Source organism: Panthera onca, chromosome B1 (genome assembly GCF_046562875.1).
Source record: "Panthera onca isolate mPanOnc1 chromosome B1, mPanOnc1 haplotype 2, whole genome shotgun sequence".
Taxonomy (NCBI): domain Eukaryota; kingdom Metazoa; phylum Chordata; class Mammalia; order Carnivora; family Felidae; genus Panthera; species Panthera onca.
Window position 1 is genome coordinate 179,070,538 of NC_138342.1, and position 72,089 is coordinate 179,142,626.

Below are 72,089 nucleotides of genomic sequence, written 5' to 3' on the forward strand. Positions count from 1 at the left end.
ACCGTGAGATCATGACCTGAGCTGAAATCAAGAGTCAAACGCCTAACCAACTGAGCCACCCAGGTGCCCCTAAACGTCCCTTTTTAGAACAGCTTTTGCTATACCCCAAAGATTTAGGGCTATTATGTTTTCATTTTCATCTGTCTACATGTATTTTTTATTTCTTTTTTGATTCCTTGGTTGCCCCAGTCATTGTTTAGTGGCATATTATTTAACCTCCATATACTTGTGTTTTTTTCTAGATTTTTTTTCCTTGGGGTTAATTTCTACATTCATAGCATGGTCGAAATAAAGGCTTGGTAGGATATCAAACTTTTTGAATTAGTTGACACTTCTTTTGTAGTCTAACATGTGATCTGTTCTGGAGAATGTTCCATGTACACTTGAAAAGAATGTGTATTCTGTTGTTTTAGGGTGGAATGTTCTGAATATATCAGATCCATCTGGTGCAATGTTCATTCAAAGCCACTGCTTCCTTGTTGATTTTCTATTTGGGTAATCTATCCATTGATGTAAGTGGTGTGTTAAAGTCCCCTTCTCTTATTGTATTACTATTGATTACTTTATGTTTGTTATTAGCTGCTTTGTTTTGGGTACTCTCATGTTGGGTACATAAATACTTACAGTTGTTCTATCTTCTGTAGGATTGTTCCTTTTATGATTATGTGGGGATATTCTTTGTCTCTTGTTACAGTCTTTGTTCTAAATTCTATTTTGTCTAATATAAGTATTGCTACCCTGGCTTTCTTTTCACTTCCATTTGCATAATAACTACTTTTCCATTCCATTCACTTTCAATCTGCAGTTGTCTTTAGTGTTGAATGAGTCTCTTGTAGGAAGAATATAAATGGGTCTTCCTTTTTTATCAATTCTGTCACTGTATGTCTTGATTGGAGCATTCAGTACATTTATATGCAAAGGTAATTATTGGTAGATACGTATTACCATTTGTTAATTGTTTTACAGTTGTTTTTGTAGTTCTTTTCTGATAATACTTTTCTTCTCTTGCTCTCTTTTCCCATGGTTTGCTGCCTTCTTTAGTGATACACTTGTACTTGTCTTCATTTTTTTGCATATCACTGGTTTTTCATTTGTGGTTACCATTAGATTTATATATAACATTTTATGCATATAGCCATCTATATTAAGTTGATCATTACTCATGTTTTTATTTTAAAAAAATTTTAGAGAGCATGAGTTGGGGAAAAGGGAGAGAGAGAAAAAGAAAATATCTTAAGCAGGCTCCATGCCTGATGTGGGGCTCAATCTCACAACCCTAGGATCATGACCTGAATAGAAATTTAGTTGGATGCTCAACTGACTGAGCCACTCATGTGCCTCCATGGTCGCTTATGTTTAAACCCATTCTAAGAGCATTAAATTTTTACTCTCTACTCCCCCATATTGTTATTATATATACATATATATATCCACACACACGTGTGTGTGTGTGTATATGTACGTATGTAGTATCATAGTTTACATCCTTTTATTTTGTGAATCTCTTGACTGATTTTTATAAATACACTTAATTTCACTGATTTTGTGTTTCCTACTTTTCTTACTCCTGCTTATGGTCTTGCCATTCCACTTAAAGAATCCCCTTTAACATTACTTGTAGGGCTGGTTTAGTGGTCATGAATTCCTTTAACTTTTGTTTGACTGGGAAACTCTTTATCTCTCTTTCTATACTGAATGATAGCCTGGCTGGATAGAGTATTCTTGGTTGCAGATTTTTCTCTTTCAGTACTTTGAAAATACCGTGTCACTTCCTTTTTGTCTTCAGAGTTTTTGCTGAAAAGTCTGCTGATAACCTTATGCGGTTTCCCTTGTATGTAAATGTTGTCCCCCCCCCCCCCCCCTTCACCCCCAGCTGCTCTTAAAACTGTCTCTATCACTACTTTTTGCCATTTTAATTACTATATGTCTTGGTGTGAACTCTCTTGGGTTGATTTTATTGGGGGTCTGTGTGTCTCCTGGATCTAGGTTTCTGTTTCCTTTTCCAAGTTCAGAAAGTTTTCAGCTATTATTTCATCAAGTAAATTTTCTGCCCCTTTATTCTCTCTTCTCCTTCTGGGATCCTATAATGTGAATATTGCTACACTTGATGGTGTTGCTGTGTTCCCTTAGTCTTTCTCATTTTTTACTTTTGTTCTCTGTTCTGTTCAGCTTGATTGCTTTCATTACTCTGTGCTCCAGGTCACTGATCCATTATTCTGCTTCTTCTAGTGTACTATTTATTTCCTCTAGTGTAGTTTTTAATTTCAGTTACTGAGTTCTTCCTTTCTGATGGGTCTTTATGTTTTCTGTATCTTTGTTGAGGGACTCACTGAGGTCCTCCACTCTTAATTCCATTGAGTATCTTTAAGACCATTACTTTAAATTCTCTATCAGACATATTATCTCTATTCTATTTAGCTCTCTTACTGTGATTTTTGTCCTGTTCTTTGATTTGGGGCATCTTCTGTCAACTCATTTTTGTCTAACCCTCTGTGTCCATTCTGTGTGTTGGGAAAGCCAGCCAAGTCTCCTGCTCTTAAAAATAGTGGCCGTATGAAGAAAAGATCCTGTGGTGCCCGGCAGAGCAGTGTCCCCTGTCCACCATAACCTGGCACTTCAGGGGTGTCTCCTGTGTGTGTTGCTTATGCCATACTGTTGTGGCCGAGCTTCAGTCATCTGCAATGGCTCTCTTTGCCTGCTGTGGGCAGGCTCAGGTGCCTGTTTGGTTTGGCCAGTCTGGGCTGCTCTGGGCTTGAGTTGAGTCACATCACGTGTTTGCCACAGATGCAATAGTACCCAACTACAGGTCTTTCCCTGTGTTGTCCCTGGAGAAGCTTTTGCTGGTGGGTGGGGCCCGTAGTCACACCATTTGACCACTCCCAGCCCACTGCTGGGACAGTAGTTGAACTGGTGTGTGTGGTTGTCTTTCCCCTCTCCCTGGGGCCCAAGCCACTTTGGGGTGGTGCTGGCCCCTGTCACAGCTGCTTGCACAAGGCCACGCCGGTGGTGCCAGTTTGGATGTACTCCTCTGGAAGGTGTGTTGGAGGGGGTGAGTCCGCAGGAGAACTTGGGGTGAGGCATGCCATTAGCAAGCTAGGTGGAGAGTATTGGAACTGCGCTCGTTCCCACGGGTATCCCTGTATGTAGGCCAGGGGGCAGGTGAGGGAAAGGGTGCCCACCAGCTCTTTTGTTCTTAGAGGAGTCTTCCAAAGTTCCCTGCCCTTCCAGCACACACTATGAGATGAGTAAATAAATCTCTCCATATACTCCAGGCATCTTTCAAATTGCTGCTTCGATGCTGTATCTCAGAGGATCTGTTTGTTGTGCTGTGTCTTTAATGGCAGGGACTCAGTTTCCTATTGCCCTCCTGGCTCTCCAGAACCAAGCCTGCTGGTTTTTAAAGTTCCAGGCGGTAAGCCCCACTGATTGTAAGAACTCATGAAGTTTAGCCCCCTTTGGTTTTCAACGCCAAATGTTATCAGGGATTTGTCTTCTCAGTGTGGATCCCCTGTGCCTGGGATGCCCGGTGTTGAGTCTGTGCCTCTCTCTTCTGTGTGCCTGTAGCACCCCTTCCTCACAGGGACCTTCCTGCAGGTCAGTTTGGCTCCTGACCACGTCCCTGCCCTTCCACCCTGCTCGATGTGGCCTCTTCTCTACATTTTGCTTTGGAGGATCTGTTATGCCAATCCTTGGGTAATCATTTACACTGACTATTATCTAGGTGTATCCAAGTGACGAGGTGAGCCTAGAATCCTCCTCCTCTGCCATCTTCCCCATCTTAATTTGAAAATCACATCAAGTTGATGGTAACATGAAATCATTTGTTCATGTATATCCAGATATATGGTCATTCGGTACACATTTATTAAGTAGTATATATACAAGGTGCTAGAACCATCCAGATAATTTGACTTAGGATGGAAGGGTGGATTTTCCTGTCCATGTGTCTCACATATACCTGCTAGTCTGAGTGGATTTATAAATAGAGGTTTCTGGATCCAAAGGGATGCTTATTGTGAGTCTGTGAGTCTGGTCTGCTAATTTGTCTCTAGGTCCCTTCCTTTACTCATGTTTGGCATTTTTATCTCTATGTACAAATTCTCTACCTCCAGTTACTAGACTAAGTTATAATCTGAGAAGGGAAATTTTCAACCAGTTGCAGCCTGGCTCTCTCATGGCTTTTGCATCATAATCCTTGTCAATCTGAAATGAAGGTTGTATTGTCCTGAGGCTGCCATAGCCAAGTGCACCACCTTACTTATTACAGCTTTGTAGTAAAGCTTGCAATCAGGAAGTGTGAGTCCTTTAACTTTTTTTGTATGACTTAGCGTTTCCATTAATTTTAGGATTGGTTCAATTCTGCAAAACAAAGGCATCTCTATGCATAAGGAATGTTGTTCTATAGTTTTCTTGTATCTTTGTCGTAGCCAGGAATAAAGCTTATTTTTAAGAAACCTATGAGACAAACTGTAACACAATACTCGAGAGTGAATTTTGTATCGTTAAAGTAGTATTTGAAAAGATGAGAGAACATTTCAAATCAAGATATTAAAATTTTGAGTTAACCTGAATTATGATAAAAAGTAAAAGAAAATTACCTTAGAAATGAAGACTTAGTTACATGGTGATCAAATAAGAAAAGATGTAAGTGAGGGTCTTAACTGACTTTGAAGAGGGTAATGAAAACAGCCTAGAGAATTGGAAACAAAGAGGTAAGAAGGAAAGGAGAGAGAGTAAGAGAGATAGAAGATAGGGAAAGAGCAGTCAATGAAGAAAACCAGCAAATTATTTTTTAATTATATTCAGGAGAACTTTTTATAAAAGGTCTGAATCTACACATTAAGAGTCCACCATGTACCTAAGAAAACTGAACTTACAGTGTTCAAGTTTGAGTCCTAGCCTTAACAAACTATTAGACTTGAATGATTTTTTAAGTTGGAGGCTCCAGGTAAAAATCTAGATCATTTAACAAAAGAACAGAAATCAGTGTGGTGTGATACTTTGAGTAGCGCTCGCGCGCTTGCTCTAATAGTAACTATTGCAACTATTTCACTTGCCACTTCCTGCGGAGTCTAGGAGTTGAGCATTTGAGTACAAGAGGTAAACCACAGGTCTGTTCTAATTCCACTGATGTGGAAATATTCTTGGAACTAAAGGTATGTTTTTCTTCCACTCCCCGTATTGCATAAGGAGTTCTTAAAACCTTTCACCTTGCCATTTTGTTTCCTTTTGTCCTTGCTTAGACATGTTCTAGCATGTTCTACTGTCCAACAATGATTTATTCTGTGTGCTGGTGCATCATTGTTTCTTTACCACAGACACAAGTTGTTGGTGACCGGTTGTTGGTGACCGTAAAATTCATTCCATAACCCCACATACACACACCTTTTTCCTTCCCTCCCTTCTTCCCTCCCTCTCATCCTCCTTTCTTTGCCTTTTGGAAGTATCTGATCTATTGTTGCTTCCTTGGAGTATCTTGACTAATTTCAGTGGCATTGGTTTATAAAGAAATCAAGTGGATCAAAGTTTGGTAATTATTCACTGAGTATTCAGCAATAAAGGCATTTAAAAGAATACAGAAGCTATTTTAAGTATGGGGCACAAAAGCATACAAGATTTTCCTGATTTAAATGTTACATAGCATTGTTCTATTTTCATTTTGTTTTCATTTGGATCTCTGCTAGTTGAAACTACATGAAGGGATAAGAATATCCTGCATGAAATCCGAGTAAACAATACAAAACATGTAAAAAGTACAATGCCTGATGGATGTTCTAATCCGAACAGGCAGCAAGTAACATGGGGCAAAGCAGAAAGACAATTCATGCTGCTTGAGAGGTTGGGCATTTGACAGGAAAGTGCTTTTTTTTAGTTTAGCCTCGGAAGAGAAGTAGAATTTCAGTATATAGTATAAAGGAATGTGGCTTCTAAGGCCAGGAACCAATGTACAGGGGTATTAGTGGAGAGTTCTTTGAGACTCTGTTTTAGGACAGATGTGACACAAATTCAATAAGAGGCTGGGAAGCAGAGGCTTCACAGGCTGAAGCCAGAGTGAAAGAGGCTAATTAGGTTTCTCCTTCCTCCAAAAGGGACTATCAAAGGTTTTAAAGCTAGGGGATCGGAATTTTAGAAATATTTTCCTTGAAGCGATGAAGGAGGTAAATGATGGAGAGACTATCAGAATAATTCATGAAAGGAGGTGATCTACACAAGTAGTCCTGAAACATTTTTGCTCATGAAGTCCCTAAAAAAAAATTTGAAAAACGATGTTCCTCTTCACATATTTTAACTTGAAGTATACATTATCATAAATTTGAATAATGACAAAGTGCAATTTTCAGCTTATTATAACAATATTTTAAAATAAAATAGTTTAAGACTTTAATTTTTTTAATGTTTTTATTTATTTTTTGGGGGGGAGGGGAAAGCCTAAGTGGGGGAGGGGCAGAGAGAGAGAGAGAGAGAGAGAGACAGAATCCAAAGGAGGCTCCAGGCTCTGTGCTGACGTGGGACTTGAACTCACGAGCTGTGAGATCATGACCTGAGCTGAAGTCGGACGCTTCACCCACTGAGCCACCCAGGCTCCCTAAGATTATTTTTAAATGTATCTAATGGAGTAAATATATGATTTTTACTGATAACCATTTTTCTTTTACATATACAGTTTCTTTAATCCTTTTGTCCTTTAGCTTATATTTCCATTCCACTAACCCTCTAAGAATGTTATGGTTATATAACATTTTATAATTGAAAGTCTTTCATTAATCATGATATATATTTTTTGCAACAAAACACAGGTGTGTGTATATGTATATATGCATGTCTATATACATATATACATGCTAGACCCAAATCCCTTGAAGCTGGAAGTTAAAAATTGAGCTATCTCTTTGAAATAGTTTTTTTTTTTTTTTTTTACTTAAATCCAACTTAGTTAACATATAGTATAACCATGGTTTCAGGAGTAGAATTTAGTGATTCATCACTTACATATAATACCCAGAGGCCCACCCCTCTACCCACTTCTCCTCTGGTAACCATCAATTTGCTTCTTGATTTCTCTGTCTCTATTTTCACCTTTTGTTTCTTAAATTCCACATAGGAGTGAAATCATAAGGTATTTTGCCTTTCTCTGACTGACTTATTTCACTTAGCATGATACTCCCTAGTTCCACCCATCCAGAGAGTATAACATTTTTGCAAATGCTCAGATTTCATTCTTCTTCATGGCTGAGCAATACTCCATTTTGTGTGTGTGTCTGTGTGTGTGTGTGTGTATGTGTGTCTGTGTACATACATACATATATACAATACAATACACAGCTTCTTTTTATCCATTTATCAATCAAAAGACAAAGGGTTGCTTCCATATTTTAGCTATTGTAAATACAGCAATAAACAAAAGAGTGCACCTATCTTTTCAAATTAGTGTTTTTTATCCTTTGGATAAATACCCAGTAGTGGAATTACTGCATCATATGACAATCCTGTTTTTTCTTTTTGGGGAATCTCCATACTGTTTTCCATAGTGACGACACCAGTTTGTATTCCCATCAACAGTACATGGGGGTTTCTTTTTTCTTCACATCTTACCCAACCGTGTATTTTAGCCATTCTGACAGGTGTGAGGTGATGTCTCATCATAGTTTTGATTTGCATTTCCCTGATAATAAGTGATGGTAAACATCTTTTCATGAGTCTGTTGGCTATCTGAATGTCTTATTTGGAGAAATGGCTGTTCATATCTTCTTTTGGTGTGTGTGAGTGTCGAGTTGTGTACATTCTTTATATGTTTTGGATACTAACCCCTTATTGGATATGTTATTTGCAAATATCTTCTCCCATTCAGGAGGTTGTTTTTCAGTTTTGTTGATTGTTTTCTTTGCTGTGCAAAGGCTTTTTATTTTGATGTATTCCCAATAGTTTCATTTTGCTTCTCTTTCCCTTGCCTCAGGAGACATATTTAGAAAAATGTTGCTATGACCAATCAGAGATACTACTACCTGTGATGTCTTGTAGCATTGTTGTGGTTTCAGTTTCACATTTAGCTCTTTAACCCATTTGGAGTTTATTTTTGTGTGTGGTGTAAGAAAGTGGTCTAGTTACATTCTATCGCATGTAGGTGTCAAATTTTCCCAACATTTATCTAAGAGACTGTCTTTTCCCCATTGGATATGCCTGACTCCTTTGTCGTGGATTCATTGACCATAAAGCATGTGCCTATTTCCATGCTTTCAATTCTAATCTATGTGTCTGTTTTTGCACCAGTATCATACTGTTTTGATTACCACAGACTTGTAGTATAACTTGAAATCTGGGATTGTGATACCTTCAGTTGTGTTTTTCTATTTCAAGACTGTTTTGGCTACTCAAGGGTTTTTTTTTTTTTTTTTTTTTTTTCTGGTTCCATACAAATTTTAGGATTATTCTTTGAAAAATGCTGCTGGTATTTTGATAAGGATTGCATTAAATCTATAGATTGCTTTTGGTAGTATGGACATTTTAACAATATTTGTTTTTCTAATCCATGAACATGAAATATCTTCCCATTTGTGTCCTCTTTAATTTCTTTCATCCACGTTTTACAGTTTTCACAGTATAGGTCTTTCACCTCTTGGTGAAGTTTATTAGATATTTTATTCTTTTTGCAGTTGGGAGTGTTTTCTTAATTTCTGTTTCTGCTGCTTCATTATTAGTGTATAGAAATAGATTATTTACATTATTGGATTAATACATTATTAATGTATAGTGTATAGATTGCTATATGTTATGTAACCTGCAATCTTACTGAATTCATTTATCAGTTCTAGTAGGGTTTTGGTGGAATCTTTTTTTTTTTTTTTAATTTTTTTTTTTTAATGTTTATTTTTGAGACAGAGACAGAGCATGAATGGGGGAGGGGCAGAGAGAGAGGGAGACACAGAATTGGAAGCAGGCTCCAGGCTCTGAGCCATCAGCCCAGAGCCTGACGCGGGGCTCGCACTCACGAACCGTGAGATCGTGACCTGAGCTGAAGTCGGACGCTCAACCGACGGAGCCACCCAGGCGCCCCGGGTTTTGGTGGAATCTTTAAGGTATTCCATATATAGTATCATGTCCTCTGCAAATAGTGAAAGTATTACTTCTTCGTTACCAATTTAGATACCTTTTATTCCCTTTCCTGATTGCCGTGCCTAGGACTTCCAGTATTGTTTTGAATAAAAGTGGTGAGAGTGGACATTCTTGTTTCCAGTCTTAGGGGAAAAGCTCTCAGGTTTTTACTGCTGAGTATGATGTTAAGCTGTGGGTTTTTCATATATGGCCTTTATTATGCTGAGGTATCATGAGTGAATGTTATATTCTGTCAAATGCTTCTTCTGTGTCTGTTAAAATGATCATATGTTTTTAATCCTTTCCCTATTGATATGATGCATCATGTTGATTTGTGAATATTGAACCACACATACATCCCGGGAATAAATCCCATTGGTCATGGTGAATGATTTTTTTAAATGTATTGTTGGATTTGGTTTACTAATACTTTTCTGAAGATTTTGACATCCATGTTCAACAGAGATATTGGCCTGTAGTTTTCCTTTTTTTGTAGTATCTTCATTTGCTTTTGGTATGAGGACAATTGTGACATCTTCAAATGAATTTGAAAGCTTTCTGTCTTCTACTTTTTTTTGTTTTTTTTTGTTTTTTGGAATAGTTTGAATATAATAGGGATGAACTCTTCATTAAATATCTGGCAGAATTTGCCTGTGAAGCCTTGTGGTCCTGAACTTTTCTTTGTTTTTTTAATTTAATTTAATTGCCAGTAATTGGTCTGCTCATGTTTCCTATTTGTTCCTGCTTCAGTTTTGGGAGGTTATAGGAATTTATCCATTTCTTCAAGATTGCCCATTTTGTTACATAATTTTTCATAATATTCTCTTATAATTCTTTGTCCTTCTGTGGTGTTGGTACTTATTTCTCTTTGATTTATTTCAAATCCTTTCTCTTATCAATTTTGTTTATCTTTTTTTTTAACTTTTTATTTTAATTCTAGTTAGTTAACATACAGTGTTATATTAGTTTCAGGTGTACAATATAGTGATTCAACAATTCCATACATCACTCAGTGCTCATCATGACAAGTGCACTCCTTAATCCCCATCATCTATTTAGCCCATACCCCCATCCACCTCCCCTCTGGTAACCATCAGTTCTCTATAATTAAGAATCTGTTTCTTGATTTCTCCCCCTCTCTCTCCTTTTTCCCTTTGCTGATTTGTTTTGTTTCTTAAATTCCACATATGAGTGAAGTCATATGGTATCTGTCTTTCTCTGACTGAATTTCTTTTTTTTTTTATGTCTTTATTTTTTTTTCAATATATGAAATTTATTGTCAAATTGGTTTCCATACAACACCCAGTGCTCATCCCAAAAGGTGCCCTCCTCAATACCCATCCCCCACCCTCCCCTCCCTCCCACCCCCCATCAACCCTCAGTTTGTTCTCAGTTTTTAAGAGTCTCTTATGCTTTGGCTCTCTCCCACTCTAACCTCTTTTTTTTTTTTTTTTTTTTTTTTTCCCTTCCCCTCCCCCATGGGTTTCTGTTAAGTTTCTCAGGATCCACATAAGAGTGAAACCATATGGTATCTATCTTTCTCTGTATGGCTTATTTCACTTAGCATCACACTCTCCAGTTCCATCCACGTTGCTACAAAGGGCCATATTTCGTTCTTTCTCATTGCCATGTAGTACTCCATTGTGTATATAAACCACAATTTCTTTATCCATTCATCAGTTGATGGACATTTTGGCTCTTTCCATAATTTGGCTATTGTTGAGAGTGCTGCTATAAACATTGGGGTACAAGTGCCCCTATGCATCAGTACTCCTGTATCCCTTGGGTAAATTCCTAGCAGTGCTATTGCTGGGTCATAGGGTAGGTCTATTTTTAATTTTCCGAGGAACTTCCACACTGCTTTCCAGAGCGGCTGCACCAATTTGCATTCCCACCAACAGGGCAAGAGGGTTCCCGTTTCTCCACATCCTCTCCAGCATCTATAGTCTCCTGATTTGTTCATTTTGGCCACTCTGACTGGCATGAGGTGATATCTGAGTGTGGTTTTGATTTGTATTTCCCTGATAAGGAGTGACGTTGAGCATCTTTTCATGTGCCTGTTGGCCATCCGGATGTCTTCTTTAGAGAAGTGTCTATTCTGTTTATCTTTTAATGAATCAGCTCCTGGCTTCATTAATTTGATCTATTGGTTTTTTGTTTTTTTTTAGTTTCTATTTCACTTATTTCTGCTCTAATCTTTATTATTTCCTTCCTTCTGCTGCCTTTGGGTTTTGTTATCCTTCTTCTAGTTCCTTTAGGTGTAAGGTTAGGTTGATTGAGATTTTTCTTGCTTTTGAGTCAGGCCTGTATTACTATCAACTTCCCTCTTAGAATAACTTTTGCTGCATCCCCCAAATTTTGGACCATTGTGTTTTCATTTTCATTTGTCTCCAAGTATTTTTTGAAATACTCTTTGATTTCTTGGTTGACCCATGTATTGTTGAGTAGCATGGTATTGAACCTACATGTAGTGTTCACTCAAGTTTTTCTTGTGGTTTAGTTCTAGTTGCTTATATCATCGTGGTCGGGGAAAGATGCATGGTATGTCTTCAATCTTGCTGAATTTGTTTACATTTGTTTTGTGGAGAACGTCCCATGTGCACTTGAAAAGAATGTGTATTCCCCTCTTTGAGGCTGGAATGTACTGAATATATCTATTAGATATGTCTGGTCCAATGTATCATTTGAAGTCACTGTTACCTCGTTTTTCTGTTTGGAGGATCTATCCATTGATGTAGGTGGGGCATTAAAGTGCTTTACTATTTTATTACTATCAATTACTTTGTTAATAGGTGCTTTATGTATTTAGACGCTCCCATTTTGAGTGCACAAATATTTATAATAGTTCTGTCTTCTTGGATTGTTCCCTTCATGATTATGTAGTGTTCTTCTTTGTTTCTTGTTATGGTCTTTGTGTTAAGGTAGATTTTGACCCATATAAATATAAATATTGCTACCTTGGCTTTCTTTTCACTGCCGTTTGCATGATAACTACTATTCCAACCCTTCACTTTCAATGTGCACGTGTCTTTAGGTCTGAAAGGAGTTTCTTGTAGGCAGCATATAGATTAGTTTTGCTTTTTTATCCATTCCATCACCATGTGTCTTGTGATGGAACATTTAGTCCATTTACATTCAAGGCAATTATTGATAGGTCTCTTGTTGCCATTTTGTTCCTTGTTTTATGATTATTTTCTTCTCTGTCCCTTTATTCTCTTTTTTTTCTTTCATAGTTTGTTGGCTTTCTTTAGTGATATGCTTCTGTTCCTTTTCTTAATTTTCTTGCATGCCTATTACCATTTTCTTTTTCAATGGTTATCATTAGGTTTCTATACAACATCTCGTGCATATAGCAGTCTATGTTAATGGTCGTTTAAGTTTGAACGCATTCTAGAAGCACTAAACCTTTACTCCTTTCCTCCCACCCCTCCATTTTATATACAGAGACATACTTCACATCCTTTATTTTGTGAAATCTTTGATTTTTATCAATATACTTTTTATTGTTTTCATGTTTCCTACTTTCCTTATTCTTGGTTATTGATTTTCCTTTATACTCAAAGAGTGCCTTTTTAATATTTTTTTGTAAGGCTGGTTTAGTGGTGATGAATTCCTTTAAGTTTTTCTGTGGCTTTTTCACTCCTCCCCTGGGAAACTATTTATCTCTCTTTCTATTCTGAATGATAGCCCTGCTGGATGGACTATTCTTTGTTGCAGGTTTTTCTCTTTTAGTACTTTGAATATACCACTCCCTTCTGGCTTGTAGTTTCTACTGAAAAAGCCACTGATAACTTTATGGGGTTTCCCTTCTTTGTAATAGTTTTCTTTTAAAATTCTTTTACAATTCTGTCTTTATCACAAGTTTTTGCCATTTTAATTACTATGTGTCTTGGTGTGACCTCTTTGATTTTATTGGGGGCTTTCTGTGCTTTCTGGATCCATAAATCTATTTCCTTCCCCAGATTAGGGAAGTTTTCAGCTACTATTTTTTCAAATAAATTTTCTGCCCCCTTTTACTCTGTCTTCTCCTTCTGGGATCCCTACAATGGGAATGCTTTTAGGCTTGATGAGTCACTGAGTTCCCTTATTCTATTCTATTCTTTTTGTTTGTTTTCTGAGAGAGCACTCACACACCCTAGACACCCTAGCAGGGGAGGGGCAGAGGAAGAGGGAGAAAGAGAATCTTCTTTCATTTTTTATTTTATTTTATTATTTTTATAGTGTGTGTGTGTGAGTGGGGGAGAGGGGCAAAGGGAGAGAGAGTGAGACTTAGGCTCCATGAAACCTGACATGGGGCTTGATTCCATGACCCTGGGATCATGACCTGAGCCAAAATCAAGAGTTGAACACTCAACTGACTGAGCCACCCAGACACCCCTGTCATTTTTTTTTTTTTAATTAAAAATTTTTTCTTCTCCTGTTCAGTTTGATTGTTCCTCATTACTTGATTCTCCAGGTCGCTGATCTGTTCTGCTTCCTCTAGTATATTTTTTTTGTCTAGTGTATTTTTAATTTCAATTATTGAGTTATTCATCTCTGATTGGTTCTTTTTTATGTTTTCTCTCTTTGTTGAGGGTCTCACTGAGGTCTTCCACTCTTTCCTCAAGTTCAGTGAGTTATCTTTATGACTATTAGTTTAAATTCTCTATCAGTCATATTATCTCCATTTCAGGTCTTGTGATTTTGTCCTGTTCTTTATTTCGGGACATCTTCTTCTGTCTACTCATTTTGTCTGTGTGTCTCTGCGTTTTAAGAAAGTCTGCTATGTGCCAGGCTCTTGCAAATGGTGGCCTGCAGTGCCGTGTCCCGTTTGCTAGAACTTGGTGCTTCTTGGGTGTCTGTGTGTGTTGCATGTGCCCTACTGTTGTGCCTGAGCTGCATTTGACTTCAGTCGTCTGCAATGGCTTTGTCTGTTGTGGGCAGGGTTTGGTGCCTGTGTTGTTCATGTGCCAGTATTGGGCTGCCCTGGGCTTAATTTGAGTCAGAACAGATGTTTGCCAGAGCTGTGGCAGCACTAAACTGCAGAGCGCTCTCCCTGTGTTGTACCCAGAGGCTTTCGGTGGGTGGGGCCTGCAGTCAAACCAGATGTCTGCCCCCAACCCATTTGACCAATGTCAAACTGATGTGTGGTTATTTTCCTCTCTCCATGTGACTCCAGTCACTTTGGAGTGTTTTTGGTCCTGTTGGGCCATTTGCACACTGCCAGGCTTGTGGCACCATTTTGGGTGATCTGCTGAGGGTGGGTTAGAGGAGGTGGGTCTGTAGGAGAACATGGGGGCTGGTTTCACTGTGAGCAAACTAGGCAGAGAGTGTTAGAGCTGCACAGGTTTCGGCAGGTGTCTGTCTAGGCTGGGGGGCAGGGGAAGGAAAGGGTACCCTCCAGCTCTTTTGTTCTTGGAGAAGTCTCTTAAAGATCCCTGCCCCTAGAGTGCGTGTTCTGAGATGAGTAAATCAACCTTCTTCCTGTATATACCAGTCTTCTTTCAAACTGCTGCTTCTAGGTTGTATCTCTGTGTGGATATGTGCTGTGCTGTCTCTTTAAGGGTGGGGACTCAGTTTCCTGTTGTACTCCTGCCCTCCCAGAGTAGAGCCCACTGATTTTTGACTTTCCAGGTGTCACCTCACTGATCGTATGAACTTATGTTAGGCCCCTCTGGTTTTCAAAGACCAGTGTTAGGGGGATTCCTCCTCCCAGTGTGGGTCCCCCATGCCTAGGGTGCTTGGTATGGGGTCTGTGCTGCTCCCTTTCCTGTGCTTGCAGTGGCACTCCCTCCTGTGGACAGTCTCACAGGTCAGCTTGTTTCCCGACCTGGTCTCTGCCCTTACTACTGCTTCCAATGTGGCATCTTCATGTTGAGCTTTGGAGTTTGTTCTGCCAGCCTTTGGGTCATTTTCTGGATTATTTGCCCTGATTGGGTGTTGTCTAGGTATATTCATGGGACAAAGTGACTTTAACATCCTCCTACTCCACCATCTTCCCTGGAAGTCCTCTGGCTGCCATGGCTTAACAGTTTTACTACTAAAATAGTTTTCCACATTTACTTCTCTTTGTATTTCCTAATACTGAACAGTGAAAGAACAATGCCAAGTACCCTGAGTTTTTTTTTAAAGGTGCATGCCTATATAATCATTCTTTACTATTACTGTTTCTAGTTTCAGGCCTTCAAACTTTCGTGTACTTGAAACAAAAGTTGATTAGTATAATCATGATGTTCATAAAGGTTCACGTGGTCACAATCTCAAATAGTAAAACCCAAGAGTAATGTAGTTGTGGGTTGAACTAGATGGCTGGCCATCCCTACAAGAAGGACATCAAGGATTTCCAAAGAAAAATCTATTACCTGCTGATCTTACTGATTTCATTTTTACATAATATCTTCTACTTCTTAATATACATGGTAATGGTGGTATAATTTATACTTTTGTTGAATTGTACATTTTCACACAGTCCATTTGTTGCCAGTCGTAGGCACCGGTTTTTGAGTTTTTGCTGTTCTAGAGGCATTAAAAGAATATCCTCATTCATGTGGATTCTATTTTCTTGAATTATGAAGTTACTTCCTCTAACATAAGATTCGTTCAAAGAATATGACCATTTTAATAATCCTTGATACATACATTGCAACATAACTTACTAAAATGATTGTTAGCCATTTGTTAGCCACAAAGCACATGGCTAAACCTGGTTTGGCCATCTCAAGATCTCGGGGAGGTGCTAACAAACTAGTTCTAATTCCAGAGGTGTAAAATGCACTCACTGCCACATGTAAAGTCTGCTATGTCAGAAAGTCAAGTGACTCATTTCCAGACTCTTTTTTACACAGTGACCTTAGATCTGTTTTCTGTAACTTGACATGGCAGTTTCACCACACATTAGCAGTGTAAATCCTTTGACAAATCAGTCTTTCCCGTTTTCTCTTCTGTACAAGGAGACTGCCTGCTTCAGTTTTTTCCCCACCCCGTGGCTTAACTCTTACATTTTGAAAGTAAGCCTATATTCTTTTCCGTACCCTAAATTGTGACACACACCGCCCCCTCCCCAAATCTTTAAGGATGTATTTAATTTTGGTGAACAGCCAAAAGCTATTTGGAGGCAGGTCGGCAAAAGAGCTCATTTATTAAGCTGAATTATAAATGTTTTATCTATAAGAAATGTTAACATTTTTAAAATGTTGGCATTGGGGCGCCTGGGTGGCGCAGTCGGTTAAGCGTCCGACTTCAGCCAGGTCACGATCTCGCGGTCCGTGAGTTCGAGCCCCGCGTCAGGCTCTGGGCTGATGGCTCGGAGCCTGGAGCCTGTTTCCGACTCTCTGCCCCTCCCCCGTTCATGCTCTGTCTCTCTCTGTCCCAAAAATAAATAAAAAATGTTGAAAAAAAAATTAAAAAAAAAAAATGTTGGCATTTAAACATTGGTTTATGAAGAAAAATCATATCAAACTCGTATCATTGGGCCATTCCTTGTATTGTAGATCAATGCCAGACAGCTGAGTTATTACTGTTGTTTGTCCTCTACCTGTGTTTGTCCCCTAAGTTTGCCTTGTTTCCCTTTAAATGGATGAATTTGGTCCCTGGGAAAGCAAGTAGGTTATTGTCTTCAGGTTGGAGACAATGATATTCTTTTCCACTTTCCTTAAGAAACTTCTATTAGAGGGGCGCCTGGGTGGCTCAGTCGGTTGGGCGTCTGACTTGGGCTCAGGTCATGGTCTCGCGGTCCGTGAGTTCGAGCCCCGCGTTGGGCTCTGTGCTGACAGCTCAGAGCCTGGAGCCTGTTTCAGATTCTGTGTCTCCCTCTCTCTCTGACCTTCCCCCATTCATGCTCTGTCTCTGTCTCAAAAATGAATAAACGTTAAAAAAAAATTAAAAAAAAAGAAACTTCTATTAGATAGATGTCAAAATTTTGAATATACCTTCCATGTCTGTTTTTCTCATACTTTGGCTTAACTGGTCTCTGTGTTCTGGAAAGGGCCGTAATTCAACCTTCTACCTTATTAACTCATTCTTGGCATTCATTCTTCTACTTATTTCATCTACTTATTCTTATGAGTCATTCACCAATCTGACAAACTTGTATTGACTGCTTGTGGTACCAGAGACTGGGACATTTTTTAGATCTCTAGATTTTTGGGATTGCACATCCTCAATTCTAAGGATACTGAGTTTGTCTTGTTTTGTTTCTCCTCAAATTTCTAGGACTTGGTTGTCTACTTCTCTTTGTCATTTGGGATCCCTGTTCATTCTTTTGGGGTTGCTGTTTTAATCACAGGTAGTCTGCCTCTGTTGATTGTGGGAGAACACTGGAACACACTGCCGCACGAGGTAGGTCAGTAGTTTGTGGTCCTTTGAGGGTTCTCCATCCTATTGGGCATCTGTAGCTATTGGTTCAGGGTCTTCTCTGGCCCAATGTCCACATTCTGTGATTTGGTCTGAGAACAATTGCTGTTTCTATCTACTGCTCGGCCGAAGTAGGGAAGAAGCCAGATGATCCACCTAGGTCAGGTATAGTCTCCCCAAGAAATCCTCTGGGGTTTTCCAAGACCTTCCCCTAGTGTGGGGTATATTCCTCCACTTCTGCAAAGCTGTGGTCTCCTCAGTCTTGTGGGAACAGGATTTGACACAGATCTCAGAATTCCTCATAAGCATTTGTCAATGGGTGGGTTTTTGTCTTCACAATGTCATTAGACTTCATTCACTTCACTGTCATTTTTGTTGGATTTGGGGGAGGAAGAGAAGGCAAAGGTTATTTCTCAGTCTAACTATCTTTATCCAGTCTCCCTTCTTAATTGGCATTTATTTCGGTTCTGTTCAGTGGTCAGCCTATTAAATCTGTCTAAAGTGCTAGACACCAGTCATAATATTCACAAGAGGGTTGGCTCATGCATGATTCATTTATCTCCTGTAAGTGCCACGAGCAAAGTACAAGGAAGCTGTGGAGTTCGGAGTTCTAGCTGAGTGAAGGCATCAGAACTGGACCTCTAACAGGAAGTCTATACACAGAATAACAGAACATTCATCACAAAATTAGGGTCAAATGATAAAAGTCATGAATTGCCATTAGTAGCGTATGTATCCTCTCTACAGAGAGAGATCATTTAATGCCCATTTGTGGGTGCACGCACATACGACAGATGTAGATTGGGCACCAGGTAAATCCTACTTGCTTCTCATACATGCTTTGAGAACTATAGGTAAACTTTGCATGTATGCTACTACCCAAACACTACTTAACAGGCATTTAATAGTTGGTTATAAGAATGTTGAACACTTCAGCAGGACTATGGGTAAGGTAACTTTGGGGGGAATGGCCCACTCTTGAGACCACGTTTTCTGGAGATTTTTCAATAGTGTAATTGTGGGGGCAAAGGGTGGTCTTCCAGGTAGTCATTTCTTAATATGTTTTTATAAAAATATTCACTATTAAAAAAGGATTTCTTTATATCTGGAAAATCCTAGCTGGGAAATGGGGGCCTGAAATGGTCAGTTCTGTTTAATGGTGTCAAATAAGGGTAACATGAAAAATGTCATCTTTATCCTAAAGGGACATGGCTTTTTTCTAAATGTTGAACAATAGTACTTTAAAGGATTGTTCTAGGGCCTGAAGTCTCCTTAAGATACTGCCAAGAAAAAAAAGTAAACAGTAAGCAAAACTCATCTTTCATACTGACCTAAAATTTAAGAAAAAAATTATTATGAATTTAGCTTTTATTCAAAATTAAATAAGCAAAAGCAAAAGTTTAAGAAACTTTTACAAAGTACTTACATAAAAGAAAGTTAATCGGGACAGTCACAAGTTTGCAACAAATAATTACAAAAGTATCTAGGGCAGCATGAATATAAACCATGTCACAGCATGGTGATCTAATTGTGATATGAATAAGGCATAACTAACATCTGCACCAAGACTAGAATTAAAAAATAAAACATACTTTAAAAGCTTACTTCTACATTAAGCTTCTTCTCTTCCCCCAGATCCTTAATGGGTTTATACTATGTAATATTTTTTTTTTTTAAAACACATCATGTCAAACTATAAATTATATTGATGGGCAGTTGATGTGAAAAGCCCCCTAAAATGCACAAACTAACTGGTACTGAATTGAGTTCTCCATTTACCTTTATGTACAATTAAATGTAAACCATATTTTCACAGTTTTAAGTGTTTTATGAATAGATGCACAGTACCATGGCAGGTTTGCAATTGTTCCTGAAAACTGGCTCTAGGTTCTGCATCCAAAGCCTGTTGGCCACTAGGATGCAAGTATTTACATAAATAAGAAACTGTGTCATAGTCAATGGTCAAGACAGTTCAGCAAGAGCAGTATTTCCAACAAAGAGTGATACTCAATACCATAGTTTACATACTTGTGCAAATATAAGCATTAGGACAGATAAATTTGAGGCAAATTCAACTTGCAAAAACTTGTATCGCTATTGTTGTAAACTTGGGCAGTAAAAACCCTCAGCAAGTTCTGCTCTCTATGGCTTTTTTTTTTTTCTTTTAAAATTTTAAAGCCAGAGAAAATGCACACGCGCGCGCACACACACCCCACATACACACAGTTCTCATTTCGTTTTAGAATATGGTACATAGTGCAACTTCATCACAATGTAGAGGTTTAACACACATTCAGTGCGTGTTTTTCTGTGCAAGTTCTTAGTGGTCTAAGTCCTAGTTGAAGGTAATCATTTGCAGAACCACATGATTCAGGAGGTTGAAGGAAAAAAAAGTTTCGTTACATTTCTCAAACCAGCACTGGATGTGCAAAAGGCAGCAGACAATCTGGCTGTCAACGCAGCCAGATTAGGGTAACTTTAAAGGAAGATCCAAGCAGTTAGTTACTTAGATTGGTCTCTAGAAAAATAGGTCAGTATATGCTGTATCTTTGTCAACCGTTCTTTCAAAGACTTCATTGACAAAACCGATAGCTGGTATCGGGGATCTACGGGAAGAACTGCAAGAAGCCACCAACACCACGCGGGCCCATTAGGGGTCGCCTAAAAATAAACAACAGTTTATAGTATTAATACAATATACATCGATGTAACAAAAACAGTGCTCATATATCCGATCCTATCTCAAACTCTTAGCAATCATGGAAGGAAGGCTATTATGTCCCTATAAAATGGGGAAACTAAAGACCAGAAATGTGAATTGTCCAAGACTGAAATCCAGACCTGACTTCCATGACTAACACTCTGTCCCCTGCACTGCTTGAATGCTGGGTTTCTCGACTTCAGGCTGCTCACATTTGGGGCTGGATAATTCTTCGATGCGGGAACTGTCCTGTGCTCCTGAAGCATGTTGAGCAGTATCTCTGACCTCTATCCAATAAGATGCCAATGGCACCTCCCAGTTGTGACAGTGCAAAGTATCTTCAATTTCATGAGGAGTGAAACACTGATAGAGCCACAAATAAATTGAAGCAGCAAGGGAAAAAAAGTTAGAAAAGACTTGCTAAAAGCATAGGAAATGATGCATCTCCCAACTGTCAAAGAACAAGACACTGCCAAATATGCCAGGGGGGCAAAACTGCCCTAATTCAGAACTACTTTCTGAAAACACATATTTAAAGCATTAAGTTAATTAATATTTAAAAATGTCTCCAAGGAACCATGGCAAGACATAAGATCCTAGGCAAGACATAAGAAAAGGTCTCAGCCTCTAGTTTTGTTTGAAAAATAAACATTTCCAGCAAAGAAGTCCTTCTGATGTTGCAAAGGCTGACTAGTGGCCATTGAAAGAACTTGGAATTTATACAAAAGAATTTTTAAGCCATCTCTGTTGCACACCGAATTGCTTTTTATTGAACCTGAAGTTTCAGAATGACAGAAGGAGCTCCTGATCTCAGTAAGCTCCCTCTAGAACCACACTAGATTTCTGTAGTTGTGTACTATCTGTTGTCCACTCAGCATCACTATGCCATCCTTCTTGCATTTCAGAGAGGTCAGAAACATTTCCCAGAATCCTCTCCCTCACATGGTTCTGGGTTAGACTTGGCCTAGGAGAGGCATAATCCCATGAAATGTGGAAGCTGGAAGAGAAGAAGCCATTGTTCGCTGGAGACTGTTGCCAAGTGTCGGCAGATTTGCAAGAGCCTTCCAGAGAATTCTTGACCACCTGCTACACTGCTCCAGACTGAGATACCGGTGGGTACCTCCCTCGTACTCCTAAGAAATACAAAAGTTTCCCTGCAAGTTCTTGAAAAGCACAGTGCTCCCCTGTGTCAGGTACCCCATCCTCCTTCCGTGATGACCCTCATCTTCACTCCTCCAGCTCTGCAGACAGCTGCGTCAGCCCTCCATCCCACAGCACACCCTCCGTGCCTGGATTATGCAAGAGTGGCTGCTTTTGTTTCACTGACCAAGTCCTGACTCACAATACTACCAACAAAGCAGTGGTAGAGGGCCGAATCATAAAAGGCAAGAGTGGTGAAAGTTTTTACATTTAAGACGTACTTACTCAATTTTATGCTTAGCAAAGGCTATTTCTATCAAGTGTAATCAGATTTAGGAAGCCAGAATAAAACACACATGAGCAACTGACAATATGTATGACACCGAATGAGTGCTCAGTTTAGAGATGATCTGATGTTATAATTTCAAGTTCAGGTGAAGGACTCAATTGGGATTCAGACAGACTGAGGCCAACCTTTGAAAACCAGAATGAGAGGCAGTGTCCATCACAGTGGGCTGTTTTCTCTCCATCTCCGTATATTTATAGCCATTCCATTATGTAATCTACCTTCTGACCATAACCATTTTATTCAATTCAAAATGCTTGTCTAAAAGTTAGCGCTTTGATCAGTCTATCAGATTTTCCAGAGTCGTCTTTCTGTGCGTCTTACAGAGCCTACCACACTGATCTGCTTGCACAGAAAGTTAAGCGTCACCCCTAAGCACTTGAACAAGACCATCAGAACAATAATTTCATGAGGAGTGAAGCATTAAACATGAAGAGACACAAGGGAAAAAGCTGGAGAGAAAAGGAGAGGTGAAAAAAAGATCTCCCAATAATTTACTGTAATGTCCCATTGTTAATTTCCTTATCCTGCCTTTGAGCAAATCCTCAGTGAAGGGCTTTCTCCTTCTGTGCAGTCACAGCTACGGACCCCTCAGCTGCCAGCTCTGTCCATCCCCTTCCCCTACAGATAGCAGCGGACAGCACTGCTCTGGAAATACGGCCATCACTGTAAAGACAGTGGGGACAACGGAAAGGCTGTGCAAAAAGGAAAACAAAAAAACTTAAAAACCCATTGCTAAAAAAAAAGTGAGACTTTTGGAAACAACATCAAAGCCATCATACCTGAAGGTTTTCCTCCCTCCCGGGCATTGAGCCAAAGTGCTGAAGAATTTGGCTTCGAAATCTGTCTCTTAAATTCTGAAACCAGCTGCAGGCTTGTGAGTATACCAAGTCATGAAGCTGTCTGAGATTCTCGATCTCCTCGTCATTCTCAACCTAGAAACAAAACAGTAAGACTTGCATCTAGTCCCCCTGGTCCAGATCACTAACCCAACAGAAATGCAAAAATAAAAATGTAAAAAGAGGCAATCCCAATTTCAGTGCTGGATCAGAGTATTCTTATGCAATACATATCCTGTGCTTCTGCCTCACAAAGCGCAATGGCCAGACTAAAGAGACGCCACAAGGTGTGACCGCCACCTGGCCTTGTCACCAAAGCAATGCAATACTGCGGAACCCTACTGCCGGCCTCCAGCTGGGAGGGGTACAACTGACAGTGAGTTGGGAATTCCTTTTTGTCTCTCTGCATTGATGGTTTTTGAAAGCAGTGGGACAAGAAAGGAATATCGTCACTACAATAAGAGGGAAGATTGGGAGAGGTTTCAGGCAGAGAGAATATGGCAGAAAGCAGGTAACAGGAGGGACAATAAGCATAAGTACACTTTTACCAGGGAACTGAGTCAAAACACAACAAGAATCTTAGCATAGAAAACCAGTATATCAAAAGACAAGAGAAGAAATTATGCAAGGAGGAAGTTCTATAAAGGCAAGGCTGTGGCTACCTCCATCATTCCTCCTTGCACCCTTCAGATCACCAAACTGCAAACATAAAATTAAATGCATCAGCTTTGCAGCCTCAGATCCAGAAGAAGTAGTCTCACAGGACACAGGAGATGAAATAGAGCATTAACTCTTCCATCTTCTATTGATTTCTGTAGCACGCTCTTCTAGCCCACTTGCTATGTGCCAGGGAGGGCTCTAGTTCACATACATTAACTCATCTGAACAAATACCAGGCCTGACTCAGCCTTTCATACTTCAAGAATGACTCACTATAAAAGGGACTCTGAACACATACTTTTTATTTCTGAAAGATGTGAAATGAAAAAACTAAAAAGCACCTGCCTTTTGCACAATACTGTGAATGTGCTTAATACCACTGAGCTATATACTTAGCTATGATTAAACTGGTAAGTTGGGTTAATGAAAAGGTAGAGGAGCCAGTTGAAGACTTCTGCTCTTGCAATGACTATACAAGATTCAGTCCCCTGCTAACACACGTTGGTCTTAACAAGTCACAAGTTTATTTCCAGCTCATGTCAAAACTATTAAAGAAAACCTCTACGTGGCACCCTTACAAAATTCAAGGAAACAAACCATGGGCTGTAGAAAACAAGGAACGACACAAATGACAAGTGTCTGACGTGGAAAAAGGAGCTGGCTAAAAAGCAGGCAGAACTTTAAGGGAAAAAAAGACTGCTTATAAAGTAAATTTGAGAAGCTTTTCCAGAAGGAAGGGACAAGAAATCATTACAAAGATGAGACATTAAGATGAGGAAAAATTATTAGACATTCCTAAGACTGCAAAGACAGCAAACAGTTTCTAAACACCAAGATGCTATTCTATTGTCCTATATTTCTATCTAGGCATATGGTTGGCCATATATACTCAAGGGATTGTGTCATCAAATCCAAATGTGAAGATGTAAACTTACAAAGAATATTGCCTTTAGCAAATGACTCCATTAACTAAGCATGCCGAAGGCACAGAAACTATCAAACTTCCACAACACTTTTGGCCTACTGCACAAAAAAAGAAGTCTCCCCATAGCATCTTAATCATAAGACAGGACAGGAAATATCAGCCCAATCAAGTTGATCAGAGAGGCAATATGGCATAATGCTGAAGCACAGCACTTGGGGCCAGAGAGCTAGCTTTAAATCATTTCTATGACTCTACCTAGAGGATCTTAGGCATATTTATTACCACTTTTGGATCTGACTTTCCTCATCTAAGGATCTCAGAGTTCTGAAAATTCAAAGAGCTAATGTTTGTAATGCCAGGGTTCAATAAACGATTAAAATGAAGGGCCCAAATCAATGAACAGGGAGAGCATATGATCAATGGTTTTATAATGCCCTTCCAAAAGAACCTGCCTTTCATCTGATAATCATAGCATCACAAATCATTTTTTTGGTACCTAAACTAACTGCAGATGGTGAATTACTGGAATCATCAAAAGGCCCACATTAACCCTTTGCAAGAAGGTTATCACAATAACGCACCGCAGGAAAGATCTCACCAGTAAGGCTGGTGACAGTACTTTCTCTGTGATGCCCTAGAGTTTGAACACCTGTCCTCTCACCGTGTCCATGTTGTCATTAAGGCTATGTCAGATACATACAGACCAGTTTTTAAAGGCTTTAATGTGTCTGCCTACTAATAAATTCGATTAAAAAGGGCAGGGATTAGCAGCTTTCATAACCTAGATGGGTTCTAAGTTCAATTCAATCCATCGCTGGTGCTAAGTGCCCACCATGCCCACGTACACTCTAGGCACCACGTTGGTTGGGGAGCCTGCAGAAATGAAGAGGATCCGTGCTCTGGACTCTTCCAAGTCGACACACCGTGAGTAAGAGCAAGATAAGCAAAAGCTAACTGGGAGCTAACTTGTGTAAGTATCGACCAGAGTCCCTGGGACAAAGAACTGTTTTACGCGCCTAGACTATCAGCCTGTGCAATGCCAAGGACAGAGTACCCCGAGGTGTGCTCAAGAAGCATTTAATACCTTAACATCTTCCAGATATTCAATGTCTGCAGTGCAATATCCATCTTTCATTCCTCTCTTTAAGACCCTAAACCGCTTTCCTCCAACTGTGTCAACCACAGACCTCCCGTCAGGTAAGAAATGTACATTCCGAATTTGTAGCATACACCCATAATCTGCAAAACTAAAAGAAAACTTCGGATTAATATCAAAGTTCAAGTAACAAGCATGCAAATTCTCAATATTCAAAGCAAGTTCCAATGTAAACAAAAATATTTCTGTACAAAAACATACCTATTCTGGCTATCACTAACACACATCCCAAACTGTTTAGTTCCAGTTTGTATACTTCTTCGAATCATCAGTCTGTATCTTGGCTCAAATACATGAAGAGGGCAAGGCACAGTAGGGTAGGCCATAGTGCAAACAAATATTGGAACATTCTTGGTCAAGCTGAAGAGGAAAAAAGTCTCATTATCATCCATCAGAACGTACCACAAAAATGACTGAAGCTTGCAACCCTCATCGGCATCTATTTATAAAACTAAATCTGAATTTAAGATACCAGGTTGTCATACAGAACTAAGTATCTTTATGAATCAAGAGTACAGTTAGTATTAATACAAACTTTTGTTTGTATTTTGTATTAATCTGTTTAAAATATTTAGAACAGTTAGTCTTTTATCCATCCAATACTCTTCCTTATAGATAATAAGAAAAAAATGGGCTCCCACAGTCCACAAAAGGCAAATCATTAAAATTCCTAGTGCATTAAAATATTTTCAAATTCACGATCAAAAACATAACTCAGTAACATTTTTTCTAGGTAATTAAAATTATAGAATATTTTTCACTGCCAGATTGGCAGGAAAGAAGGAGGACAACAGTACCGCCCAGTTCTGGCATGGGCATGGGAAAAACTGGCAGGGCTGAGGGCAGTTTCAAACAGTACAACCAAACTGAAGAAGAATCTGGCCGACACTTTAAAAAGTTCATATCCTTTAAACTCCTAGAAAAACTTGTACGAGTACTTGAAAGCTCACTGTAACATTGTGTATAGTAATCAAAACTTAGAAGACGGGACTAGTAAAATAAACTGACATAACCATAAAATGAAGATATACGTGTGTGTGTGTGTGTGTGTGTGCACATACACACGTTGACTTGGAAAAAAAGATCCCACTTTTGTTGAAAATGTATTTATACATCTTAAAATCTGGAAGGATACGTGCCGAAATGCCAACGGTGATTCCTTTTGGGTTATAGATGACCTTTGCCACCCCTGCTTATTTACAGGATCTTCTAGCTTTTCTTCAAAATGACATAATTATGTGCAAGGAATACAAGTATTAGCTCCTCTTTTAAAAAATGTGTAATCTACCATGACTAAGCATTCCATTTGGTCTTTTTCAGTTCTTCTGCTGACAAATATTAAGCAGCAAAACTCTGAAGTACCAGGGGAGGAGTACTTAAGATGCGCACCCCATAAAAAAAAAACAGCCCTGGTAGTAAGTAACAAAGACTCCCTCAAGTTTCTCTGCATCACACTCAGCCCCCCTCAAGTGAGGACTTCATCTGTCATTTGCCGATTCCACTCTTCTGCCGGGAGTCTGGTTGCAGTCACTATACTTAAGATTTCAAAAGCATATCTGCGGCTTTCCTGTAACTAGCTTTTGGCAGTGTTGATCAAGAAAGTTCATAATCCTCCTATCAGGACATTTTCTATCAAAATCACAATGAAATATCAGTATCATGGAAGACAAATCAGTACCAACTTAGAAGAATGGACACCGTTCTTCTATCAAAGGGCACTGGCCCAGTGAAGACATTTGGTGGACACATACTAAGTCTGCAAGCACAATTTTTTCTTCGAAAGTAAGAAAAAAATAACTTTTTGTTTCCATTATTTTCCAAAATCTATTACATAAACACGGCATGTAAAATGTGCAGTTCTGTTTCTTTGGTGTGTCCAGTGAAAGAGAAAGCAAGTTAAGAAATTACGCAGGAAAGAAATTTAAAGAGACTCCTGTGACTCGAGCAAGAGGGAAAGACAGGAAGGGAAAAGAACGTCAGAAAAGGACAAGGAAGAAAGGATACAGAGCACCAAAACCAGGTCCAACCTACCCAGCCCCAACTAGCCAGTGCGTGCTCGCTCTCAGTAGTGGTCTGTACCACTCTATCCCTAAATTACCTCCCGACACTAACTTAATCTGCTACCGGTAATCTTGGCTAATTAACACTTTGGCCCCTACGCCACTCCTACCAACTTCAGCCTCAGGCCTCAAGGTCCCACCCACTTCCCGACCTCTCATTGGCTAAAGCAGCTGCCAGTCCAGGCCGTTTACGCTCCACCTTCCTGCTAACCCTGCCTGGTACCTGAGGGTTCTGTTCCCAACTCCACTGCCTGAGGTCCCGTAGGAAATTCCTCCTCCACCGAAACTACCACTACGGTGCAAAGGGCTTGAGTCAACAACCCCCAGTGGAACATCTGGAAGTTACCAAATGAACTTTTAAAAACTTCTGTCTGTTGAGGAGAGGGGAACCTGACCCGTGTTTGTTGAAAATAGCCTGGGGCTACACTAGGTTGAACTCGAGACAGGATCCAGCTGGCTGCGAGAAGGTCTCTCCTTACTGTGTTAAAGGGTGGTGGCTGGGGCTTGATCACATTAACTTTATGAGAAGAAACTTACTGTGACAGCTCAGCAGTTTCTTCATCATATATTTGTTTTCTCTCAGACAGCTCATCAGGCAGATACTTCACTATCAATTCTTCCAACAGCTGTGTCACACAGTACCTCCTATCTGCTAGATACTAAAAGACAGTGTTATTTCACACTCCAGTACTTTTCCTACAGCAGAAAACAGGCAAAACAGTTCATAGTAAAGCCTTTATTACATATTTATACAGTCGATTCTGAATTAATTTGTGAGGAAGAACGTGACAAGTGATGATGCCACACAGGTCAATCTGCGCAGGCTTTGCCCCAAAGCACTGAAGACACGTGGCTGCGGTGGAGACTACCACCGTCCAGAAGACCCTTGTCCTGCTACGACCTCAAATCCTTTCTGGGCAGCAGGAGGCCCTGCCCTCTCCCACACCAAAGGCCAATTTCTATCTGACAGCTCGTGGGTACTTCAGACTAGCATTTTAACTGAGAACCAAAAAAATAAGCTAAGGAATAAAGAAAATAATACACTTGCCTTATTTAGGAAAAGTGAAACTATTCTTTTTGTCCCAGTTTTGGTGGCCGAGTCTCCAGATCATTTTTCTTGACGATTTTCCTTCCCGTGTCACCCACTGTCACTCAGACCCTTATCAAGAGGTTGCTTTTCCTACACGATCCACCCCCCAACTCTATATAAAATGGTACATTTGTACCACTCCCTTAACACTCCGGAAAACCGCCACTCGCATTTCCACGTCATTATTCCAACTGCTAAAAGCCATCCCTCTCCTTCCAGCCTGTAAGCCTGCCTAGCCTGCAAGGTCTGGCTCCAACTTTACCTTTTTCATGAAGTCTGCCTTAATTTTTCTGTTGCCCGAGAAACCCAATTTTACTGCCTTTATCCCATAAAAGGCAGTTACCACACACCACACTGTATTCCATGGACAAAAAGACATGTTTCTGTAGGTAAGTTAAAAAACTGCATAAGGCTGGGACCAGGTCAGGACGTGGGTACAGAATTTTGGAACAATAACCCATATAATAAAGTTGGTGAGGAACGACTCTTGGGAGACAATCAGAAGATAAAGAGAAGCCACATACTTTTAATCTGCCGTTGCAGCAAAAATAAGGGTTTGTCATTATCCAAGGAAGAATGGAGGAGTAGGAAGGGGGAGAGGTTGGGAAAGGGTACCAGGAGTGGTTTTCAAACTTTAGCATGAAATCAGGCTTGTTGAAAAGCAGAGGGCTGAGCCCCACCCCAGAGTTTGTGATGTCGTGGCTCTGAGGTGGGGTCTGAGAATTTGTAACAAGTTCTCAGGTAATACAGATGCTGCTCGTCAGGGGAACACATTTTGAAAACCAATGGGCTAAATAGTATATATGATACTCGTGTATTAATTTGGGGGGAATAGGAATCTAAATTGTACAATATTTCTGGGGGGATGTAGGTAACCCAGCATTTGGTTTTAAGAGTCTTATAAATACATGGTTTTGGATCAGCCATTCACCTTCCAGAAATTTATCCTAAGGAAATAGTCAAGACACAAATCATGGTATATAAAACAAAGAACAAAACAACTTACATACCCAACAACAGGGAAATGTTAAATCAATGGATTATTCTGCTATAAAAAAATCTTAAATACATTCCGATGAAAGAAGAACAAAAGAAAATGACAAAAGCATAAAATGATAGAGCGTATCAATTTGTTTTTTAAATATATACTTAGATTTTACCTATTATACAGGATACCTTTAGGACACAGGATAAAGTTATTTTCAAACAGTATGCTGGCTGTATTTTTAAATAATGCTTGTTTTCCTTCAAACTCCAGACATTTCTTAAGGTGAGGTAGCTCTAAATTTAAAGCCACATATCTAATTGTTAATTTGAAAAAAAAAAAACACTATATACTACAGAATATTTAAAAACTCTGGAAACACAGAAAAAAAACATGATTAGAGTACTTCACCTGAAAACATGAAGTATATAGGCAGAAATGTAATTAATAAACTTTTTAAGAACGAGTTTGTCTTAGGTTTTTGGACTTTGTGAAAATTCTATATATGGTTTTATGTTTGACATATTGGCTTGTTATGTAAGACTCCTATCCATGTATTTAATACACATATGCTATTATAATATCTGTACAGAGTTGTTTTTTCTGCATAGGAATTAACTACGTTCAAATGCAAAATGGCTTATTAATTTTTTATTCATATTTGGAAGACTATTTTTTAAGCAACGCTGTCACCCCCCAGAGATAGGATCATTCTCGTGATCAATGCTACGGTTGTAATTGGGACCTAGAATTATAACACTGGGGCCTCACATTATGGCTAAGGACACCCAAGCAGGATTGGGAAAATGCTGACTTCCCATTGGTTACAAAAGATATGTACCTGAGATCCAGCTATTTCCCTAACACAGGTTATTAACAGCATTGATCACTGACTGTACAAGGGGTGTGGGAAGCTGTGCCTCCAGTAAGTACACCACTTTCTAGAGCTGTGCTGCCCAAATGGTAGCCACCAGTCACATGTGTCCACTTAAATGAAAATGAAAATTTAAAATACAGGTCTTCAGCCACACTAGCCACATTTCAAGTGCTCAATTGCCACGTGTGACTACCATGTTGGACAGCATAGTTATGGAGAATTTCCATCAATGCAAAAAATTCTATTAGTTGTTCCATATGTTAAGGAGGCAGGACTAGGGCTAAAATCCAGGGTATTATTGAGGGTGGAAGGCAAGGCAGTTGGGTTTTCCCAATACTGTCTGTCATCATTAAACCTGAACCAAGTCTAGGCCAGGTACTTGACCATAGCCCCTTTGTTTAAAAAAAAATAATACATGGGGCTTGGCCTCCAGAATGGCCCTCCTTTCCCCTATGCTCTCCAAATTCACCTTTCTCCAGCACTAGCATTTTGGGTAATGTAATGTTTTCCTTCTTGGTCAGTCAGCATATATAATGTAATTTATTCTGAACATGATAATCACTCTATTTCTATGGGCTAAATACAAATCAGTATTGCCAAGCTTAAGATCAATAAACAGATAAATATGCAAATGTTTACCTCTTTTAAGCTTTCTTTGCAGAGAGGACAATACGGTGTATGATCTAAACAGCGCTCAAGGCAATTCTTACAGAAGGAGTGTCCACAAGGGGTTGTTACTGGCTCAAAAAACAACCTGAAATCAACCAAAATACATGTTTTCACATTAAACTATCCATGGGAAAAAGTGAAGAAATAATGGAACCATAAGACTAATCTCTATTTGAGGAAGAAGGAGGGTCTAGTGGGCAGGAGAGGAAGGAAGGGGCAGTGATACATACAATTATCCCCTCCTGAACCTTTTAAAAGTTCTCCATCAACAGGGGTACTACTCTGCCAAGGGGTGAAAGCTATACTGACCAATGGAACAGCCCACATGGGAGCTACTAAACATCTGAAATCCAGCTGGTCCAAACTGAGAAGTGCAATAAATGTAAAATGCACATAGTCTCTGAGACTTGGTGTGTAAAATAAACAATATGAAATATATAATTATTGTTAACTAGATTATTTCTTAATAAGCCTATAAAAGCCTTACAATATAAAATCCATGAAAAAGAATAACCCAATAAACTTTACAGTTAATTCGTAAAGACATATTAGGCTTAATACCAGAATTAATGAACAATATAGAAATACTAATTTTACTTACATGATAATTATTTTCTGAAACATGATACTTCGGAATTTCCTAGATAAAAAGGCACTTGAGAAATCATCTGGCCTAATGCCCTCACCTCACAGATGGATGAAGCAGTCTAGGCTCAGAGATAAGGGACCTGCTCAGAACACGGCTAGTTCTTACCAGCCTGATGTGGCCAGCCACCAGGTCTCCGGGTACTGTTCCTCTGACTCCACCACAACTCAAGTAAATGGAACATATCTTTCAAAACTATTAGTCTTCTAGAACTACAAGCATTCTACACAATGGAAATCTTTTATTTTTATTTTTTTAATTTGTTTTAAATTTACATCCAAATTAGTTAGCATCTAGTGCAGCAATGATTTCAGGAGTAGATTCCTTAGTGCCCCTTACCCATTTGCCCATCCCCCTCCCACAACCCCTCCAGTAACCCTCAGTTTGTTCTCCATATTTAGGAGTCTCTTCTGTTTTGTCCCCTTCCCTGTTTTTATATTCTTTTTGTTTCCCTTCCCTTATGTTCATCTCTTTGGTCTCTTAAAGTCCTCATGTGAGTGAAGTCAGATGACTTTTGTCTTTCTGACTAATTTCACTCAGCATAATACCCTCCAGCTCCATCCAAGTAGTTGCAAATGGCAAGGTTTCATTCTTTTTGATTGTCGAGTAATACTCCATTGTATGTATATATATATACACCACATCTTCTTTCTCCATTCATCCATCGATGGACATTTGGGCTCTTTCCATACTTTGCCTATTGCTGATAGTGCTGCTATAAACATGGGGGTGCGTGTGTCCCTTCGAAACAGCACACCTGTATCCCCTGGATAAATGCCTAGTAGTGCAATTGCTGGGTGGTAGGGTGGTTCTATTTTTAGTTTTTTGAGGAACCTCCATAACTGTTTACCAGAGTGGCTGTGCCAGCTTGCATTCCCACACAACGGAAACCTTTATCCAACTTTACTTAAAAAGGACTTTATAGTTAAAACAAGACAGAATCATATATATACAACACGTTAGCATTTTTACCCAAATCTAAAACCATGTATGTGTCTAAGTTTCAATAATATGTATAACTTTTATAGTCCTTTACAATATGTAAGTCATTAGATTCTTACAACGCCTGCAATATAGGCTATGGAAATACCCCACTGTGTAAGTAACGAAAATCCAAATAATGTTCAGAGATTACCTGCCCAAGTTGTGAAAGGTAAGCCGAGAACTAAAATTCATATCTTTTGATTTTTAGTCCAGTATTCTGTCACTTTAGAGTAGATTACCTTTATGTACTTTGTATTTTATTTGGTAATATAAAATATGCATCTTTATAAAATTTTATACACTTACCTCATGCAGAGAGAACACTCAAAATCTGCAACATCTATTAATTCTTCTGGGATGTCACCATAAGTTAATGAAAACGTACAGACTTCATTGCGAGTTTCTATTGAAACAAAGAGGGTTATCATCTTTAGGAAAAAGTTTAAAGACCATTCTAAATAAATAGATGTGTTCTAAATGAGTGTAGTGACATTTTTACCTCCTTGTTTTTTAAGCTTATTTCTTCCGTCTTCATCTACAATCACATCCTGGTCTAAAAGAGACAACTTTCTTTTCAGCAGAGCACCTTTTTCTTGAACAGAGAGTAGAGGTTCCGAGGACACTCTTTTTAAACAGTCCTCTCTGGCAGGCATTTCTGTTGAATTTATAGCCTGTGCTGACCATGTACGGTTTAAGCTTCCTTTGATAAGCTCTGAAGTGACCTCTGGTATTTCTTCGTTCTACAAAAGTACAATAAACAAGGGTAACTGTATTGCGGCTCTCACCACGAACCAAACTGAAATGAAATTCCACTGTCTCAGAATGTTCTTTTTACCATTCATTTAAAAGCACCAACTTTTAATTCTAAAACCCTGATAACTAAATCATTTTACTAGTAATTATAATATAGCCTTAGACATCAAGCTGACATGTTATAATGAGGTCGATGCAGTTATGCTAATATAGTTGTTACAACCCTGAAGAAACTAAAATAAATACCATGTTCTACATTTCCCATGAGACTAAAGTTTTCTGATATTCAGGTGACCTAAAATTGTGGTTAATGAACACATATTTTACATAAAAGTTTAGTGTAAAATAAAAGGCTACAGACAAAAAAATCTAATTCAGATCATGCTTAATAGATTCTATTTCTTGAAACCCAGAAAGTGAAAATCTTAACCTGTAAAAAAACAGATGCACTCAACCCATGAAAATCTTTTCTCACCCCTTACCTGCTCTGGGCTAAGCTCTGTGGCAGAGTGAGACTCTTCCATTACTACAGGAAAACCAAAAGGTTTGTTTTTAATACATGGCAATGAACTCCAGGAAGAGTCCTTCAGGCCTTCTTTTAAGTTTTCAGGTGACAATAAATCACATAAAATCTGTAAGAGAAATGTAAAGGTAATGGAAAATGTATGATTAGGGATAATTTAATATAAAGCTATCTAAGAGATTTTAGAAAATTCACAGCAGACATTGTTTTTAATGAGCAGAGGAGGAAGAGATTAAGCAATAAACAGAAATGCCAAACCATTCAAAAGGCTTGTAAAGCCAAGGTGTGCCTGAATGGGGTCAGATCACGTCAAAGAAATAATTCAAAAGAAAAGCATTGGAGTGGCTAGACTACCAGCCTAGAAGTTACCCAATATTAAAACTGACTTTTTAATGGAGGATTATAAAGAGATTTTTGAATGAGAGAGAGAGAAGGACTATGGGAGGGGCAGACAGAGGGAGAGAGAGAATCCCAAGCAGCCTCTGCGCTGTCAGAGCAGAGCCCAGCACAAGCTTGAACTCATGAACCATGAGATTGTGACCTGAGCTGAAACCAAGAGTCAGACACTTAACCGACTGAGCCACCCAGGTGCCCTGTAAAAAGAAGAGATCTCAAGAGAAGTAGAAAATATTTACCTCTCAACATTAGTGAGTCCCAGCCTAGCAAGTTCACAGTTCACCCCAAAGTATACTTTAAGACTGGACTTAGAGTGTTTAAGTGAATTAAAGAACTTGTAATTCTAATTACAAAACTCTTAAAATTCCACTTATTTACCCTGAATTTAGCTTCTCACTGAGTAACCTACACGGGTAGCCACCATTGCCCAGCTCTCTCGGTTGGGAGCACCATATGGCAGCTGTCCCTTAACAGCTGTGAGTTAACCTGGGAGGCAGCTGTCCCATCAGAATTTCTGGGTGCTGCTATCGGGAATACATCTTAAACAAAACCATGGTAGGTTAAGCGAGGGAAGAACCTGGCTAGAAGGAAATCAGTAGGACCCAAATGATTGTTATTGTCGAGTAAACTGTATTAAATGAACAGCAGAGCATTTCTTAAAGTCTAAACGTGGATGTTTTAGTTTTTCAGTTGCATTACCTCTCAAACTCACAAAAATCAGATTACTCCTGAATCATTGCTATGAGGTAAATAAATAGGAGATATATTCAATGTACATAAAAGTGCTTATCTGGTAGGAGCTCAGGCAATATCCCCTTTAATGAACAAACAATATTCCCTTTAAAATTTGTATGTTTTTACTTTTCTCCTGGCTTAAAAAAATGCATTAAACACTCAACTACTCTAGAACCCAGCAACTCCACTAAGTATTTACCAAAGAGATATAAAAACTTATGTTCACAAAACGACTTGTTCAAGAATGTTAATTCATAGCAGCAGCTGGTAACAATCCAAATGAAAATCACTATTAACTGTGAATACCACAAATTGTGGTATGTTCCTACGATGGAATACTTAGTGAACAAGAAAAAATTGCTGGATAGATCCCAAAACTATGATGTTCTGCAAAAAAAGCCAGCCACAAAAGAGCACACACTGTGTGGTTTCACTTGTATGAAGTTCTAAAATAGGCAAAACTACTCTGTGGTAATAAAGATCTAAACAGTAGTTGTCTCTGGGAGCAGGGATAGAGGCGATTTGCTGAAAAGGGGATGACTGGACTTTCCAGCATGGTGACAATAGTCTATATCGTGCTGTTACATGGATGTTTAATTTCTCAAAACTCACCAGACTGTAAAATCCATGCAGTTTATTATATGTAAATCAAACCACAATTTACAAAAAGCGTACTGCGAGAAAACCAAGTATTTCAAAGTATCACTTGTTTTGCATTTACCTGACCTTATTAAACAACAAACGTTTACAGAAATATAAGGATATCTAGTAGCATAGAAGATGCAAAATTATAAGCCCTTAAAAAGGTCTGCAGTGTCCCCAGGGAGATACCACTAACAAATATAAAACAGTTGGAAAACACATGAGAGTAAACGATTTTTTGTTAAATCGATGGGCTGGAAGGTATATGCAAGCAAGCCTCAGAGAAGATATGCAGAGGTTAGCTGTATGTATGAGGGATCCGGGACCTGAGAAAATTTTCAACATTCTCATACTTCAAAGTGCACAAGAATTTTCCTAGGTGTTTGTAAAACTATGCCGGAATTCCAGAGATTCTAATTCCAAAGGTCTGTGGTGAAGTCCAGGAATCTTTATACTTACCATGCCCCTAAGGTGATTCTAAATAAAGCCACAATGTAAAAAACACTATAGAGGTGATAAATAACACGGCATGTTTTAAAGATATTGAGAAGAACATCGTGATTGGGCACTGCAATTGTATCAGGGTAGATTTTCCAAAAACACGTTCCAAAGACTCTAGTCTTTCCAGATACTCTAAATAAGTTTGACAAAAGTTGAATGCTACCGTCATATTAGTACAGCAAAAACTGTGAGAATTTCTGAACAAACCTGTTTAACCTGGTTTAACCCAATGTTTCCCAAAGTCATTTAGTCAGCGAACCTCCTCCCTTTTTTCTTAACACCAACTAACACACCACAAAACAAACTCTGGAAAGTGATGGATGGATTACTGAAAAAATTAAGGAAGAACGAACCGGGGCAATACTACGGGCAACCATGGAAAACAAGCAAAACTTAGACTGGAAATTAAATGAAAAAAGCAAGTCAACAAAAATTCCTGAATAGGAGTCCCAAAGTGAGAAAAGAAAGAGTAGGAAAACTTATTTGAAGAAGTAATGGCTGAAAACTTCTCTAACCTGGGGAAGAAAACAGAATTTCCAGATTCAGAAAGCACAGAGTTGCAAATCAGATGAACCTAAAGAGATCCAAACCAAGACACATTATAGCTCAAACGGGACAGTTTAAAGAGAGAATCCTAAGAGCAGCAAAAGAAAAAACTTATTACACAAAAGGGAAACCCCATATGGCCATTAGCAGATTTATTACCAGAACCTTTGCAGGCCAGAAGGAAAATGGCATGACATATTCAAAATGCTGAAAGGAAAAAACGTCCACCAAGAGTTCTCTACCCAGAAAGATTATCATTCAGAATTAGGAAAAAAAAAAAAAAAAAAAAAGATTAAGAGTGTTCCAGACAAACAAAAGCTAATGGAATTCATCACCACTAAACTGGCCCTACAAGACATGTTAAAGGGACTTCTCTAAACTGAAGAGAAGTGGCACTAATATTAACAAGAAAACATATCAAAGGAAAAATCTCAGGGGGAAACATAAATATACAGTAAAGGTGAGTAGAGCAATCACTTATAAATAAAGCAAATATGAAGGTTAAAAGACAAATAGTAAAATTAACTGAAATTACAATAATTGGTTAAGAGATGTCTAAAATAAAGAGATGTATAAGGTGACATCAAAAATATAAAAGGTGAAGGGGGAGAAAAATGTAGTTTTGGAATGTGTTCAAACTTAAGTTGCCATCAACTCAAAACAGACCATTACAAAGTAAGTTATGTGTGAGCCTTACAGTGACCACACAAAAACTGACAGTAAATATGCAAAAGAAAATGAGAAAAGAATCGAAGCATACACTAAAGGAAATCATCAAACTACGAGGAGAGAAAAAGGAGAAGAGAGAGGAATGATGAAAACAGGCAAACAATAATTAACAAAATGGCAACAGGCACATAACTATCAATATTTAAGTGAAAACAGACTATACTTTCTAATCTAAAGACAAAGGGTGGCTAAACAGATAAAAAACCCAGATCCATCTACATGCTGCCTACAAGACACTTACTTCAGGATACACACATTGTGAAAGTGAAAGGATAGACGTTCCAGGCACATGGAAATGAAAAGAAAGTTACACGCTCTACTCATAGCAGACAAGAGACTTTAAAACGAAGACTTTAAAAGAAGGGCAGCACATAATAATAAACAAGATTCAACAAGGAAACATTTATAAGCATATGTACATGCAACACAGGAATACCAAAATATGCAGCAAATAAAATGAACCTAAAGGGAGAAACTGACAGCAATAATAATGAGGGACTTTAACACCCCATTTACATCAATGGATAGATCATCCTGATAGAAAACTAATAAGGAACGATTGGTCTCAAATGACACATTAGACCAGATGGACTTAACAGGTATATACAGAACGTTGCATCCCAAAGCAGCAGAATACACATTCTTCTCAAGAGCACATGAAACATTCTGCAGAACAGATCATGTTGAAACAAGTCTCAAATTCAAGAATACTGAAATCCTATCAAGCATCTTCTAGAACCACAATGGTATTAAAGTAGCCATTACAAGGGGGAAATAAAACTGAATAAAAACAACCCAAAATGTGGAGATTAAACATCATGCTACTAAACAACAAATTACTCATCAAAGAAATCAAATAAAAAAAAAAACAGCTAGAGACAAATGAAAATAGAAATACAACGTACTGAAATCTTTGGGATGCAGGAAAAGATGTTCTAAGAAGTATACCTCAAGAAACAAGAAAAATCTCAAATAAACAATCTAATTTTATATCTAAAGAAGCTAAAAAAGAGGAACAAAGCCCAAAGTCATAGAAGAAAGGAAATAATAAAGATCATAGCAGAAATAAATGAAATAGAGACAAAAAGAGGGAAGGTCAAAAAATTAAGAGCTGGATCTTTGAACAAATAAGATGGACAAATGTTTAGCTAGACTAACCAAAAAAAAAAAAAAAAAAAAAAAAAAAAAAAAAAAAAAAAAAAGAGAGAGGGCTCTTGACTTAGAAAGAAATAGAAAATTTGGACAGCCCAATTCCTGGCAATGAAATTAAATCAGCAGGAGTGCCTGGGGGGCTCAGTTAGTTAAGTGTCCAACTCCTGATTTTGGTTCAGGTCATGATCTCATGGTTCCTGAGTTAGAGCCCCACATCTATCAGTGCAGAGCCTGCTTGGAATTCTCTCTCCCTCTCTCTCTCTGCCTCTCCCCTACTTGTGCACGTTCTCTGAAAATAAATAAACTTTTAAAAATAAATAAAACATTGTATAAGGTTGTTTAAAAAATTGAATTAGTAAACAAAAACGTCCCAACAAACAAAAGTCCAGGAGCAGATGGCTACATAGAGGAATTCCAACCAAATATTTAAATAAGAGTTAACGTCTATTCTCAAACTATTCCAAAAAATCAAAAGGAAGGAAAGATTCCAAATTCATTCTATGAGGCCAACATTATTCTGATACCAAAACCAGATGAAGACAATACAAAAAAAGAAAACTATAGGCAAATATCTCTGATGAATACAGATGCACAAATCCTCAATAAAATATTAGCAAACAGAATCCAATAGCACATTAAAAAAAATCATTCATCACAATCATGTGGGATTTATTCCTGGGATACAAGGGTGGTTCAATATTCACAAATCAATCAACGTGATACATCACATCAATAAGAGAAAGGATAAAAGCCACAGAATCATTTCAATAGAAGCAGTAAAAACAATTGACAAGGTATAACATCCATTCATGATGAAAAACCCTCAAAAAAGTAGGTTTAGAGGAAATATACTTCAACATAATAAAGACCATATATGAAACCAGAGCTAACAACATACTCAGTAATGAAAAATTGAGAGCTTTTCCCCTAAGGTCAGGGGATAGGCAAGGATATCCACTCTCAACACTTTTGACATAGTATTGGAATTCCTAGCCATGTAACCGACAAGAAAAAGGAATAAAAAGTATCCAAATTGGTAAGGAAGAAGTAAAACTTTCACTATTTGCAGATGACATGATACTCTATATAGAAAACCCTAAAGACTCCACCAAAAAACTACTAGAACAGACAAATGAATTCAGTAGAGTCATAGGATACAAAATCAATGTGCAGAAATCTGTTGCACTTCTATATACTAATAAGCAGCAGAAAGAAATCAGGAAAACAATCCCACTTACAAATAAATTATTTATTGATAATTGATAATCTTATTAAAATAATAAGATACCAGGGATAAACCTAACCAAAGAGGTGAAAGACCTGTACTCTATAAACTATAAAACATGGAGGAAAGAAACTGAAGACAACACAAGCAAATGGAAAGACATTCCATGCTCATAGGCTGACGAACAAGTATTGTTAAAATGTCTATACTACTCAAAGCAATCTACAGATTTAATACAATCCTTATCAAAATACCAACAGCTATTTTCACAGAACTGGGACAAACAATTCAAAAATTTGTAAGCAACCACAAAAGACCTCGAACAGCCAAAGCAATTTTGAAAAAGAAAAGCAAGCTAGAGGAATCACAATTCCAGACTTCAAGATCTATTACAAAGCTGTAGTAATCAAAGCAGTATGGTACTGGCACAAAAACAGACAACAGATTAATGGAGCACAATAGAATACTCAAAAATAAATACATGATTACTTGGTCAATTAATCTTCGACAAAGCAGGAAAGAATATCCAGTTGGAAAAAAGACAGTCTCTTCAACAAATGGTGTTGGGAAAACTGGACGACTTTCTTACACCATACACAAAAATAAATTCCAAATGGATTCAAGACCTAAATGTGAGACCTGAAGCCATAAAAATCCTAGAAGACAGCACAGGCAATAACATCTCTGACACTGGTCATAGCAACATTTTTCTAGATATGTCTCCTGAGGTAAGGGAAACACAAGCAAAAATAAACTATTGAAACTACATCTAAATAAGAAGCTTCTGCACAGCGAAGGAAGCCATCAACAAAACAAAAAGACAACCTCCTGAATGAGAGAAGATATTTGCAAATAACATATCCAATAAGGGGTTAATATCCAAAACATATAAAGAATTTCTACAGTTCACCACCCCCTAAAAAGTAATCCAATTAAAAATGAGCAAGTACATGAATAGACATTTTTCCAAAGAAGACATAAACCTGGCCAACAGATACAAGAAAAGATGCTCAACATCACTAATCATCAGGGAAATGAAAATCAAAACCATAATCAGATATTGCCTCACACCTGTCAAATGGCTAAATAAAAAACACAAGAAATAACAGGTGTTGGCAAGGATGTGGAGAAAAAAAGAACCCTTAGGCATTGTTGGTAGGAATACAAGCCGGTGCAACTACTGTGAAAACTGTGTAGGTCACTCAAAAAATTAAAATAGAAATACCATATGATCTAGTAATTCCACTACTGGTTATTTACCCAAAATGAAAACAGTAATTTGAAAAGACAGATGCACCCCTATGTTTACTGCAGTATTCGTAATAGGCAAGCTATGGAAACAACAGATGAGTGGATAAAGATGTGTGTATACACACACATATATAATGGAATATCACTTGGCCATAAAAAAGAATGATATCGTGCCATTTGCAACAACATGGATCTACAAGTTATAATGCTAAGGGAAATAAATCAGTCACAGAAAGACAAATACCATATGATTTCACTCATATGTGGAATTTAAGAAACAAAACAAATGAACAAAGAAAAAAAGAAACAAAACACAGATTCTTAAATATAGAGAACTGGGGATTGCCAGAGGGGAGGTTGGTGGGGTGGAGGTGAAACAGATAAAGGGGTTAAGAATACATTATCATGATGAGCTCTAAATAATGTACAGAATTGTTAAATCTCTATAGTGTACACATGAAACTAATATAACTGTATGTCAATTTTACTAGAATAAAAAATAGTAAAAAAAAAAAAAAAAATCTGTCAAATCCAAAAAAAGAGGGCTCAGATCAACAAAATGAGAAATGAGACGTTACAAATGACACACCAAATTATAAGACACTACTACAAACAATTATATGCCAACAAATTGGACAACCTAGAAGAAATGAATAACTTTTTAGACATATATACTCCTCCAAGACTGAGTCATGAAGAAACAGAAAATTTGAATAGATCAATCACTAGTAAGAAGATGGAATCAGTAATCAGAACCTCCCAACAAACAAAAGTCTAGGACCAGATGGCTTACTGGTGAATTCTACTAAACATTTAAAGAAGATTTAATACTTATCCTTCTCAACTCTTCCAAAAACTTGAAGAAGGAACACTTCCAAAATAATTTTATGATGCCACCAAGCTGACAAGAACACCACAGAAAAAGAAAATTACAGGCCATTATCAGTGATTAAAATTAATGCAAAAATCCTCAACAAAATATTATTTAACTGAATTCAACAATACAGTAAAAGGTTCATGCATGATGATCAAATGGGATTTATTCCAGGGATGCAGGGATGATGAAACAACCAATCAATCCAATCAACATGATACACCACATTAACAAAACAGGATAAAAATCATATGATAATCTCATTAGATATGGGTTTGACAAAAGTCAACATCCATGTATGACAAAAACTGTTAAAGTAGATACGGAGGGAATGCACTTAAACATAAAGAGGCCACATGTGACAGACCTGTAGCTAGCATCATACTCAGTGGCAAAAACCTGAGAGCATTTCCTCTATGATCAGGAATAAGATAAGGATGCCCATTCTCACCACTTTACTGATCATAGTACTGGAAATCCTAGTCACAGCAATTAGGCAAGAAAAAGAAATAAAAGGCATCCAAATTGGAAAGAAAGAAAATGTCACTATTTGTAGATGATATGGTACTACATACAAAAAACTAAAGATTCCACAAAAGACCTGTTAGAACTAATAAAAGAATTCAGTAACTTAGCAAGATACAAAACCAACATACAGAAATTTGTGGCATTTCTATAAATTAATTAGGATTTATCAGAAAGAGAAAATAAGAAAATAATCCAATTTACAATTGCATCAAAAATAAAATACTGGGGAATAAACTTAACCAAGGAGGTGAAAGATCTATACACTCTAAGACCCTGATAAAAGAAACAAATAAATGGGAAGATATACCATGATCATGGATTGGAAGAATAATATTATTAAAATATCCATACTCCCCAAAGCAATCTACAGATTCATTGTAATCCCTATCAAAATCCCAATGGCATTTTTCCATCCAATTAGACCAAGTAATCCTAAAATTGTAGAAAACCACAAAAGATCCCAAATAGCCAAAGCAATCTTAAGAAAGGAGAAAAATGCTGGAGCATGCTCCCTGATTTCAAACTATAAGACAAAACTACAGTACTGAATACAGTACTGTATTCAAAACAGTACAATGGCGGCATAAAAACGGACACACACACACTGATGGACCAGAAATGAATCAAACCCATACATATATGGACAATTAATTTACAACAAAGGAGCCAAGAACATGCAATGGAGAATGAATGAGTCTCTTTAATAAATGGTGCTGGGAAAGCTGGATAGACACAGGCAAAAGAACGAAACTAGACCAGTATCTTTCACCATACATAGAAATTAACTCAAAATGGATTAAAAATGTGAATTTAAGACCTGAAATCACAAATTCCTAAAAGAAAACATAGATGGTTAACTCCTCAACACGGGTTTTAGCAGTATTTTTGTGGATCTGACTCCAAAAGCAAGAAAAAGAGCAATAATAAACAAATGGGATTGCATCAAACTTTAAAGAGCTTCTGCACAGTATAAGGAATCATCAAAATAAAAAGGCAACCTACCGAATGGGAGATTTTTGCAAATCATGTATCTGACAAGGGATTAATATCCAAGATATATAAAGAACTTCTACAACTCAACAACAAAAAAACCTAATTAGAAAATGGGCAGAGGATCTGAATAGACATTTTTCCAAAGACATACAGATGGCCAACAGGAACATAAAAAGGTGCTCAGTATCACTAATCAGGGAGATATAAATCAAAACCACAATGAGGTATCATCTCACAATGGTTAGAATGGCTACTATCAAAAAGACACGAAATAACAAGGGTTAGAGAGGATGTAAAGAAAAGTGAACTGTTGGTGGTAAAGCCACTATGGAAAACAGTATGGAGATTCCTTGACAAATTAAGAACAGAATACCACATCATGCAGCTATTCTACTTCTGGGTATGTATCTTTAGAATGCAAAAACACTGATTTGAAAAGATCTGCATTCCTATGTACATTGTTATGCGTTCCTATGTACATGTAGCATTATTTACAATAGCTGAGAAACGGAAACAACTTAAATGTCCATTAATAGATGAATGAAGATACAGTACACATATGCGATGGACTACCACTTAGCCAAAAAAAAATGATATCTTGCCATTTGTGACATCAATGGACCATGAAGGTATTATGGTAAGTGAAATAAGTCAGATGGAGAAATGCAAACATTGTATGACTTCACTCAAATGTGGAATCTTAAAAAAACAAAAAACAAAAAACAGATAGACATGAACACACAAAACAAAACAAAAACAAATATCCAGATATGGAGAACAGATTGGTGGTTACCACAGAGGAAGGGATCTGGATAAAATGAGGGAAGGAGGCACTGTATGGTGATGAATGGTAAATAGACTTTTAGTGGTGATCTCTTTGTAGTGTATACTAATGTTGGATTATAATGCTGTACACTGAAACTTACATATGTTATATACCCATTTTGTTTCAATTAAAAAAAATTTCTGAGCAGATATATCATGATAACAATATTTAATTAAGGATGGTTAGTCTGGCTGCAAACAAACTATTAAAAACACCAAATTTAAGCAAAAATAATGCTTTTAAATATCTGTGAATGAAATATTTTGATTTCAGTAAAAACTCAATATACTAAGTATATGAACCTTAAAACCACTTGTCAAACTGCTACTAAAGTTGACTCATGGACTCCTTATGCTCTTTCCCAAGATTCCAAAAAAGCATTTTTAAAAAGACCTATGTCTTAGACGTGCTTTGAACTATTATAGTTGGTAAACCAGTTACCTTTTCTACTTCTAGCTTTGCAGGTGCAAAATCTTCATCAAGGGCTAAGCATTGAAGAAAGAGTTGTAAGGCATCACCTAAAAAACCAGCATCATGGAGTACTTTTCCTTTCCTGAAGTAGACCTTCAATGAAAGCACACATACACAACCTTTACTAACAGAATTATTTCTTAGAAATCTAAGAATTATTTCTTAGAAATACCAAGGAAAATAAAAATGGTCTGCTTGGAAATGTGCATTTTGAAACTCTGAATGACTCTGAGAGTCCGAAGCATTTCAAAGGTATATTTACACACTTCCCTGGAGAAGCACTTCTGGGAAAATGACTTCAAAATCAAATTTCTAATTATATCACTTCAGTAATAAATCTAGAGATTCTGTTTTGTTTTTTTTTTTAACAGTTTTAAAGTTGTGCATACAGATTTCCCTTGTTAATATATATTTGCCTTGGGCATCATGGGATTCTGTATCAGTTTCCTTATTAATTTATAATTTTTACAACATCCTTACTATTGTGTCCTCAAAAGCATGGTTTTGAACGGGAAGAAATTCATATAAAATAGTAACTTCTGGCTTAAAGGACATATATGAGACATGAACTGATTTGCCTTGGCAATTTAATACAAAGGAGAATTAGTAAACGGATTACTTATAACATACTTGCCTCAAGTCTTTTTTAAAACCATATGGGCAAGGCAACCTCCATTGTTCCCATTTACTGCATTAAATCACTGCCTAATCGGATCCCCATCGTTATGCCTCAATTTACAGCCTGAAGAACCTCTTCTCTTTCCATCAATAAACTTCCTTCATCAGTTTTCAGTTTGGCTCCACCTTTACAACGTGACCAGTTTTACGTGACGAAATTCTGTATAATAAGATCTCTTATTTTATTTTATTTTTCCCTCTGTGCCTGAATTCAGGCTGTTCTTTAGTTAGGAAATAGAGGTCTCTTATAATTAAAAAAATTGTTAGATAGCCATCCACTCAAAATATTAACCCTAGATTTCTAGAGCTCCGTATACTTTAAGAGTCAATCAATCTATTCTGTTAAAACTTATAACCATAACTTAATGCATGCTGCCTACAGGTTAAACTTGAAACGTATGCAAATGTGAAACAGTAACTTTACCTCAGGCCAATTTGGCAGTTCCAAGAGAACTGCATTTAAATCTTCTATGGCTGCTTTAAACTCTTGGAGACCAGCATATGATTCCGCTCGGTAAATTTTGAGAGTCACATCGCTGGGCTCTGAAACACACATTTTATAAAGGTTTATTTTAAAAATATTATTGTATAATCTACAAAATACATACCAGATTAAGAACTGACTTAGTGATTCCAGCCAATAACCACAAAAGTACAATACAGGTGCAACCCACTTACATGGTGAGTTTTATCTAGAAGTTTCATCACATGACTATTAAGTAGATAATGTGAGCACAGGGAATGATGGTTTTTAAGTACTGGAAATATTTTCTAATATGAATAATCACCTTAAAGAAAATGAATGTTTTCTTAAAATAGGGCATTCTATACAAATTTGAAAAACAGGTCTTAGATGTTTAAAGATTTATCTTTCAATGATAAACCTTATGCTAGGATAAATCTTAATTTTTTATACCTTAAATTCTAAGTCCTTACTTATAAACAACCATATATGTAACTAGTTCACACTGTACAAGGACTGACCAAGACTGTCTTAGGCTCAAACTAGTAACAAAGACTAACCAAGGCTCAAACTTATGAGGGTATACAATGGCCCTGATTCTGGAGGAAATGGGGTGAGAATTTAAGAGGTCAAAATTTGAATTCCTGCCATTTGCAAAAACTGGTATTGGATCATCCCAAAACAGATTTAATTTCAAGTATTTCTGAGGAAAAAAGCTTTGTCGATAATTTCACTACTACCCTCTACATCTTTACCTGAGAAACCAAAGTAGTATTCAGAATTTTGGTTAGCTGGTTCACCTATGATACTATAATCAATTACTGTAGGTACACAGATTGTAAAACTGAAGTCTGAGCCAGAAACTAATTTTCAGTGCATCTAGACAAAATTAATCTGACTTTTCTTTTAAAGCTATTCATCTTTGAAGCCTTCAAAAATGTATGCTTACCAACTAAAGCTTTCATCATGAAAAGGGCATAAAGACCCATAATGCCTCATTAAAAAGAAAAAAAAAACCCACTAATAAAACTCCCCAAGAGCTCCTTGGTTTACTCTAGTTTTTAAAGGACTGCTTTCCTACAGGTAAGTCTCAACAATGAAATTGGCCTTTTTCAGCTGATGCTTAAGAATTGGAACTAAGTATCTCAGGAAAATATTTCATGCTTCCCAAATAAAAAAGACATGTCTAGAATATTTTGTCTTTTGTTTCTTAAAGTAATATAATTGGAAACCATTATCTCTGAACAAAAGCACATGGAAAGTGAAAGCTCAGTATGATTCATCATCAGGCAAGAATGAAGAGTCCTGGCACAAAGCTTGACCCTGTAGGTGTTCAAAAGATTTTGTTTTATCCCCATTTTATCCCTTGAAGAGCTTACAATCTAATTAGAAATGTTTATTTTATTGTGAATGGGATCATGTAATCCTCATTTGACAAACACAACTGGAGTTCAGAAAACGGAGAGCAGCGTGCCAAAATAGTCCAAGAATGAGTAGTCAACGCAAAAGCATCTAAAACCCCGAGCCGTAAAGGACTGCTCACCCAGAGCTGGGGTGCTTCCAGTAGCCTCCTTAAGACCCCCTCCTCTGCTCCAGCACCTCAGAGAGAGGGAGTTCACTGTTGCAAATCCTTGACTTTGCCAACTTTACATCCTTCATTTCTTCAATCTGACCCTGGTCTTTTCCAGTCTTACTGCTAACAGCTTTTGGTAAGGGTCCAGACCCACATCTCTATGATTTTTGCAACAGCTTGCTAACTGCTCTCACTGCCTCCATCCGGTTTTACCCTACTATATCCTCACCATCCACAAGATCAGATGGGTATTTAGTACAACAGACCAATCCCTACACACCCGGCATCTGCCCATCCCTTCAGCCTTTCTTCCTGCATGGTCAACCTCCCCCTTTGGGCTCCAGTAATACCTAAGCTCACCCTGCCCCACACGTGCCATTCTATTTCATGCCTCCTTCCTTTGCTCACAGAAGTCCCTCCTTGTCACAGCGCTGCTTCAGTGCCGCCCTGCTGCCCCATGGTCTGGGGAACGGTTTCTCATCCAGCACGACTCCGCTCAGCAGTCTCTTCTCAAGATGCTTTATCCTGAGCCTGCCTTCACTTGGCACATCGCAAGGATCAGGAGCAGCAGCCCTGAGGTCACACCGCCTGGGTTCAACTCCAGGCTCCTCCACTTGCTCGGCATGACTGGGACAAACTGCCAAACACCTCTGTACTGTTTCCTCAGCTATAAAATTGAGGATTTTTTTTTTAATTTTTTTTTCAACGTTTATTTATTTTTGAGACAGAGAGAGACAGAGCATGAACGGGGGAGGGGCAGAGAGAGAGGGAGACACAGAATCGGAAGCAGGCTCCAGGCTCCGAGCCATCAGCCCAGAGCCCTACGCGGGGCTCGAACTCACGGACCGCGAGATCGTGACCTGAGCTGAAGTCGGACGCTCAACCGACTGGGCCACCCAGGCGCCCCTAAAATTGAGGATTTTTTAAAAAAATCATTTGTGTTTAAGAAACACCACTTGGTGTATACTACTCTAGATGACTTACACCTTCAGAACAATCCTATTTGGGTCTAGCATTATCCACATTCTCATAGATAAGGAAACCAAGCACAGAACTTAAGTACCTGGCCCATGATACAAAAACTGAGAAGTGGAGGATTCAAGATTCTCTCAGGCAGTCCGGCTCCAGGGTACTCGCTTGCACTTCTATGCAGATAACAGCATTTACCTCCCAGGACTACTCCAGTGCAAGTTAACTATGCAAAACACAACAGGCTTGGTACCTTGTAAGTGTTCACTGTATGATCATGTTCCTTCACTCTATGTCCACTGCATTCATTTTAAAATCCATTTTTGAGCTCCCTCCATTATTTCCTGTCTTTGTGTTCTCAAATCCCGGCTTTGCTAAATGTTTGCTGAACAAGGGGAAATTCATTAAAATCTGTCCCCTTATGCTCCTTAATTCATGCTCCCATTTTCTCTTAGACCTAGTAATATCGTGAGTCATCAGGCAAATTAAAAAAATGAAATAAAATTCTGCTACACATCTGAGGAAATCAGGTCTTTAGCAATCTGAGGAATTTCATGGGCTGAGGAACTTTCTCCGGAATTCCAATTCCTCATCTTTGTTCTAATCCTTAGGGGTAAATGGTCAGTAACGGGTCTATGGGTCGTTTCCTTAGTTCATCTTCAAGAAACTTTGTTTCAGATTATAAAAGTTATAAAATGTTTACTTATAAAAATTTGAAAAATATACAATATTAAGAAATAAAAACCTTTCTCCCCATCATAAAGAAATAACTAGTATTGGCATAAAACATACATTTCTCCTCTGTGTGTAGATTATATTTGTAATTTTATAGTTTTATGAAATCTACCATATATACAGTTTATAACCTGCTTTTTTGTCAATGTCATTAAATTCACATGATTTTTAATGGTCGCAAAGTATTCTACCATGCTCACAATTTAAAAATGTCCAACTCAGCATTTACTTCCAATGTTTGCTAATATAAAAAGTACTATCATGAACATCTATCTGTATGCCTTTACATTATCTGCTTATTTCCTTAGTCACGGTCTACAAAGATGAAGGGCAAAGTTTTCAATACATTCTGCTAACCCTCCTTTTATAAAAACTAATTTTATATTCCCACAAGCTATGTATTTTTGTTTCCTAGAAAAATACAAAAAAATTTATTTTAATGTGCTTAAACTTTAATAAGTTTGACCTTTACAATATATGTTTATTGATTACTTAGATTGTGTATGCATAAGAATAAACATTCCGTGTTCATAATCTTTTACTTGTTCTTCGGAGTGTTTTTTTGTTGGATTTCTGTATTGAGCTATTTCAACAATTTCAGCAGCTAACCAAAATGCCAAATTTCTTTGCTTCGATTACTTTTTCAAGTTCAGTATGGTAGGACTTTGTTATCATAAACTAAAAGCTGCCAATTGACAAGTTATTAGGGAGTGATTAATAAAGTCCAGGAATAGTAACTGGCATACTTAAGATCATAACCACTGGATTCAGAACATCTGGTTGAGATCCACTTTGGACAGTCTATCTTACTCTTTAAACCTCAGTCTCCTTGAGGACCTAGAGAATGCTGGTGACACATCTTCTGACTGTCGTGAAGACTACGTAAGACCACGCATGTTGACAACACAATGCCTGCCACACAAATGCTCAATAAACATTAGTATTACAAAACATTTCTAAATAAGTTGGATAGCAGTGAGATTTGCTCTTGATACAAGGCATTAGGAAAAGTACTTTCTTTTATCCAAATAGATCTTTGCCAGTGAGCAACATCTTTAGGGATCAGTAGTGCAAACTGAACAAAAGGAGAAGAGGGGCACCTGGGTGGCTCGGTCAGTTAAGCGCCAGACCCTTGATCTTGGCTCAGGTCATGATCTCTGGGTCTGGGAGTTCGGCCCGCATCTGGCTCTGCACTGGCAGCATGGAACCTGCTTGGGATTCTGTCTCTCTCTCTGCCCCAAACCCTAATGTATGTACGTGGCATGCGCACACACACTCTCAAAATAAATAAGTTAAAAAAAAAGAGGGACGTCTGGGTGGCTCACTCGGTTAAGAGTCCGACTTCAGTTCAGGTCATGATCTCACGGTTGGTGAGTTCGAGCCCCGTGTCAGTCTCTGTGCTGACAGCTCAGAGCCTGGGGCCTGTTTCAGATTCTGTGAGACCCTCTCTCTCTGCCCCTCCCCGACTCGTGCTCTCTCTCTCTCAAAAATAAATAAACATTAAAAAATGAGAGAGAGAGAGGAAGGTGAAGAAAAAAAAAAAGAGAGGGAGGAGAAGAAAAAAAAAGACTGATCCTATTCTACCAAAGTGGGGGAAATCTGAACAGAAGTTTCCGTATTGCATTTTAGAGTCTAAGTCATTCATCTTGTACAGTAAAACACAGTACAATTTTGAAAAATATCTCTACAATGTGAGTGGTAGAATACTATATAAATTCATTTAAAATTTCACATGAATATATCTAAGCCTCTTAGAAATATTCCACTAAACAGAAAAACAATTCTGAATATACCAAAGGTTAATGTACAAATAACTAGAAATCTAAGACAATGGAGTTTTGATAAATTTTTCATTGTCTGATGAATCAAAAAAGATAAAAAATGGCATTATTTAAAACAGAAAATATCATATTTACATAACCCCTTTTCCCATCTTCTGTATCAATAAGAGTATGCCATTTAACTGATCCTTGTAGTGATGCTGAGGCACTGCAGAAATCCTCAAACTTAAGTTAAAGTAACATCCTTAAAGAAAGGATGAATCAAAGATCTACCACGTTATAGGCTCTGTTTGTTAGAGGTCAATTGAGCAATATAAACCCCTGTTGTAGTGATTTTCAATAAATACCAATTTGCTGCAATTTTAAAGGAAACACACAGAAAAATACACATTCTGTAAGGACAGATATTTTATTCTGTTCACCTCTATATTTCCAGCACCTAAAACAATGCCGTTTATGTACTAAGTACTCAGTAAGTATCTACTGAAAAGACAGTATGGATACTTGAGATTTGATTTATATGCTAATTTTTTTTGAAAGAGGGAGAGGGACAGAGGGAGAGAGAATCTTAAGCAGGCTCCACACTAAGTGCGGAGCCCAAGGGTGTCCGACCCAGGGCTGGATCCCAGGGCCCCGGGATCATGTCCTGAGCTGAAATCAAGAGTTAGATGTTCAACCAACTGACCCACCCAGGGGCCCCTATATGCTAATTTTTTATATCAATTTTAGTCTTAGAAGCAATATCCACTGCTTCTACCTTTCAGTTCCAACTTGGTTATTTACTTGCCTCAAGAAGTCACTGAAAAGTCTTGGAGCTCCCATCTTCAGTCTGTGAATTAGCAATGCGAAAGCTGCCCTCCTAAATCACATGAGCCTTCCTAAGGATCAGTTAAGATAATGGAAATGAAAATATTTTGTCAACTAGGAAACATCACATAAACGTCCAAGTGTTTACAGTTTCAAGTGTCTTACAGAGTAACTTAGGACACGCAGAAGTTTACTGATAAAATAAATTGAAACTTCTTCACATTAACCTAGTTAAGATATTAAACACCTTCATATCTTCTTTAAATGTATTCAGTAGATACCTATAATCTATTCTTTTTATAACTAAAGCCTTGCAGTATCTGTATTTTATCGATGTATGCTAAAAATGTTACTAATTCACATATACAGGCTAGAATCAAGATTCAACCCTCACTCGGGTAATATTATTAATGTGGTAGACAGAAAAGAACAGGACTTGACATTACAAAGTTTAGATTTTAATTTTAGCCAAATCGCCTTCTGGCTGTAGCACAACTTTCATATTTTAAAAACATTTTTGTTACTATTTACTAGGCATTTATTCTCCCAACAGCCCTAGGTAGCTGTTACTACTGGTATCTATCTTTCAGATACCATTCTCGCTTTTTCAGATAAGGAAACCAAAACAGACAGGTTAGACAACAGGCCCAAGGTCAGAGAGTAAGTGGAAGGTTGCCCTGGGGTTCAAACGGAGGCAGTCAGCTAGCTTTAACCACTAGGCCACACTGCACCTCCACTTCTAGATGCCTCAGTTTCCTTCTGAGGATTCTTTGTGAAGACCAAATGATATAAAAAAAATTTTTAAATGCTTAATAGGTAAGCATTTAATTAATTAACTACATAATTAATTTTAAAGACAAAAATTTACAAGTATTTTAAATACACTATTCTCCCCCTTATGACCTTTATTTTTTCTTTTAATCAGTTCAAACTGTTACTTATACGGTTCTTTGGGTGAGAGGGGTGTACACAGGGAAGAGGCAAGCCAGTGTACAAATTTATTAAAAATAAAAGGAAAATAGCATAGCAAAGTGAGATCACTTCAATAGGCTCTTATGTATAAAGATTCAATGTAGAAAAGACTTTTACATAATATTCCTGAATACTAAAGAGACAGAAAGTTATGAAACATCTGAGAGTTAATACCAAAAGATCAATAGATTAAATGTTATCTAAATATATTTCAATTCAACAGAAACTTATGTAATCTCAATGGGAAACTTCTGATTTTGGCAAAGGTTTTCAAGCTTGCCTTTCTTGTCAACAGGGATAAATTTGGACGGGTGTGGGCTAACTGTAGACTAGATTATCTTTTTCTAGTTAATAGTATTTAGTTCTTTCATCATAAGAATTCTATGAAGAATTATAGTGGTCTTTCTTCTCATCAGCAATAATGAAAAGTATCTATCATTAGTAACCACAGAACTGTACAATTATATAAACACATTTCAAATGCCTATCTAGCGAACTAGCTGACTCTGAAAAGCTAAAGCCTAATAATACAGATATATAACTCTACTAAACATTTTTATTTACCCCATATATTGTTAAACACTTGGTATCTATAGTTGACCAACTACAATTTGTTAGCTCTAAGGTTTCTTTTTTTTTCCTTCCCACTTTGCACTAAAAATTTAAGGGATGAAAAAAATTTTTCTTCATTAGTAACATTCAGACACACTTTTCCATATGGAATTCATGACTTTTGAAAGACCTCAGAGAATAAGGGAAAAGAAGCTAATGAGGTGAAAGTCAAAAGACTTGAGTTCTAGTTCTGCCACAGTAAGACTTAAGTAGCTAAATAGGCAAAATCCCCGTGGGCAGTCCATGCAAATTGGAAAAAGGAGAGAAAAGGTCTTTTTTTTTTTTTTTTTTTCCTGTTAAAAAAAAGGTCTTCAACCCAAGGCCCAGAGTCTTCCTTAATTAAAAGATTACTGGTTAGAGAATATTATGCCAGACCTTAATTAGTAAATGTGCTCACTGTTCTATAGATTAGGATACGAATTTTTATGAAGTGTCTAATTTAACAGGTCAAATTAGTAATTAATACTGCATAGTGCTGTCCATAAGTTTCATCCTTTGTTTTATATGAGTGACAGGAAGGAAGGAAAGAAAAAGAAAGAAAGAAAGAAAGAAAGAAAGAAAAAGAGAGAGAAACTTCCCTGGAAATTTATATCAAACACTTTCATTGGGTGAGCTATAAGGGCAGAATGGGCCCTGGTGCAACATTTAGGAGAAATGGAGAATATCATGTTGCCTCTAAAACCAGCTAGCTGTGTGGCTTTGGACAAGTCATTTCACTGCCCTAGCTTCTGCTTCATTGTTGAAATGAGGCCCATGGCCTAGATGGTTTGTGCTTCCTTACTCATGCTCCATTTACCCAGAGAGGCAGAGCTGTCTGTATTAGAATTCTGTATTCCAAATACTGTTGTTCTCTTTCCTTCTATCATTCTATTCCATTTTATAACTGCCTACACTTCCCATAAAGATACTGAAAGACTATGAACATGTGCCAAGTTTATGCTTTGAACTCCAAAGGTATTAAGTAACTCAATGTATTGTCACTAGTTCAAAATGACTAAGCACTTAGGATAAAAGACCTGCAAAAAGATCGTTTTGGTGACACAGTTTATAAATTTACCTAATACCGGTTTATATTTTAGACGTCTGTTTTCTCGGGGATAATTCCCTCAAGCATTATTCCATGCCAATAAAGACACTACTCTTGCAATATACTTATTTAACACAAGGTTTAACAGTGACACTATTGACATTTTGGGCCTGACAACTGTGAGGGAGGCTGTCCTGTGCGCTGTAGGATGTTAGCATCCCTAGCCTCTACCCACCACATGTACCAGCACTACACCCACAAGGGGTGTCTCCAGTTATCACCAGATATTGCTCTAGATAATGTCCCCCGGGGCGGGGGGGCTGCTAAAATACCTCCGGTAGAGAACCACCGATTGACTTAAAGTAGTCTTCATTTCACCTAGGTAAGTCCGGCAGGGTCCCCTTTGGCAGCCTGAAACCACCTTAAGAGTGCTAACCTAGGTTAAGAAGCCAATGCTGCTTCTTGGAGGCAAAGAAACAAACAAAAGACCTAAAAGGCTTTTCCCCACAGCTTGATCAAGAGTGGAAAAGCAAACAAAAGCGTGTCAAAGAACTCGATGAGACTACCTCTTTTTCTTTACCGAGAACTAAGAGTGCTCGGAAAGTAAGCACGCGTGTGTTTATGAAGTAAGTATTATTTGAAATAGGCAGGTAAACCATCAAGAGCAACCAAGGTTGCAGACGTTTCAGGTAAGACCTAACACCCCCGGGCAGCTCCGACACCCGCCCCAAGCCCAGTGGCCGGCGGGGCCTCCCGGAGCTGGGTGCGGGCGCCGAGCTCCCGCCACGCCCACCGGACGTCACCCGTTACACAACCCCCCCCCCCCACCCAGCTTATGCAATTCTGCCCTCCCGCGGCTTCAATTGCCCCAATGACTTTCGTGCGAGACGACGGTAAACGTTGCACGCCTATCCTCCGGTGGGGAGATCCTCTCCCCGCCCCGGCTGTCGTTTGCCGGCGGCGGGCCCGGCCCGGCCGGCCAATTACCGGAAAGAGCGCGGCAGGAAGCGAGCGGCCGCTCGGGCTCGCCCAACTTCCACCCCATCCCGCGCTCCGGCGGCCTCCACCGGGCCACCCGCTCCGCTCGGGACGCTCGCTTCAGACCGCAGGGCCGCGGCCAAGGGAACCCCGAGCCTGCGCGCCCCTCCCCGCGCCGCGTCACAGTCGGTTCCGAAGGCGATCCCCATTGTGACCGAAGCACCCCGGGGCGCCGCCCCCTCCCACACCCTCGAGGACCCCGAAACCCCACGCACGGGAGTCAGGCAGCCTCGGGGAGGCAGAGACGCCGGGCAGCCAGCCCGTCGGGGAAAGGAGGGTGGGGTCGCCCGGGCCCACGCCGCATCCCCGCTCGGTCACCTGCTCGAAGCGCCTCGCAGGCGGCGGCCAGGGCCTCCCGGTAGCGCCCCTGGTGCAGCAGCTCCCCGAGCCGGCCGGCCGCGCGGGCTCGCTCCCGCTGGCCCGGGAACCACTTCTCGGCCAGGTGGTTGAGGACGACGCTGGTTCTGAAGCCCGAGGCGGCGATGGCGGCGGCCAGAGGCGGCGGCCGCGGGGTGGTGCCCTCAGCATCTGTGGCGGCGGCGGGCGGCAGCCGGTCCCGGCAGAGGCGGCAGCGGGCGCGGAGCTCTCTCCGCAGGCAGCGACGGCAGTAGCTGTGGCCGCAGGGCACGGTCACCGGCTCGCTCAGGAAGCCCCGGCAGCCCAGGCAGCTGAGCAGCCCGCCTGCGCCGGGGTCCGCGCTCGCTCCGAGGGTCGCGCTCCAGCCCAGCCCGTGGCGAAGCCGGTAGTTGAGCACCAGGCAGTCCACCAAGGTGCCGAGGCACTCGGGCCTGACCGGGGCCCCGCGGCGCAGCGCCGCCGCGTACGCCTCCAGCGCTCCCTTCAGGTGGCCGCCCAGCGCCAGCAGCTCGCCGCGGCGGAGCAGCAGCTCCCAGCGCTCCGACTCCGCCGCCGCGCGCTCCAGCCGGTCGCCGCTGCCGCCGCCCACTTCCCAGAACCGGCCCCGGCTCCGCGGCGTGGGGGCCATCTCCCGGCTCCCTCCGGGGGAGCTCCTCGCCACGACCGGAGAAGACATGGCCCGCGGAGGGCTGCTCCTCCGCCGCCGCCCGCCGCCACGGTCGCGGAGCCTCCGGGGCGCGCGGCTCCGCACGCGGCCCGCGAGCTGGGGGGCGTGGCGCGCGGACACAGCGGGGCGGCGCGCGCCCGGGAAGCCCCGGGGGCGGGGCCTGGCGGGCGCGGGGCGGGGCGGGGCTTCGCTAAAGCGCCCGGGACTCCCCCGCACGGCCGGCGCCCCGGTCCCGGAGGAGCCTCGCGCCTGGCCCCGCCCCCTACGAAGCCCCTCCTGGGGAGGAACGCGAGGTCAGATGATCCCCCAGCGGGGATCTAATTGGCTTCTCCCGAAACTGGGGCCTGGCTTGTAATTGAACAAAGCCTCTTGGAACCCAGGCCTCCGCCCCTGTCGCCAATCCGCGGGACAACTACCCTCACCTGCCAAGGCTTTTCTTCTGATGCTTGCTTGGTGGGCGGTTTTTCTGCCAGGCGTCTGGCCTCCCGGGACTAAAGCCCAGATCACCAACATTCTCCTGACACACCGGGCTTCCTGAGTGGCGACTCGCTCCCTTTTCCTGGCCGGCGGGAGCCTCCCCGAGTAGTAGTCAGGTGCACGTCTGCATTTTTTTATGCCCAAGTTACAGATGGACATGTAGAGGCAGAGGGCCTAGGAATGCGCAAAGTCAGTCTGATGACTTTGTGACTCCTCAAGTCTAAACTAGGTCAACTTTAGAAACAAAATAACCCCACCCATGTTCCTGAGCCGACTCCCTCCAGAGGGCAAGACAGTTTTCTATGGTGGCAAGTTACTGCTGCTTTTCCGCTTTAAAACCCACCCCCACCTCGAGGAAGAAAGCCCACAGGTTCCCAAGGTATCAGACGTACTCTTTACATCGCATTCGGGGCTCCACAGCTGGCTAAGTCCTATGTTTGGCATTTTTAAAGAGAAAACACCAGGATGAATAGTTTTCATATGGCGGTCACAATACCACTACAACCCAAGTATTGCCAACAGAAGAAAAAAGACAATCTGGGTTTTGTATAATGGATTATATTTCCTTTAAACTTGATGTCAGCGAGTGTAAAGCTCTCAGCTGAAAATACAGATTTAATTATAGGCTACTAGAGTGTTAATGCTGGAAGTGACTTAGAACTTTTAGTCCTTTTTCAAATGGTTAGAAACAATGGCCCAGAGAGGGAAGGTTACTTGTCTCTAATCACACAGCTAATAATATACAGAGGCCCTGCTCTCTTCTCTCATTTCACTGTTGGGTTACTATGTTAGATCTTAGAAATATATTACATGAGATTTTCAAAATAAAGGAAGTTGGTAAATGGAATGTTAACCTGAGCATGCTATGCCTGAAATTGGCTAACGTTTAATTAACATCCTTCTTTATATGGAACAGGCAGTTGGGCTCAAAACTGCTTTGAGTTACATATGTTTTTACTACACAATGAGCAAATCCTGTAACTTCAGAAAAGATGTAGATCTATTGCCCTAAAAGGAACAAGGAAAAAGCTAGCTGAGGAAAAATTGAGGCTTCTGTTCCAACAGGACACAGAAGCAAACAGGTTCATGTACCATCCACATGGCACCTGAAACAAATTGTGGCCAAGATACAGGAGCAACTCCTCATCATTTGAGGTGGGGAATATTGGGATTAATTCATAAGCATAACCTTGAATTTAATGCTAACCTCCCTACCATGGTACTACCCCCCCTTCGATAAGCAGAAGAATGACTTCACACGGATGCTCACATACTCATTTAAGACTTGAAACCCTAAGTGGTTAAATAAATATCCATATGTAGGTGGATATTGAGTTTTTGTGATACATTCCGGTCCTTAACAACAGCTTGCAAAATGTACAATAGTAAATACTTCATACATAAGTTCATGATTATACACAAAGTATAACAAATTCATAAATATGCTTATATTTCTTATCACATACAGTTCAAATCTGGTTTTATTAGGGAATTTCCCCCAAAAGTAAAATGTATGGTTCAGAAAATAGTGTGAAGTATCATTTGTCCTTTGGAGCTTCTCTCCCTAATAAATGTGACAGATAACCACATCTGATTCTGGTGTGAAATGAAGTGGTACAATTACAATAATGTGAGAGGGGAAAAAAAATGGGACTGTGGGAGGAATCTTGCCGTGATCTCCTTGGCATTTGTGAATGGTTATAATTCATGTTTGCTGGTTTATACATTTACATAACTGGTTCTCATTTATGTAACTTATTTATGTAAGAGGCTGTACTGCCTCTGTGGCCTTTGTGTGCTGCACAATTTCCCTCTGAAACAGGAAGTCTGGGGCAAGACAATCACCGGCTCGAGACAGGTCCTTCTTCCATCATTCCGTGCCACCACAAGAGGATATGCACTTTGATGTGACTGCTTTTTAGATTAAGAGGAGAGGAAAATTAGTACCTTTCTTCATTCACGTTCTAAAATTCGGACTTTGGTCTCTGGCTCACCCGGCAGGCTGCAGTTGGAGAAGAGGGAGCCGGTGAAATACCCCCCCGGGGGCCAGGAGGAGAACACTAAGGGTGAAGCTCTCCTCTCTCTTCCTCCGAGCATTACTTGCTTCTGTCTCAGCTAACCAAGTAGTAAAATCATGAGATTTGTATTTCATTTCAGTTTTTTAGTGTTGTCTTCTAAAATAGATCAGTTATGTAAGAGAGTAAGAAGAAAAGCATATCTGTTTCCTAATTTGGAAAATGCTTATCACCATCATTCCGTTCATATCCCTGCCCTCCCCCCGCCACACCAGAAGGAGACTTTTCCTGATATAGTTAGGTAAACTCCTATTTAAGAATAACGTAACATAGTGCTTTTCCTGGACACGAGTCAGCTGAAGATGTGTATTTGAGCCTTTTTTTTTTTTTTTTTTTTTTTTTTTTGCCGTGGGTGAATTTACCATTTGTTTCTTCACATTCTTACCATTAAAAAAGACTGAATTTGAGCTTTAAAGAGCCAAGCAAAATGATGTCCTCTTCCTGATTTATTTCATCTGGTTACATCCTAGTCAATGCATTGGAAACCGTAAACTCTAAAGTCCAATATAATCAGTATACACCTAATAGCATATCTGTACATAATGCACAGAAGAAAAGGTCTTCAGAGATCACCTCTCCTACCCCTTATTTTTATGTGGATGAGAACACGGAGATCTGAGAAGCTCCTGGTTTAATGGAAGTCATAATGGAGAGGCAATGCAGAGACCTGGTGCTGACCGTATTTGTCCCTCTGTGTCTGGGAGGAAGTCGTCTGGCTGCCCCGAGAGAGCCTCATTTGCCATCTGTAAAATGAGGGAATGGAACGATCTCTTGGGTGCCTCTACTTCTGGAGCTGAGCCCCAGGGGTTTGTTTGAACACAATGAGAGGAGGCAGAGAGGCTTCCAAGCTCAGGAACACAGCAACGTGACACCTGATGAAAATGTAATAGCAGAGGGAAGGCTGAGAATAGAAGAGGAGGGTATCAGGAAGCACACTTTATTGATACACGCCCAGCCCTGTCCAGGGGAGGGGGAACCAGTCTCTGGGACATGAACACTTTTTGTCACAGGACAGGGATCCCCCCACCACACGCACTTCCTCGCCCCTACTGTAATTCCGTGAGAGGCTGGAGGAAAGTCTGGGGGGGGGGGGGTGGTTATATAACTTGGGCATTTGTGGGGAAGTTTATATAAGATGCTAAAAATACAGTATATGATTGCTATAATGGTGTTCTAAGTGAAAAGCCCTAATGAGGACAACCTGAGTAGGTCAAATAGAGGTGATGCTAAGTAGATGCCGAAACCCAATCGTCTGCAATGACTACTGTCTAACCAAGGGCAGTTTACTCCTGATTATTAAAATATTCTGCTATCCTCATGGGGAACACTGTCAGTGTGCCAAAGGGGCACCACCCTTACCATGGGCACCATTCTTAATTCTTCTTTCCAATACTCAAAAGAATCTAGAAATACTAAGTATGTAACCCATATTCCATTTCATGGTAGTCAAATTGATAAAATGAATGTATTTCCCAGTATCAAGCTGTTAAAAAAGAAATAGATGCAGGAATAAATGCCATGTATTATTCAACAAGTTCTAAGAATTAACCACATATGAATTCCTCTGGTACTTTCTCTCCTCCTCCCTTGTCCGCACCCTGCCCCCACGCACTTAGCACTTACCATCATCTGACATGTTATATTTATATAGAGATCTATATTATTTGTCTCTATCCTGGAGAATGTAAACTCCTCAAGAGCTAGGATTTTCTGCCCATCCTGTTCACTGATGTGTCTCTAACACCAGGGCACTGAAAAGACCCTAGCTAGTCACTGTTGAATGAGTCACCGACAAATTATGATACCACCTAATATTCTTCATTCTTGTTAGTGATGGACACACATTTACCATTAAGACAGTAGGACAATTTATTTTCTTCATTTCTCCTCTCCTTCTCTCATACCTCCCACCTGGTCTGCCAGAAAAGTTTTTGGGTTCTGCCTGCAGATTGTATTGACAATCTGACCCCTCCTCACTGCTCACTCTGCCCCCTAACCTTTTGCTCCCTCCCATCCTCCCTACACACTCCCCGCAGTCACCCTGGCCCAGGCTATCAACATTTCTCCTCCTAAAATAACCAGTTTGGGTATTTTTTAAAAAGTGTTTGTTTGTTTGTTTAAGAGGGAGAGAGCAGAGCTAGCAAGCAGGGGAGATGAAAAAAGGAAAAAGAGAGAATCCCAAGCAGACTCTATGCTGTCAGCACAGAGCCCAACGCAGGGCTCAACCCCACAAACCGTGAGATCATGACCTGAGCCAAAATCAAGAATGGGCCACTTAACCGACTGAGTCACCCAGGTGCCCTGAGTTGTGGTATTCTTTAGAATAAGAGAAATAGTTTTGCAAATGGAAACAGATAAAAAGAAAATTATGTTCAGCAACTATATATACGTATACACAAATCAAGAAATCAAAGAAATATATAGTCGAACAACACAAATTTGAACTGTGCATATCCATTTCCACGTGGATTTTTTTCCCAATAAATACAATACAGTACTCTGAGTGTGTTTTTTCTTATGGTTTTCTTCATACTATTTTCTCTCGCTTACTTTATTGTAATAATATAGTATATAATACATATAACATACAGTGTATATGTTAAGCAAATGTTTATGTTAATGGTAAGGCTTCTGGTCAACAGTAGGCCCTCAGTAATTACGTTTTGGGGGAGTCAAAAGTTACACGTGGGTTTTGGACGGCATGGGGGGGCGGGTGTCAGTGCCTCTGTCCCCTGCATTGTTCAGGAGGCAACTGTGTACCCATCTAACATAGCAAATGAAGCTTTAATAATTTGAAAAGCACTAATAATCTGGATTGAATCTAGCATTATTACTACTGTTATTTAGAAATGCTTGCTAAAGTGGGAATAGCAGAAAGCCTTTGAAGATTTGAGAAGGCACGGTGGGAAGCCTGTATGGGCCAAAAGATCCTGGAGCCACCCTCAGCTCTGCTCTTTCTTTCATATTTCCCATACACCAGGCTCACAAATCCTTTGCTTCTACCTTCAGAATGTAGCCAGAAGTGCAACGCACTTTTCCCTGGCTCATTTTCAGCTCCTGTGTGACTGTTTCAGAATCTGAGTTATTAAATTGCAAAAATTCAAGATTGTAATTCGTAAAAGAATGGCTGATGTGTATAAAGGGAAATGCTGGAGGAAGTTATCTGGGCGGGGTGGGCATTTAAGCTGGTGAAGGAGATCCGCCAGATTAGGTAGGAAAATACATGTGACTAGATTAGGCCAGATGATCTGTGTCCCAATTTGGTCCACATGTTCTCCAAAGAAGGAGAGATAAGGACCTCAGGTGACGGAAGAGTTCACAACCAGGAGATGAAAATGTACAGATGAGAGAATGAGAGCAAGGACGTAATGGTGGAATGAGCAACAGGTTGGAGGGTTCGGGTTAAGAGAAAACCAGAGGAAGAGGAAGATATGGAATGCTCAGGTGGATGTGCATTACAAACCATCTTTATTCAGGGTGAAGTGCATGCTTTAGGCCAGGCTGGCTTGGGGCCTCGGACAATGGGGAAGGATCTCTTTCTATCCCCTTTCCAATTCTGAAATAGCTAGATGAAGTCACATTCTTTCAAACCTAAGTGAAATAAATTGAGTCTATGACAACATAGACTCTTGTCATCCAGCATGGAAAACTGTCGCAAAAATAAAGGGTTTTGAACAAATTTAAGAATGATGGATACATTAAAATACTACTGAGGGAAGTCAGACTCAAGTGGAGCTTTAGGTTAGCAAGAAAGACAGTGATGCTTTCCCATGATGCACACTTTGGTGCTTTTGTCAATAAGAGAATAATGGGCTGGAGGGTCCAAGGACCTAATCCGGTAAATTGGTTCCTACATTCTTTTTCTTTTTCTTTTTTTTTTTTTTTAACATTTATTTATTATTGAGAGACAGAGAGACAGAGCATGAACAGGGGAGGGGCAGAGAGAGAGAGGAAGACACAGAATCCAAAACACGCTCCAGGCTCTGAGCTGTCAGCACAGAGCCCCTATGTGGGGTTCGAACTCATGAACCATGAGATCCTGACCTGAGCCGAAGTCAGAGTCTTCACCGACTGAGCCACCCAGGTGCCCCTGGTTCCTGCATTCTTATGTGTTGTTCTAATAAGTCCCATCAACTCCCTTAGGAAACCAAATCACAAACACATAATAGCTTCAAATAAAATGCCTTGCAATCAAAAATGTCTTGACTTGAGCTGTTAGCAGATTGTAAAATACAGGAATATGTTCATATTTATCAGCATATGTATTGGTTGATGTTAATTTCTTCTCATTCCTAACTGACTAGCTCAAATGAACTCTGAGAATTCTTGCCACTAATTTAATCTGATTCTGACCCCGATCTCTACAAAATTCAGAACCTGAGATCTCTGACTCTGACTCATTTGTTAGGTGACAACACTTCTGATCCAGCGTGGAGGGAACCAAAGCTTCCCGAAAAGGCATTTATTACCAGGGTAACTTTGCTACAAGTGCCTTTGGCTTTAGAGGATTTATTTGTCCAGGTATCACTTTATCATTCTCCCTTTTACATCAACTCAGGCCTAAAAGAATTAGGCCTAACCCATAGAAAGTGCTTCTCCAGATTTAGATCAAACCTTTCTGACCAGAAGAGGCATTTTGAGTAATAGAACAGCTCCATTTTTGTTTCTCCTAAATTTGATGTAGCCAAGTTATTCGGCTCCAAATGTAACTAGACAGCTCAATGCAGCTAGCAAGAGCTGCTTTTACTAAGCTCCCATCTACAGTTGACCCTTGAATAACACAGGTTTGGACTGTGAAGTTCCACGTACAGGAAGCTTCTTTTCCACAGATTCAGTACGGTATTGTAAACGTATTTTCTCTTCCTGACAATTTTCTTCATAACATTTTCTTTTCTGGGGCGCCTGGGTGGCTCAGTCAGTTAAGTATTCACTTCAGCTCAAGTCATGATCCCAAGGTTTGTGGGTTCAAGCCTGGCATCCGGCTCCAGGCTGTCAGCTCAGAGCCTGGAGCCTGCCTCGGATTCTGTCTCCCTCTTTCTTTGCCCCTCCCCTGCTCATGTTCTGTCTCTCGCTCTCAAAAAACAAAAGCAAAAACAAAAAACAAACTTAAATAACATTTTTTCTCTACTTTATTGTAAGAACACAGTATATAATACAGATAACATACAAAATGTGTGTTAACAGAATGTTTGCATTATCAGTAGGCTCTCAGTAGTTAAGCGTTGAGGGAGTCAAAAGTTATACTCGGATTTTTCACCAGGCAGGGGTCAGCACTTCTCCCTGACATATAAGAGTCATATAAGTGACATATAAGAGTCACTTATATGTACAAGAAAAGTCTGCGAGTGCGGGGACGGTGCGAATTGAAGGGCACTGTATTGTACACGGTGATAAACACAGTGATGCCAAAACCCATCTCATCCAGAGGCTAAGCCGCCCGGATTCTGTGTACCTACGGGGAAAGTTCTTCCGACTCTGTGTGCGATGAGCGGTTGTAATGCCTAGTTTCTGAAGTCCCTTCCAGCTCAGGGAGGCTGTAATTGCTGAACAAATACATCTCCTGCCCTTTGATAATTTTCCAGTGGAAAACCACGCCGTTTGGGCCCACATGTGAAATCTTTAATTTTCTACTTAGAACCTCCCCCGCCACTAAGGTTTCCCAGTTCCTGGGGCGACGGTGTCTACGCATGTGCAATGTGCTTCCTCCTGGGCGGGTCTGAGTTTGGGGGGTGGAGTCCCTACCCTGAGCGGCCCACAGTTGCAGGTGGAGGACCGAGGGCGAGGGCGGTGTGACGGTGTTAGGTCACAATGGGCAGACGTGACAGTGGTAGGTCACAATGGGCAGGAGCAGGTTAAAGGTGGGTTGGTTGAATGGGAGGTTCAGGAAGCAGGCATTTGGTTTCAGCTTCAAAGCAGAAGTGGAGGTGACCTGGGGGGCCAGCTGGGGGAGGCCCCTCTTGAGCATGCCCTACATCTCCTGCTCTGGGAGAGCATGTCAGGCTTGTCCCCAGCAGGCTGCAAAGCGCCCCCACAGCTTCCTGGCTGCTCCCCTCGAGGTGTTCTGGAGCAAAACGGAATCTGTGCAGACCAGACCCGGCCACCTGTCATCGAGGCCTGGGGAGCACGGGTGGGCTGCTTGCGAGGGTGGTGAGGGGGGTGTGGAGGAGCCACGGAGCGCTGTCTTGATAAAAGATAGCCAGGAGGCGCGAATCTGTGCTCCGATATGACAAAGCAGAGTGTTCAGTGAGGATTTTTATCACCACCACGGGGACCCTGCGGTGACAACCACACAAGGGAGAATGTGCTTCATTCAAGTAGCCACCGATCTTTGAGAGAGACTTTATCCAGATCAGAAGAGAAGGGATCGATGTATACACGGTGTGTTAGTGGTGACCTTGAGCCTCATATCCACCAGCCCAGCAACACCTGATACTATCTGCTGGCCCCAGCAGCTGCGAGCTATGAGAAGCAGGCCAGATGTGGAGACACCCAGGGAAGAAGTCACAGACCTACACAGACCTTTGAGCTAACCAGGCAGCTTCCCTCCACGTTTGGAGTCAGTCGTGACAAACAACAGCCCCCCTGGAGCTTGCCACTGTGGCTACGTTTTGAACTTTTAGCTGTGTCCCCTTCAGGTGAAAGTGATCTTTTCTTCTTTTTTTCCCCTTAGGAAAACTTTGTTTATCCCCTCAAGACCACCAGTGGAGGCTTACAGCTGTACCCAGGCCATGCCGGTGGAGGTCACAGTGGACATACCTGTGTTTGAGGCAGAGCCCAGTGCTTATGGAGCCACGTGGACAAGAGGGTCACCATCAGGTCCACATCAGGAGCCTCCCCCATCATCCCTGAGGTGTATGGGGCTACCTCCTTTCATTATTCGGAGGGGGAAGGAATCCGACATGCCTCCTGCACATACCATGTTCATGAAAGCACACTGTCTTTCCTAATCAGAGCGTCTGCAGTGCCTGACAAAGGGGCAGCAGTGGTCATGACAGGCACCATGGTCGATGCTGTAGACGGGGGCATCTGAGCACAGGCTGGGCACATTCATACAGCAGGAATGGCTTTCATGGATCCAGCAGGAAGTGGAACCTGCACGGCCAATGCAAGTGCTTCTGATGTGGCCTCAGAGGTCTTCACGTAGAGCAAGTGTTTGATCCCAGTGCATAATTGCAGCCTGTGACCAAGAGCCGCAGGTCCCTCACCTGCGGGCAGCACATGCGTGGTGACTACAGGGCAGAGACGACCAGCAAGCCTGTGGCAGAAGTTAAAGGCTTCGCAATGAATGGGACAGAAGCCAGGGAGTCCCCCAGCCCAGGGCTGAAGCCTGGAGGGAGAGAAAGGAAAAGGACAGAATTCCACCAGAAGTCAGCCTCAGCACCATAGGGGAGGACAAGACAACCCTAGTATCAGCCTCTTCTGCTCTTTAGCTCCCTAACAGTAGGAGTGAAGAAAAGGAAAAAGCCCCAACAGCTCGGGAGGCTCCTCTCCCATGAAAACACCAGTCTCAGCCCTACCACAAAGGTGTCCAGGTCATCCCCCAAACTGGGGGGAGCTGAACCACCAACTACTTCGGGGTCTTCACGCAGAAATGGTTCTTGGTGAACTTCAAAGCCTGCCTTACTGGAGAGAGTAGAGAGGTGGACACCAAATCCAACATGGCAGAGGAGACAGCACGGCGGCCGCTGCCATCTCAGTGTGGCAGGGGCTGGGGACCCCTGCAACCGTATGTGAGACCAAGAACACAAAAAGCAGGAGTGCCCAAGGCCAGATTGCAAAGCCCAGGTGAGAAGCAGGACCTTTTCGTCCCCAATTCTGCCTCTCTTTATCCTCGCTTTTCACAAAACTGGAATTAATGCGTCTAACACATTTCCTCATTTCGACACATTTGGAGGAGATAAGAGACTGGCCCACAGGAAAAAGTGAGAGCTGAAAGTCTGACAACAGAAGTGGCCTAAACCGCACAAGACACAGGCGTAAGACCTACAGATACTCATCATTCTGGGGCCGTTTGTCTAGGGGCAAAGAATACCTCAAAAGGCTTTGAGGTCAACAGTACCCTACTGACCTGTACAATATTTGAATTTTCAAAGCGGGAGTCAAATGAGATGTGGCACACACTACTTGAGAAAACAGGAAATGTATAGTGTTATTAAAAAATTATCTGTATCCAAATGATAAAAGACAAATGAGTTAGAGCATGGAGACCTAGGTGTCTCCAGTTTAGCTTGCCTTAGATTTAAGTAAATAACTTAAAACAGTGAATAAGACACATTCTAAGAATTTCTGTTTTTAAGAAAAATGTTTATTTTTTGAGAGAGAGAGAGCATGCACAAGCTGAGGAGGGGCAGAGAGAGGGAGAGAGAGAAAATCTCAAGCAGGCTCCACACTCCGTGCAGAGTCCGACACGGGGCTTGGTCCCACAACCGCGAGATCACGAGCTGAGCCACAATTAAGAGTCAGACGCTTAACCGACTGAGTCACCCAGGCGCCCCCTGAGAATTTCTAATCCTAAGAATTAGAAAAACACCACCACCATAAAGCACACTTCAAAGGCACATCTGTTTTCATCATGAAATTCATGTATATGTGTGTTGGTGAGAAGAGTCTGGTAGGTGATGAAAGAATCTGAAAATACTTATATTCACACTGAGACTGAAACAGTGATTCCGTGGGCCTATGCTGGTCAGAAGAGGAATCTCTTACCTCCTTTCTTACTGTTTGGACTGCTGTAACAAAAATATCATAAACTGACTGGCTTATAAATATACATTATTTTTCACAGTTCTGGAGGCTCAGAAATCCAAGATCACTGGCACCAGCAGATTCAGTGTCTGTTGAGAGTCCCCTTCCTCATTTATGGCTGTCTTCACATTGGAACCTCCCATGGCAGAAAGGACAAGGGGTCACTCTGGGGTGTCTTTTATAAGGGCACTAAATACATTCATGAGGGCCTCATCACCTCTCAAAGATCTCATCTCCGAATATCGTCACTTTGTAGGGTAGGATTTCAACATAAGAATATGCAAGGGACACAAGCAGAAAAAAATCTATAGTGCAGTCCTTCCTTTTCTCCATGATGCACATGTTTAATTACTAGTGTAGCCTAGAGATTCTCAAACTGCAGTGGACTTAAGAATCCCCAGGGGTGCTCTTTGAAATGCTGATTCTTGGCCTTAGACAAACTGAGCTAGAACCATCTTAAGTTATTCTGATGGAGATGATTCATGATCTTCACTCAGAAGAACACAGGCATGTGGTCCAATTTAAGAAATGACCTACAGGAGCTTAGATGACTCCATTAACTAAGCCTCCAACTTCGGCTGGTGTCATGGTCTCATGGCTTGTGAGTTTGAGCCCCACACGGAGCTGTGTGCTGACAGCTCGGAGCCTGGAGCCTGCTTCGGATTCTATGTCTCCCCCTTCTGCCCCTCCCCCGCTGGTGCTCCGTCTCTCTTTCAAAAATTAAAAAAACCAACCAACCAAACATGAAAAGAATTGACCTTGAGAGTCAGCAAGTAAGCCCTGTAGGTTTTTCACGGAGATGCGCTCATCTTTTTGAACTCTGTGCTGGTTCATTTCAATCATACCTACTGTAGACATTCACTTATTAACAAATGTTGGAATAAGAGCTACTGTATGCCAGGAACTGTTTTAGGTGTCTACCAGTTGAAACTTTTTCTTATTCATTTTAAAAATTTTACTATTTTTTTAAATTTTAAGTTTATTTATTTTTGAAAGACAGAGCACACAAACGGGAGGGGCAGAGAGAGAGGGAGAGAGAGAAACCCAAGCAGGCCGGGGGCCCAATGTGGGGCTCAAACTCACAAACGGTGAGATCACGACCTGAGCCAAAATTAAGAGTTGGACATTTAACTGAGCCACTCAGGTGCCCCGAACCTTTTGATTTTTTAAAGATGTTTTTTATAATGCTATATACAGTCTACCTTATTCTTTTAGAGGCTATATTGCATGGAGAGTGCTGTATAACCTAAGGCACAGAGAAGAGAGACAATGGCCCCTTGTTCTTATCCTTCTGATAATTACCTTTGCAAAATATAGGGCATGCACTGAGCCTCCGTGGCTTTCTAATTTTGCCAAAAATAGAAATACAAATATGCCATGAAATATGTAAGAAAAGACAATTGTTTATCGGCGCTGGGTTGGTTGGGGGAAGTTGTGAAGCAGAGGATATACAATACAAAAGAAAATGACATACCTTTCTGTTGTTTTGAGAAGGCATCCAAATTGGGAAACCTAAACTTCTCTTCCTCCCCTCTTAATGACTGGGAACTAGATCGAAGGAATAGAACAACATACATATTTAAGGAAATGAAATAATATGCCTTATTGCCTTAAGATACCAAACGATTGCTGCTTTCTCACAATATTACCTCGTCATAGTCTTGGGTCACATGTAGGAAAAAATAAGGTCCTGTAGCAAATTATAGTCACCATTGGGAAATCCATTTGCTCTGGTGTTCTTCACCGACAGAATGAGAGGTTCACAATGTTGACAGGTCTGGTATAAGACCTAAAATGAAGGCCCTATATCATGGACCACCTTGCCATCTGGTAAAATTGGGGGAGGGGGCTTGACTGTCCTAGTGGACCTCATGGATAAGGTCCCCAGCCAAATAACCATCCTTATCAAGGAAACCAGAGGCAGTTCCTGCTTATCTGGAAGGAATGGGTTTCAGTCATCTGTCAACTGGCAGAATTATTCAAACGAACCACCGAGGGAACCAGGTGCCACCTCACTCTCTCAACACTACAAAGTCCGCCTGCCACAGCCCTTAGCTACTCATTCTGTTCCGGTGTGGTCCCGCATGACATCAGTGTCCTCCTCTAGGCCGTGAGTATATGTGACTCACGATTCTTCTGCGGGTCTCATCTGCCCAGTACCCATGTCCTGTGTTTGGCCATCCCTATAACCCTAGGGCGTAGGAGGTAGATTAAAACATGGCTCATTCACTGACTAGGATCTTTGTTAAAACAAAACAAACCTCTATACATCTAAATAAAATATGCCTGGGAGTAATTTTAGAAGGCATTGGAACTCAAGTCTTTTTTCACCAACAACAAGACCAAGGTCAAAAAAAGTGACCAACTTGGATGCTTTCTTTTCATCATAGACTGTCCTTGTGATAGATCGGCAGTAAGAACAGAACTGGCCAATTATACAGTGTCTGCAAGGGCCACAGGTTATCATGGCCACAGCCAGCCCAGAAATTAGTCAATATGGGATAAAGGAGGGAGACATCACTTCTCAGGAAGCAAGCTAAGCAAATACAAGAAACAAGCCTCCCCAAATTTATGTGTAGGTTAGGAGTATGATTCACAGCTGTTGCTTACTTAACCACACATAAGAGCTAAGCTCTCAAGGGGCGGGCAGCACAGCAGACATCAGGGCTCCAGAAGAAGGTGTGAGTGGGAAAGAAGGGAAGAGGGGGTGTGTGTCATTGAGTCAGTGCTCTGACCCAGCTGCACATGCCCAGTAGGGGCACAGGGGCTCTTCTTGATTTCTGCCCAGGGATGGTTTCCACCTGTAAGTGACTGGTGGCAAAGCAATGAAGGTCCACTCAGGCTTATGTTATATGAAGAATGGCCTGGGGCGCCTGGGTGGCTCCGTTGGTTAAGCGTCCAACTCTTGATCTTGGCTCGGGTCATGATCTTATGGTTTGTAGGCTCAAGTCCTATGTCGGGCTCTGTGCTGACAGTGTGGAGCCTGCTTGGGATTCTCTCTCTCCCTCTCTCTCTGCCCTTCCCCCCTCCCTCTCTGTCTCTCTCAAAATAAATAAATAAACTTTAAAAAAAAAAAAAAAAAAGGATGGCCTGGGAGGTGAGGCCAGCAAGAACGGGGAAGCGGCCTTGGACCTACCAAAGGCAGCGCTGTGGCTGAGGGGCTTCCTCTGCTCATGTTTGCGAGAGAGCTCCTTCACAGCGCCCCCTGGAGGGGACCATGAAGGCTGGTGTGCACATCATCAAATGCAGCGGGGTGTTCTATTATCAAAGTAGCTACCACTTATTAGCTACTGTGTGCCAGGCCCTGCTACCTTATCTCCTTTAATCTGCTAACCACTCTTTTGAGATAGGTACTATCCCACATTTTACCCATGAGGAAACCGCAGTTAAGTAATTTCTTCAGTGTCTCACAGCTAACAAGAGGTGGAGTCTAGATTCAAACCCGGAGCCACGGTTCTTCATAGCAACCAGGATGCGTCTGGGCATTTCTGGGGAGAAGGAACTAGAGACACGGAGTGGCTCTCTAGGACAATCATCTCCAAGTACAATGTTAACAAAGAGACATGGCTTTACTACAGACACAATTTTGCATTAGAGAAAGAAATCAACCAGGTGTCCCATAAGCATAAACCATTAGGGCCTAGTTGGAATACAGATGGATCTACGTAGGAAGTGACAAGCCAGTTAAGACAGAATAGATGCATAACCACGCTGTGTATTTTGATGCCATTTTCTAAACAGCTTGCAACTTATTGTACCAGTTTATCAGAGTAGTGCTTTGTGTTGCGTGTAAAGCACAATTCAAAACATGCGTGCTCTGGCATCGATCAGCAACCCGGGCTGCGTTGGTTGCGTGTTTATTTCTCCTTTCCTTACGTAAGCATGTTTACATAACATCAATACCCAGAGCAGCAGCCAGATGATGTTATGCTAACTGATAGGAACAGAAAAGTACTGCAGAGCTCAGCACTTTAGGACAGCGCTGCCTTCCGATGGTATCTAGTAATGAGAAACTCTCCACCTGGAGAACACACCTCCTGGAGATGTGCACTCAGTTCATTTACTTTTACTGCCTCTCTTGGGTTGATTGTAGCCTGTCTTTAATTCCCATTGATTAGTTAGGGTTTGATTTAAGCCACGATAAAATCCCCTGGAGCTTAAAAGAACTGACCTGGCTGAATATGTGGTGACCTTCGTGAAGATCTCTTATAAAAATTCATTGCGATGACATATTTTTAGACATAATGATTTATAAGGGCATTTACAAAGCTTACTGGCGGGTCTGAAGGATTCACTTGTCAAGTATGTAATCTGAGCTACATGCCTGATAATTGTGTTAGTTCTGAAAAGTATTTACATGGCCATGAAATCACTGTTTTGGGGGACACTCTCTTCCAACCAGATTAGGTTAGTTCCCCTCACTCCTTCACCACTTACTTTAATTAGTATTTATGCACACTATATAAATA

The 72,089-nt window shown here is 40.2% G+C and overlaps 1 protein-coding gene and 1 long non-coding RNA gene across 2 annotated transcripts in view; both read right to left on the bottom strand.

Moving 5' to 3' along the window:
- Positions 1 to 18,771: 18,771 nt before the first annotated feature.
- LONRF1 (LON peptidase N-terminal domain and ring finger 1) lies at positions 18,772 to 56,517 on the bottom strand. The gene is made up of 12 exons (XM_060653113.3): positions 55,618 to 56,517; positions 45,747 to 45,865; positions 44,615 to 44,737; positions 33,735 to 33,884; positions 32,999 to 33,239; positions 32,806 to 32,902; positions 30,840 to 30,954; positions 27,786 to 27,907; positions 25,390 to 25,548; positions 25,117 to 25,279; positions 22,391 to 22,543; positions 18,772 to 20,082 (listed from the first exon to the last, which is right to left on the bottom strand). Exons 1-12 carry the CDS (start codon positions 56,330 to 56,332, stop codon positions 19,924 to 19,926), a joined length of 2,316 nt encoding a protein of 771 aa, XP_060509096.3. The 5' UTR covers positions 56,333 to 56,517; the 3' UTR covers positions 18,772 to 19,923.
- Positions 56,518 to 67,199: 10,682 nt separating this feature from the next.
- The window catches only part of LOC132691603 (uncharacterized), a 7,771-nt gene continuing 2,881 nt past the window's right edge, over positions 67,200 to 72,089 (bottom strand). The window contains exons 2-3 of the long non-coding RNA XR_009615892.3: positions 69,095 to 69,168; positions 67,200 to 67,386 (exon numbers count right to left, since the gene is read on the bottom strand). This is a non-coding gene — a long non-coding RNA (uncharacterized LOC132691603). The remainder of the gene's footprint in view (positions 67,387 to 69,094; positions 69,169 to 72,089) is intronic.

What these genes read in the sequence shown, in the direction of transcription:
- LONRF1 (XM_060653113.3), bottom strand. Translation starts at nt 56,332, where the DNA reads ATGTCTTCTCCGGTCGTGGCGAGGAGCTCCCCCGGAGGGAGCCGGGAG. An exon ending in AACTGCCAAATTGGCCTGAG is followed by an intron (nt 44,738 to 45,746) that starts GTAAAGTTACTG and finishes CTTTCATTGAAG; the next exon opens with GTCTACTTCAGGAAAGGAAA. An exon ending in GGAGGGAGGAAAACCTTCAG is followed by an intron (nt 20,083 to 22,390) that starts GTATGATGGCTT and finishes GTTTATTTTTAG; the next exon opens with GCGACCCCTAATGGGCCCGC.